The sequence below is a fragment of the Rhinatrema bivittatum genome, chromosome 12, assembly GCF_901001135.1.
Source record: "Rhinatrema bivittatum chromosome 12, aRhiBiv1.1, whole genome shotgun sequence".
Taxonomy (NCBI): Eukaryota; Metazoa; Chordata; class Amphibia; order Gymnophiona; family Rhinatrematidae; genus Rhinatrema; species Rhinatrema bivittatum.
In genome coordinates this window covers 9,975,739-10,036,686 of record NC_042626.1, presented here as the reverse complement: position 1 = coordinate 10,036,686, position 60,948 = coordinate 9,975,739, and the positions used below count along the sequence as shown (strand labels likewise).

The following is a 60,948-nucleotide window of genomic DNA, read 5'->3' as shown; positions in this document are numbered from 1 at the left end:
GATGCCAATTCCACCTTGAGCTGAAAGCCAAAAGGAGTAGGAGAAACCTCTTGGAATAAGAGAGGAAAAACCAGGAAAAACACCGTTATTTTATCAGGTATGAAATGGTTTGTTCCAGTATAAGAGTGGGAGAGGTCACCTGCAAAATGGGAGGGGGGTTTCAGCAGCTGTCTGCTATTTCTATTTCAGCAGCTGTCTGCTATTTCTAGCCTGTTTAAAATCTCAGCTTTCCAATGGTAGCGAGTCTCAGCTTCCCAGCCCGCCCAATCCCTGCTAACTCCACGTTTTCAGGCGCTCTGATGCCTGACTCATGGGAGATGTAAAACCTGGTGTGGATCCTGAAGGAAGGCTGACGTGGGCCTAGGCTGCCAACACATCAAAGCAACAACATACCCGGCTCCGACAGCGGGAGAATAGGACAAGGTCTGCTCTCCGGTTGCAGGCTCCGACGATAAATCAACATTGCTGCTCGCGCGTTCCGTGGTCGTAGGAGGCAGCGTGCTAGTGCCGCACGTATACTTTCCCTGCTCTGCAATGAAATGAAATCCCATGTTTGTGCTAAGGTTTCATAAAATGAATTTAAAAGACATTGGAAGGCACACTTATCTCTATCGTTTTGTTGTGGAGTAAAGGCCCGGAGGCCAGTGATTTCACTCCTAATGAGTTCTGTCTGTGTCTTTTTTTTTTATTCTTCTGGAAAACGTGAATCGGTAAATGCATTCTCTGCCCTGCACAGCCAGCTCACAGGTACAGGCCCCTGTTCTCTGTTCAGCATGTGCAGTGTCAGCCCTCTCTCACAAGCAGGTGAACCCTGAGCGAAAATAAAATATCTGGCACTGGATTCAGCGATATGCGTTCGTTTCAGCCATTTCGGTGGTACACACAAAAAAATGGACCATGTGTGTGCATCTCATTGTTAAAAGCACGCATACTATCCATTTTCCTGTGTGTACTATAAAACCGGCTAGGCATGCGTGTACCGCCGAAATGAATGCATATCCCTGCTGGATGTACAGAAATGTCAGTCATGAAAATAAGGGTAAGGTGTTCTGGCTGTCCGTATCTGGACTGCAGAAGGTCTGCGCACTTCCCTCTGTCAGGCTCATCTGTGAAGCAGGTGTCCTGCGTCCAGCTCGGAGAGGCAGTAGGACAGGTACCCTGACAAGAAGTGTGTGTTCGTACAGCGGCGGTGCGTAATCTGCTGCCATACCATTTAGCAGGAGCTGATACACGCAATTCTCCGTGGACGCTGTCAGCACCACAGCTTTGACGACCCAACTGGATTGCCTGCTGGCTCTGTTTGAAGCTTTACAGTAGAACTCCTGAGTCCCCGGGAGCAGTCCGCAGTGTAGGACAAGGTTGGCGGAATGCCCAAGAGATAGGTCCTCGAGGTCTGTCTTTCTGTACCAGGAATATCGAATATCAAAGCCCTTGTGGGAGAAACAGTTCAGCGTGACTGGCCTTCCTGAGCAGGACTTGGTAGGGTCATCGATGAACTTAATCTCTGGAGCAGATACAGGCTCTGCAACACAACCAGATCTTACTTTCATTAAAAGGTCAGAGGACACCTGGAAACCCCGCTCTGAGCTATTTGGAGTGGCTGTACCTGATTTATTGCTAAACTGCATGAGATAAGTGAGGTACAGTGAAGACCGGCGTCTTCCAACAATCTAGCTCCAAATATTTCAGGTGGATGGCATAGTAGGTCTGAGCGCTGCTTTGCCTCCTTCCCACAATGGCGCACAGGACTGAGATTAGGCTGGAAGTCTAAGGGACCAAAATGAATACACAGGGCAGGTCATTTTCTTCAGAGCATGTAAACTCAGCGTGCCTGCGCATAAGAGACCATGCTCATATGTACGCCTGCATTTTACAGCCTGGGTGGCGGAAGTTGCACAGTTTATAAAATACCACACATCTCTGCCCTGAAAGCAGGCTGCATGCACATTTTATTCATGCAGGGAGCCCCGCATACCTTCCATACCTATTTTATGAAAGTACATGCATATATTTCAGGCACACAATAACTGTAACGTGTGCATAATTGCCGCAGTTTACATGCAGAGGCAGGTACTGCATAAAGCACACGTGAATTCCGCTTATGAGAATACTTGTGAGCTTGCTTTAAATCAGCGGTTCCCTGACCCCTCCCACCTGTTCACCCAGACCCTCCAGCACATCACTCAGATCCCCCACCAGTTAACCCAGACTTCCCACCCAAAAACTGAAAACGACAAGCGTGATTTTGGTCCCAGGACTCAATTAGCAGGCGCAGAAGCGCATGGACATAACACAAAACATGTGCGCACCCACTTCAGAACGCCCCTTTTTATCCTTCTAAAGTTTGCGCATACTTTTATCTTTTGCAGAATACTACTCACGTGCCTGACTTCCTATTTTACTTGCCGAACCCTTTTGAAAGTTGACCCCCATAATGAACAGTGCCAACCTTTTGCTTCAACTGAGTTTTCCATTCTAAAATTTTAGACATTCCCTCCCCCACCCCCCCCCCCCACCCCCCCGCGAACAGCTCAGCAACTGAGTACATGTGGCCCCTGAAAGACTGGGCAAAGCTCATCCAATCACGGTGTGGCTGCTCTACTGCAAAAAAAGCAGGCGAGAAGCCTGATTGGTGAAGCGATCAAGCCAAAGGCAGCTATCGTTTTCAGTGGCTTCCAGATTTTACAAGCCATGATGAGAAATATTTTTAGGTGTGTGCTGTGCACATAACCTACCTTCGATGACAGTAAGCTTGACTTGAAACAAAACATCTGCATAAGGTGCATCTATCCCACACCAGTAAGTTCCTGCATCTTCCAGTGTAAGCTTGGTCATGGTGACAGAATACACCCCAAATCTGATTTGTGTGATTGTCAGTCTGTCCTTATATTGGCTCTCCACACAACCCTTGGTGTCGCCCAAAATAGTACAATGATTTCGTGAGTCTCCGAAGCACCAGTACTTTGTATAGTAGAGATATCTCGTTGGATCATAGAAGCAGTTGATGGTGATTGCTGATCCCGTTGTGGCTGTCCTTTCTTTGTCTGACCAAAGAGGTTGCGAAACTGAAGCTGCAGGAAAGAAAGTGCAGACATGTTTGTAATGCATAAACTTTCCAGTAATTTGGTCCTGGGGAACTTAGCCTCTGTACAAAGGGCAGGTCGCCTCTGAAAGCAGAAACTTTGATTTTGGAAAACCACCTATCCATCTGTGGCCTGATTCAAACACTCCTCCCCAATCTTTTGGGCTTCTATAGAGAAAAAAATAGCAGGAAATATTCAGCATTTACCAGATAGTAACTGCCATAAAAATAGGCAGCCGGGAGATGTTTGAGGGAAAAATATATTCAGAGCATGCAGTGGGAGCCACCATGGATGTGATCCTTCTACCGACAAGCCCACATCCACTGACAGCCATTCACCCTAATACACACATGACTTTTATTAGCCCCAAATACATTTATTCCAGGCTGACCTCAGCTGGGCATGGAGCCATGAGCTCCCATTGCACCCTATGGCAGCAATTTTGCATGTTTGATTATGTTTGTGCAAAAACAGGAAAGTTGGCTTGCACAAACCTTCTTCTGTTAATGTACCAGTTAGCACCCCCCCCCCTCCCCAAAATTAGAGCAACCTACCACTCTATGTAAACACTAGGAAAGATTAGCCATGCAAAAGGCGCTTTTAAAGAGCCAACACCACTTTCCCCACCGAGTGTATAGCTGGTTTCAAGGAAAGGAAACATTTTTATCGATAAATATTTTAGATTTTAGATTTTTATATTCTGCTTTTCACACTTTTTCAGCACTTCAAAGCGGATTCAGGTACTGTAGTATTTTCCTATCCCAGAGGGCTTACAATCTAAGTTCGTACCTGATAAAGAATATTTTTACATAATATTGGTGTTTGGATTAAGTATGGGATCTTAATGCTTATCTACCCAACATGATAGAGACCAATGGGGAGGAAAATAAAAACCTGACCTGGAGAAGGAGCGATATCATAAAGCGGTCAAGAGTCTATAGCTGGCAGCTGAGAGATATCCTTGGCAGTGTGGACAGGAATAACCAGGCAAACTAACGGGCCGATACAGTAGAGTGAGCTCCGGTGGAGCGCACTGTTAACCGGCATTTGGACGCACGTTTTCGACGCACTAGCTTTACCCCTTATTCAGTAAGGGGTCGAAAACGCGCGTCCAACCCCCCCCCCCCCCCCCCCCCCCCCCCCCCCGAGACTAATAGTGCCCGCAACATGCAAATGCATGTTGATGGGCCTATTAGTCATTCCCGCGCGATACAGTAAGTAAAATGTGCAGCCAAGCCACTCATTTTACTTTCGGAAATTAGCGCACTGTACTGTATCGGCCTGTATGTTAGGAAATACGTTACCCACCCCCCTTCCACATGCACAGTGTGACTAAAGTTACTTCCCAAAGGTAACCACTCAGAATGACTTCTTACTGATATCTAAATATCATTGTCAGTGTAAAATAACGAGATGAAGTTGCAGTGCCGTTTCTTGATATATCTCTTTGGGGGGTTTTTTGTTTCTATTGTTGATGTTTTTCTGCAGGAGGTTTAATCCTCCTGCCTTGGCCATGGTTGTAACACTGTTGGGTCCCCAATGAGGTCTCAATCTCAGCCTAAAAAGGGACTTATCCCCGGCTCCAGCCTCAGACCCCGCACTTGGATCCAGGCCAAGGGCAATGCTTCACTTTATTTCATCTGAGGAGAAATCAGAGGAAAGGCAGTTTAGCCCTCCCCTTCTGAAACAAAGCTGAGTGCGGTTGGGTTTTGCTCCCAGACGGAAGTCCTCAAACTAAAAGCAAATAACTCTTATCTGTAGGCAAGAGAAATAAGTGGCAACTTATAACGCTTCCCATGCCACTGTTGATGGTGTCCTTTGCCCGTCCCATGGTGCTTTGGGGTATTCTTTGCCCCTCTTTGGAGCCTCGGGGTTCTCTTGCCACTGCTGGTGCCACTTTGCGTCTCTCACTGTGCCTTGGGGCACTGATATCTCTTTTTGGGCATCTTTGTCCCATCAATGGTGCCTTGGGCTATTCAGGCCACTCTTGTTGCCTATTTGCACCACTCTTGGTGTCTTGAGCTCTTTCTTCTGCTGTTGATGTCTGCCTGCAAGTTTCTCTAAACTTTGATAGAAAACCCCAATTTCTTTTAGCCCTAAATAGGTTGCATTCATTGTATTGCTTCTCCCGCTGACTTTAATGGAAAACAAATGGCCAAATGACATTAATTAACAAATATATTTTTGGCTCCAAAATGAACCACTGTTATTATTTGTGATAGTTGTGGGTGGATCCTTGGGCCAGTGGCAGATGACCACGCCCACGGGGGAAGATCCCAAGAGGGACCACCGGTCAGGCTCAGAGTTGGGAGACAGACACACACAAGTTCTTTTATTAAACAGTTCTTGAGAACCTCCAGAGGTGGCAGTAGTGAGCTGGAAGAGCCCGGCTGGGCTGTTGTCCCTCAGGCACCGGAACAGCGATCCCAGGAAGGCTGAGCTGTAGAGAAACTGAGATAGTAAGTAGGCAGAGTATGTGGAGTTCAGGAACAGAACCTAGATGGTAACTCTCACACTGTAGTCTCTAGAACAGCCCAGGAGTTGGAATGAAGTAGACCCTCGAGGAGCGAGTACCTGGTTCCAGGGAAAGCTCTGAGAGAGAGATGGTAACTCACTGGTGTTGCAGGCAGCGGTGACTTCCTGGCAGAAGTTATATTCAGTAGCAGGTCCAGGAATGTGGGCCCTCGAGGAGCGAGTACCTGGTTCCAGGGAAAGCTCTGAGAGAGAGATGGTAACTCACTGGTGTTGCAGGCAGCGGTGACTTCCTGGCAGAAGTTATATTCAGTAGCAGGTCCGGGAACGTGGGCCCTCGAGGAGCGAGTACTGGTTCCAGACTGCGACCTGAAAAGTAAAAGAGAGAGTGAGGCCCCCGAGGAGCGGGTACCCCTGGTAAAGTCCGAGGAGGCGAGTAGCAAGGTATGCGGAGAGTGAATCCCATCCGCAGCGATACCTGGAGGCAGCTAGGTAGGAAACCCTTTGCTAACTCGATTAGTTAGCGAAATGAAAGACCTTTAAATATCCGAAGATGATGATGTCATCTCAGGGGGACGCCCCTGAGATTCGCGCCACTGCTGGTACTTGAGTCGGGGCCGCACCACGCGCGCCCTTAGGCCTCAGGAGAACATGGCGGAAGGCAGCGTCTAACCGGACTGGGAACGCCGGAGGAGGCCGGCAAGATGACGCCGCGGCAGCCAAACTTCCATCAACCCAGGAGGGAGTCGCCAAAGAGGTAAGGAGGGCGGAGTGGAGACGTCGGGCATCGACGGTCGCAACAACCACTGAGCTCAACAAACTAACATGGTCATTCACCAAAATACGTTAGGGCCCTAATGCTCGTGATAATGCCATAATGCATGTGTTATTTTTCGCATTGCAAGATATGTATGCAAATTTTAAAAATTTAGTCAAAGGGGAGGAGTTTATAAAAATGAGGGGTATTTAATGTTGCGTGCGACAGCGCAATGCAGTTTATAACACTGAAAATAACTACATCCTTCTTCCTGGCTTAATGCAGCTAGGTAGAGAGTGCATTGTACAAATCTCAGCTTTGTGTACCTTCCAAATCACATCAAATCTTCACTGATGTGTACTGTGCTGTTCGTTCATACCTCTGACTGTACATGGAAAACTGGCCCCCAAAACCTAGAGCACCACCAAAACCTCACCTTGAGTTACTAGTTGACCCTCCTAGAGTGGTATAAATAGTTGACTAATATGAGAGCCTTATAAAAAGTCTCTCTCTCTCTCTCATGTATACCAAAATGATGAACTGGTCTATACAGTAGAATATCATAAAGCATTTTCATTCTCCCAAAAATAACATTTAAAAAATGATGAACAGAAAATACAATTTTACAACATAGGAAATAAAATAAACCAATGTGCTATTTCAAGATTCTGCTTACATCCTAACCTAAGGTTTTGGCTCTAGATGCTACATTTTTGTAAATGTTTTATAAAGATGGGTAGAGCCAAGATTGTGCTCTTCAACCCAAACCAGCTGGAAGGTTTCTGTGTAACAGGGAAATGCTTGTGCTTAGTTCTCTTCAATGAGTCCCAGTATTCAGCAATTAGTTATCTTGAGCTTATTGTTTAGTTGGTAAATATTTTTTTATTATTTTCTTGATCCTCCCAAAATGTTTGTGTTCTATTGATGAATAACTCATGGTAGATTATAAGATATTGCTTTTTGGGGTTTTTCCCCTTGTTATTCCAGTATAACATTTATATCATGTGATGTAATTTGATTTAACATTAATAAATACATTAAATATAAAATAAACCTGAAAAGATACTATTTTATTTTTTCCCCTGATTTTTAACTGTATTTTGAAAAACCGGACAATTTGGCAGCTGTAACTTTTCAAACTATAAATGAAAATCAAGAGATCAAACCTTGTTGAACTTTCCAATGTCTTTATAAGGCTCACAACTGAACACTCTAGTTTATATTCACCATGAAACCAGCTCAGCTTTCTGTCTCTGTCCTACAAGCCAAACAACTCTGACATTTATATTTCAATTACAGGAAACTGCAGGAGCCAGAAAAGTAAGCCAATATTACAAGATAAAACTGTAACCTGCAAAGTGATGAAATTCAGATATTTTCACACTTGAAAATAACTGCAAACTTTTCCCACCTGCCTCAAAGGGTGAAGCGCCCCTATTTAACTTTATATGCTTAGTGTAACCCAAGAATCATCGACATAAGTTCATAAGAACATAAGATGTGCCTAGATTCATCGAGCCCAACATCCTGTCTCCTACAGTGGCCAGTCTGGGTCACTATGGAGCACCGGACATTAATTTGACTAACACATAGCATGTATTTATTTAAAAAAATTCTAACCCGCACTGATCCAGGCAAGGTACAACAATATACACACATATGAGTTCAACTAACAAACATACAGCAATACTCAGACTGCATAATTGTAGAGCTTAAAAAATAAATGCTGAAAAAAAAGATAGCTTGATACCTGGAATCATCCATGGCTGCTCAGGTTGACTGTTCCAACAAACTGGTCCAGCTTCCGCCAAAGTCCTGACTTGTGTTTCAGCACCATGTGGTGCATGGAGTATAAATACTGAGCATCAAGCTCACCCAAGGAGACACCTTGCCACTCAGTAGCCTAAGCACAGTTACTGCAATTTTCTATTTAATTCTCCATTCGACCAGTAGCCAATGCAGGTCATATAAGACAGGTGTAGTGTGGTCCTACCGGCCGATACCCAGCAAATTACATACGGTTATGTTCTGAACCACTTGTAAAAATCACAGAACATTAGATGGAACACCAATGTACGCAGCATCACAGCAGTCTAAGCCAGAAAAATGCAAAGCTTGCAACAGCAAATTAAACTCTGAGCTACCTATAACAGTTTTAGGCCACATAATATTCGGAGCTTAAAGAAGGTAGCTCTAGCCAAACTTTGACTTGATTACACATTGTCAGTCCTAGCTCCAGGGTCACTCCAAGACTTTTGGCCTGATATATAATCGGTATCTGACATCCTTTAAAGTTAAATACCAATGGTTTGTCTCTCGATGCTACTTTTTCCAGGATCATCCCTTCTGTCTTTTCCAAAATTAAGAACAGTTTAATGTGAAGGGGCCATTGTTTTATGGCTAATAGACAAATGGACATCAGTTTGAATGCAGTATCCTATGTAGATCTGACTGGGATAAAAAAAAAAAACCCAACAGAATATCTTTCAGCATATCCCAGCTAACAATTTACATAATGGGCCATGTAGATGTTAAATATATATAGCCAATGGGAAGTGGAGATGATGAGCGGTATACACAATTGGTACAAACCACAATAACAAATGGTATAGCGCTAACAGGTTCGCGGAACTGGATTACTCAAAGGATGAAGCGTTAAAAGAAGATAGATTCAGCATTTCCATCTTTATTCATGAGTGGTTGAAGGAAAGCTTCTGTCCCCCGACACAGACCGTGTTTTGCCACATGGGCTGCGTGGGAAGGACAGAAGCCCATGAAATCAACTTATAGTGAATGTCCAAGACATAAGGCGGAAATAAAATCCATGTGTAGTCAGAGAAGCCGTCTTGGTGTTGTGTGAAGCACCCTGCAGAGGGTAATCAAAAATGCAGGCGTGAAAGCAAATTAAAACGGCAATTTTTAGCTTACGTTAAGCCAATTCAGATGCTCAGTGCACGGAAAGGCAAGTGAAGCTTCAGAATAGACCTTGATATAATTGAACTGAAAGCATAAATTCCGTGGGTCTCCGTGGCGCTATACCAAATATATATATATATACATATGCTGATTCTGTTTGATTTATTTTACTGTTTTCTATTGTTTTGTTTACTTTGTTTTTACTATGTATGTGCAATTGTAATCTGCCACAAAGTACTGGAGGTATGCGGATAAGAAATGGAAATCAATTTGCCAATAAGTAAATAAATAAATAAAGCAGCAGATATCGTTGACCCTTGTGGGACCCCAGTTGAAACTGGACACCAAGTAGAAGCAGTTGATCCGATGCATATCTGCTGTTGGCAATCAAAGAGGGGAGATGTTGGTCATTGTAGCACCACACACGAAATCCCACCTTCATTAAGCGGTAAATAAGTATTTGGTGATTTAAGATGTCAAAGGCTGCCGGGATGTCTCATAATACTAGAACCTACCTCTGTCTGCGGTCAAACCCTCATCTAAAAGTGTCAGAACCAGATATTAACAGAGTCATTGCAACGTTGTCGAGAATGTCATGTTCGTCAAGAAACTCATTCAGTTTATCTATTTAATGGCATCTCTTAATTGCTTTCCCAATTAAAAATCGCCCAAAGCGACACGTGAATACTAAAACAAAAGAAAAAACAGTACCACAATAAAGCTTTTCCCGCTGACCCTAGACTCCTTCCTGATGAATGCCCTTTCCACTTTTTTCCTAAATTCAGGGGAACCTCCACCTTGTAAAGCTTTTTGCATGGAGTTGGAGTAATAATTGGAGAGCTGGAGCTGCCCTAGCGCTGCGCATCATGATCCGCGCTGCTCTATTTTCTATCGCTTGGAGTTTGCGAGTCCATTTTCCTGACAGCCCTACGCAGAGGGCATTGCAATCATCTATCCGAGACAGGATTAGGGCATAAACCCCGCTTCTCACAGCTTGATACTCCAAGCATGGCCGTAGTTGCACCAGAGACAATACCCTTATTAAATAAACATACAGATGCTTACTGTGACTCCAACATCGCTCTAAGCTTCAACGGCAAGAGGAAATGTGGAAAAAAGGATTTGCTATCACAAAGAGGGGAGTAGCTGGCTTGTTACGGCGGTTACTACCCCAAACCAAATAAGCCTAATACTTCACTTTCCAAGCATATACAGCATAGTTCTCTGCTTCAACGGCAGGGGAGAAGAAAAGAGGGTTTGCACTCACAAAGCGGGGAGTAGCTGGCTTATTACGGCGGTTACTACCCCAAACCAAATGTGCCTGATACTTCGCTTTCGATGCATATCCAGCATGGCTCTCTGCTTCATGGCATGGGAGAGGCTGATACATCAAGCATTTCCAGCATAGCTCTCTGCTTCAACAGCAGGGGAATAAGAAAAGCTGAGGCTTCACGCATATCCAGAATAGCTTCAACTGCAGGGGAGAAGAAAAAAAAAAAAAAAAGGATTCGCACTCACAAAGCAGGGAGTAGCTGGCTTGTTACGGCGGTTACTACCCTAAACCAAAAGGGCCTGATACTTCACTTTCAATGCATAACCCGCATGGCTCTCCGCTTCAACGGCAGGAGAGAAGAAAAACAACCAATAGGGGCTGTATGACATAGTCTGGGTAAAGGGAATAAACATGGGTGTAGCTTGCTTATTGCAGCAGTTACTACCCCTACTACCCCTAACTAATCAAGCTAGGTATTTCACTTGGATGCAGCTCCATCACTGCTCTCTACATTAATTGTGGGGGTGGAAGGGAAATAGAACCAAGAGTTAAGAGAAAATGATAAGTATGAGAGAAAAAAATGTGTGAAGCTTGCTGGGCAGACTGGATGGGCCGTTTGGTCTTCTTCTGCCGTCATTTCTATGTTTCTATGTTTCTATGTAAGTTTTAATTTTACACAGGGGCTCCGTGTTACCCGGGCAATTTGTTTTTCCGTATTCAGTTCTTTTAAAGCCAGATTTTCAACGAACTTGCGAGGAAAGGCAGAGACGAGATAGGACTGTACAGGATTAAGAGAGAGTTTCATAAGCAACAGCTGCACTGCCTCTTATTTAGACTCGCTGGCAGGTGACCCTCCGATGGATAATTGATTTTTTATTTTTTTTTAGCAGTTTTTCTTACCTGCTGGCAAAAATGTCACAAGAGCCAGGAAGGCCATCAGTAGAATTTGGTTCAGATCCCACTTCATTCAGGGCAGCCTCTTCGGGTACTGGCAGAGTCACAGACTGACTCAAAAGAGCGGTGTGGATGCCCTCCCCACCTCCCTCGGCTCAGCGGCCTGGCCACCCGGGTCCTTCTTGTCCACCCCTTCCCAGGGGCCCTGACTCTGCTACCTGACAGACACAGGAAATGACTTGTCAAGCGTGGGTGGCTTTCTTTTTCTCAGTTATTTTCCACCAGAAATGGATTTTAAAATTAAAAATAAAAGTTTTGCTTAGAGAGGAAAGCAGTACAAATCTGTTTAGACATCTCTGCCCAAAAAAAGACCCGAAGAAGTTATAAAATGCCGACACCTGCTAAGTTACTGTGATTGCAACTTGTGATGTGTGAAAAAACAAAATCCACATTTTAAAGGAGGGAAAAATGTAAACAAAAGAAGCCGGGCCTTTGCTCAACCTCTTGCGGAGAAAAGTGGGGATACTTCCTGCGGAAACAAATGAAGGGGAGTACAATTGCCCCAATATCTCCCTTTTCCCCCTTCTCAAGGGAATGGCACCGCATTCTGACTGCAGCCTGGCAGGTGGAATGAGACTGGAATTCGGCTTCTCGGGCATCCTGGGTTAAAAGCACCGTCGGTTGCTTTCTCACAGGGCGAGGGCCCTTTCCAGGTCCTGTCCATTCTGGTTCACTGGACTGAGAGGAAGGGCACCCTGGGGTGAGTTAAGTTCATGAGATCTCAGGGGGGTTCCCCCTTCTTGAGAGGTCATCAAACAAGGCCTCATCCGGCAGAAAGCTGCAACACCCTGGGGTAATCTTTGTGGTGCTTCAGAGAATCCATAGTTTTAGCCCCATTGTCTCCTAGGACGCAGCCCTTCAAGAGTGGGGGCATGGCCATCGGCAGGGGTAAGCAAGAAGGGGTAACCTCCCAGGCCAGCAGGGGAAGGGGCAGTCTGCAAGCACGGGAGCTGCTCTTGTCTGTGGGACCCGGGCTGTTTGTCAGTCACGTTCAGAGAATAAGAGATGAAAGGCCAGGACAGTTGGGGGCAGCACTTGCTTATCTCGAGGAGGATCTCACACACACACATGCACGCACATACACACACACACACGCACACACACACACACACACACGCACGCACACACACACACACACACACACACACATATAAGAAATTGCCATGCTGGACCCAGCATCCTGTTTCCAACAGAGGCCAAACCAGGCCACAAGAACCTGGCAATTACCCAGACACTAAGAAGATCCCATGCCACTGATGCAATTAATAGCAGTGGCTATTCCCTAAGTAAACTTGATTAATAGCAGTTAATGTAGTTCTCCTTAACAAAGGGGCTCCTGTGAGTACCCCAGGAGCTGCCTCCAGCACATCACTGTCACCCAGCAAAACAGGGGCTGTACTACTCGGAGAGCCTCTCACCCAGCCTGACCTGAAAACAGTGCCAGTAGAGCAGCTCCGTCCATCTCTTTGTGCCAGCTGGGCCGCCCTACACCCCTCCTGCAGAGGGTGGCAGCTGAGGGCACTGTAGGTGCTTTGGACTGTCTGTCTGTCTGTCTGCCAGGTCTGCCTTCTGTGACTAGCTGTGTTGGGGGTGGGGATAAGATACTAGAGGAAAGCCCTATTTGCATTTCTCGCAGATTACAGCTGGGTCTGGGTTGCTCTGCAAGTAGAGCAGAAGTTAGTTAGCCTGCTCTCAGAGATGCCTGCCCGGCTGCAGGTGGCCACTGAAGGTGCAGCCACAGAGAAGTGAACTTGAATCTGGCTGCAGGCAGAGTAAAGAGGAAGGCATTAGGACCCCGGAGCGCTGAGCTCGTCTCAGTCTGACCACGGTGGCTCTTAGCAAGGTTCTCCTTTCAAAGCTTTCCTCGCGTCAGTGAGGCGCGGTGCCAGGGACCCCCTCCACTCCCTCAGCATGGAGCAGGAGCAAATCCTGCGGCGCTACCTGGCCGGGATCCACAGCAAGGAGCACAGCTCCCAACACACTGCCCGGGACTTTCTGGTAAGTCAGCACAGCCCACGTGTAACTGTTTGGCTTTTCGGCTGCCCGGAGGCCTGGGGAAACTGAAATCGGACAGAGGAAGGGTTTCTGGGGAGTAGTGCTCAGGCCATGCAGAGAGCCCCTGGACAGAAATAAATAAATAAAAAAATAAAAAAAGGAGTTTCTCATTATGGTGGAAGAATAGCAGAAATAATCCGTTCACTAGCTGGTATCCTGATGGCGATTTACAGTTTACTTCTGCACAATCTACTAGTGAGAATCTAATCTGGCAATTCACATGCATTGAATTACATCCCAGAGGCCATGATATAAAGAGCAGGGAGGGACCTACCCACTGTATCAGAATTCGGCACGTGAGTAAATCCCAAATCCAACTTCTTTCTGGAGTTCTCCATCATCACTGGCCCTTCACTGACCACAGTGGATGTGGTCAGTGAAGGGCCAGTTTACTGCCTTGTGACAGGAGCTGTAGAAAGAACACATCCTGGGCTTCGGAGTCCGTTTTCACTGCGCAGGAGCTGAGGGTGTCACGAGAGGGCTATCCACAAAGTCCGGCATGAGTGGTCACTTAGCGCTGTGGGCTACCTCTGGTTCACCTGGCACACGCTGGACGCTGGTGCTGGGATAAACAGAGAGGATCCCTGGCAGCAAGGTAACGAGGGACCTGGGCAGCTTTCACCGAGCGATGGCCGCAGCCTGGGGGCATCGGTGATGGGGGCTGCACCGTGCTTCCTGCATGGCAGGGGGAAACCAGCACCGAGCGGCAGCCTCCACTCTAAAGGGGGTCACCATGGCACTGGGGGTTGGGTTGCTTTGGTAAATGCGCATGAAGTCACGGCTGGGTAGACTGGATGGGCCTTTCGGGCTTTCTCTGCCCTCATTTGCTGTCATGTACTTCCCTACCGTTAGGGGAGGCCTTGAAAGGGATATTCGAGGGGGACCTGGGGGGAGAGAAATCTGCACAGCAAACATTTTACGACAGCCGTGAGGCGGCTGTGCCTCTTTCATGGAGCCAGCTTTACCTAAGGCAGTCTTCGCGGCCCAGCAATGGGTGACCGGACAATCCCAGGACACTCCTGGGAGGTGTCATCCATTCCTGAGCTATTAATCCATCTCTGCCAGGCAGAAAATGTTACTTTCCATTTTGTGCACAGATTTGCCTCTGTGTTTATTATGACTGTTTTCTCTGGTCCATCTTGTTTTCATGGAAGAGCAGACTAAATGAAAGCAAATAACTAAACAGAGTATAGCTAAAGCTAGATTCCCATCCCAAAGCATTCTGGGATCTCCTTCGAGTCTTATTATTTCAGTGGAAAATGCATTATCACCACTCCTAGGGATGGGTGATAGGTTCAGATAAGTTCCTGGAGGAGAAGTCCATTACCTGCTATTAATCAAGTTTACTTAGGGAATAGCCACTGCTATTAATTGCATCAGTAGCATGGGATCTTCTTAGTGTTTGGGTAATTGCCAGGTTCTTGTGGCCTGGATTGGCCTATGTTGGAAACAGGACGCTGGGCTTGATGGACCCTTGGTCTGACCCAGTATGGTATATCTCAGGTTCTTAAAAGAGGTCCTGAAGAATATCTTACTCATCACATGTCGGGCCTCTGATCCATGTGGTCTTCATCGGTGTCATGGGCTTGTGACCTTTAATGTCCTTGAAGAGCACGTTCGCCGATAACCTTCCAACCCTTTTTTTTTTTTTTTTAAATGGATGCAGATGACACCGTTGCTGTTTTAAGCACATCTGGGCTTGCACTGCTGAGATTCACCCCCTATTTGCACCGAGTCCTGGAGTTTTGCACAGCCTGAGCCCCCGTCACTCGTGATGTTTTTACTGACATAAATTCTTTTTCTGGACATGGCCTTCTGTTTGTTTTCTATGTTACTGACTGTCAGTAAACTTAATCAAGCTGACTTAGGGAACAGCCAATTTACTGACAGTTGGCAGCTCTGCTTTTGCTGCAGATTTGGATTCTGCAGGAAACCCCCTGTCCAGCTTCAGAAGAGGGAATTGTGATAAAGCACGGGGGCCTCCTACCGTAGCGGCAAGTTGCAGAAATCTGTTTTGAAGGTGGAATGCAGCCCTGGGCTGGGACGGGGGCGACTTGTACCTGTTAACAGCAGATTTCAGGTACAGAGAGGAAAGCAGAGCTGAGAGCGAGATGCACAAGCAGTGATCTGACCCCTGTACCCCATACTCGCTGCACATCCATGGAAGGGGGGGAGGTGTCCTCTCCCTCCCCACTTCTTTTTCTGGAGGAAACATGATTTAATAATAAATGAGATGAAGAGAGGAGAGCAGAGCCACTCACCCTTGCATCACCCGGGGCACAGGAGATGACTGTGTTCCTCCTGAGAGGTGAATCAGAGCACCCAGCCTGGAAAGTATTTAAGATGACAGCAGCAGGTTCGGCAGCGGTGCCGAGAAGCCCTCGAGGTGCAGTCTCTTGGAGACGGGGAGATCCCCGGCGTGTGTTGCTGTCAGGACGAAAACAAAAAACCAGTTAGGAAATGGAGGCGAACTGGGCCAGCCTGGTGGCTTTACTGCCACGCATAGGACCTGGGCCTAGCGCTCCCTGGGCTGCGGAGGTAGCATTCACAACCCCTGGGATGGGAAGAAGTCTGTCATTGTGTGATGGGGACCCCTAGTGGGCAGAGTTTGGGTTCTCGACTGCCCGGCTCCCCCCCCCCCCCCCCCCCCGGTCAAGGGTGGGAGGGGCTATAAACAGTGGAAAAAAATCCCTGGCCCTGGAGGGGGGAGGAACGGACTCGAGTCACTGCTGACCCAGCCCAAGGGGGAGAATCTGAACTGGAAACCGGGGTCCCAGTGCGGCAGCCTGGCCTGATCCAGCTTTTACTGGCAGCTCCAGGACTCACACGTGCGTTTCATAACTGACCGGGCCGACGGGGGCTGCAACTAATTCACCCCGCAGCCCAGACTGACCCCATGCCAGGCCTGGGTCGTTCAGTTTCAGATCGCGCCAGGACCGAGGCAGACTCTCAGCGGTACAGCTCGGCGCACTTAAGGGAATCTCACTGTGAGAATCTGAAATTGTCCACCCCATCCCACCCCCCCCCCAGCTAAAAGGGCACAGACATGGCAGAGCCACACCACGCGCTGGCCTCCACCTGGCCCGGTACCGCTGGTGTCCACAATGACCAATCGGGAGCCCGGAGGCCGATGGCAGAAGCACCGCTCTCTGCCTGACCCAGGGGGCTCAGTGCTCGGAGAACGTTTTCACCCTCCTAGGCTCGGACCAGCTTTCTCGTCCTCTTCCAGAACCGGCTGAATTTTTCTTGAACAGTTTTTGTGGGCAATGTGGTGAAAAAAGAAAATAAAATCCACATCTGTTCTCAGTTTTAGATGCCTCCCACATCCCTTTTCTGACTGCTTGAGGTGCTGGAAGCAGTAATTCCTGTATTCCCCTGTTCATGCCTGCACGGCTGCTTTACAAGAGAAAACCTTTGCTGGCTCATAAGAAATTGCCAAACTGGGTCAGACCAAGGGTCCATCAAGCCCAGCATCCTGTTTCCAACAGAGGCCAAAACCAGGCCACAAAACCTAGCAAGTACCCAAACACTAAGAAGATCCCATGCTACTGATGCAATTAATAGCAGTGGCTGTTCCCTAAGCAAACTTGATTAATAGCCATTAATGGACTTCTCCTCCAAGAACCTATCAGTGCTGTGCCGAGCGCTTCAGCCTGTCCCTGGTGAGGCAGGGACCCAGGAGAGGAGGACAGTGATTCATCCCTGCTGCTGAGTTTCCCTCTCTCTACCTCTGCTCTAATCCCCGGCTCTGTCACTGGCTATTTCATCCCCTTTATCATTTTGGTCGCCCTTCTCTGCACTTTCTCCAGTGCAAGTATAACTTTTTTGAGATGCAGCAACCAGAATTGTACTCAGTATTCAAGGTGCGGTCTCACCATGGAGCGATACAGAGGCATTATGACATTTTCCGTTCTATTAACCATTTCCTTCCTAATAATTCCTAACATTCTATTTGCTTTTTTGACTGCTGCAGTACACTGAGCCGACGATTTTAAAGTATTATCCACTATGATGCCTAGATCTTTTTCCTGGGTGGTAGCTCCTAATATGGAACCTAACATCGTGTAACTACAGCAAGGGTTATTTTTCCCTATATGCAACACCTTGCACTTATCCACATTAAATTTCATCTGCCATTTGGATGCCCAATCTTCCAGTCTTGCAAGGTCCTCCTGTAATGTATCACAGTCTGCCTGTGATTTAACTACTCTGAATAATTTTGTATCATCTGCAAATTTGATTACCTCACTCGTCATATTCCTTTCCAGATCATTGATATATATATATTGAAAAGCACTGGTCCAAGTACAGATCCCTGAGGCATCCACTGTTTACCCTTTTCCACTGAGAAAATTGACCATTTAATCCTACTCTCTGTTTCCTGTCTCTTAACCAGTTTGTAATCCACGAAAGGACATCGCCTCCTATCCCATGACTTTTTAGTTTTCTTAGAAGCCTCTCATGAGGGACTTTGTCAAATGCCTTCTGTTTTGGGGGTTTTTTTTTAGATACTTTCACGTAGCTTCTTGCCTCCAGCAAATTGGGTCTGAGATAGGAGCCTGTGTGGTGGGCTCTGCATCATAAGCGACAGGTTACGCCAGTCTGGGCTTTTCCCCTTTGCATGCTGGGAGCAGAAGTTCCTTCTGACACAACGCTACCTCTGATAGCCTCGACAGCAGATACCAAAACGCCAGGAAACCCAAACACCTAGAGTAGCAGTGGTTTTCCTACAACCAGACAGGGTAATCCCATCCTTTAGAAGATTAGAAGAGAGGCTGCAGGTGTAGTTATTTCATGATTTGGGTTATGTGATCAAACTCTCCCCCCTCCCCCCCTTCATTTACAGTGTCCTACAAGCAACCATGTCTGCCTGCTCCCTCGCTTATCGCTTCCTGCCTGCTTCTCTGTGGTTTGAGCTGGGGGCAGGCAAAGCACAGGAAACGTCATATCAAAACTACACACTTTGTGCAGAGAGAGCCTCGCTGGACGCAAGGCACAACCACTCGCCCGAAGGAAAATAAGAGACGTCTTAAATTATACCCCTCCCGCAGCTTGGCGCCTCCTTGAGCACATGAGAGGTGCCAGGCTGAGTCAGTCCAAGGTCCATCGAGCCCAGCATCCTGCCTCCGACAGTGGCCGGTCCGGGTCACAACTTGACACTTGGCAGATCCATTCCATGCTGGGATAAGGGTTAGCAGGGACTTTCCCATGGCTTCTTGGCTAATAATGTTTTGCAGACTTTTCTTCCAGAAACTTGTCCAAATATCTTTTATCAAAAAAATGTGGTTCTTAAGGGGGTCCATGCAACCAAGCACAACATTATAAATGTGCAATTACCACAGGAAGAAATGAGTATTACAGAGACCCCCCCTACGTTTTATACCCCATCCCCCCACCTCTTTTTTCCGACTCCTTTAACAGTCATAGATATTCAACACCGCACTGCGCGTTCTGGTGATCAAAGAGTCCAGAAACCATCTCCAAGTACAAAGAAATATCCTCCTTTTAGCCAAAACTTGTTGCATCACTGACATCTTCTCCATGGTCATTTGATTGTGCATTTGTATCTTCCACATGGAGACACCCACTGAATCAGGATACGGTGTTTTAAACCCGCTATGCTCATCGCCTTGACCACGTCCTCCAGCCACAGACTCCAGAGCTTGATTGTGCATTGAGTGAAAAAATTACTTTCTCCGATTTGTTTTAAATGTGCTACCTGTTAGTTTTATGAAGTATCCTCCTAGTCTTAGTACAGTTTGACAGGGTAAATTAGGTTGTGTTATTCCCCGTTTCTTCCGCCCCATGCATGATTTTATAAACCTCTATCATATCCCTTTTCATCCCCTCCCCTCTCAATTGCCTCTTATCCTAGCTGAAGAGTCCTAACTTCTTTAGCCTTTCTTCACAGGGGAGCTGTTCCATCCCCTTTATCATTTTGGTTGCCCTTCTCTGCAACCTTTCTAGTTCTGTTATGTCTTTCTTGAGATGGAGGGATCGAAAGCTTACATAAGCAAAAAATGTTTCTTTTATTCACACCTAGCTCATGTTAAAATTTAGTGGCTGGAGAAAATGGTTTGGAAAGTATTGTCTAAGCTTTTTTATACTTATTACATAGGCTTTCTTTGAACTCATAATGTGAAAATCTCAGTGATTAATAAACAATGCACTTCATATATTATTGGACTTTGAAATATTCTAAAGTTCAATCAAAACCGGATATGTATAACTTTTATACTTGTGGCTCAGATTTAATGAATTTAATTAAATTCACTTTATTCACCGTTACACAATTGTATTGTTTTGACTTTTTAGTAGGGATGTGCATTCGTTTCCTCCGAATTGACAGTACTTGTGTATTTTGCTGACTTTCTAGTAAATGCAGGAATCATTATTTTTGGATAGCAAAAAAGTATTTTTTTTGTGACCAGCTCCTGCACACTGAGGACTAGGTCTAAAATAGTTCCCCCTCTCATCAATTTCAGGACCAGCTGCTCCATGAAACATTTAAGGCATCCAGAAACTTTTCCTCTCTACCCTCTAATGTCCTGCTGAGATACCCAATTAATACTAGGGTTATTGAAATCCCCCATTATTATTGTGTTGCCAATTGTATTTGCCTTTCTAATTCCCATTAGCAGTTTGCTGTCTGATTCTTCATCCTGGCCAGGTGAATGGTAGTATATACCCACTGCTATACTCTTCCCCAGCACGCATTTCTTCAAAAGAACTTTGTTTAGAAAAGGCTTTGTGTGAATAGCATGCCCCCAAAATTCTGGCACAGTGTGGCAATTTATGAGCTGCTCTGCATCTTCTTTTTCTAATTCATCAGTGTCTCTCTTATTACAGGAGCATGTTGAGCTCTGGATGCCTCCTTACTCTGATGATCAGAGCAGTGCATGGCTGCCTTTTATTAAAGAAGGGGCATACCACAGCATGAGCTGAAGAGGGGATTTCTGTTAGGCTCTACTCCGGTTCCTCAGGGTCAGGCTGGCTTTTTGTCAATCCATTTATGGATTTGAGGTTATTTGCTCTTCTTAGAGTAACAGGAACTACAAGTCTAGAGATGCAATGGGGTAAAACCAGGGCTGGGTCAGTCTGCTCTGAAAATCTGGAGCCGGTTGGCAGCCCTCTGGCAAAGTCATGCAGGCATTTCTGCCTGAAGTAGCATCTTATTTTGCTGTTTTGTTGCAGAAACTAAAAAGGCAATCAACGAAATACAAGACTGAGCGGACCTACTCCACCGCAGTAGCAGAGAAACCAGAGAACATCAAGAAGAACAGATATAAGGACATTTTACCTTGTAAGTTTAATTTCAGTCTTCCTCTGCCACCTGATTGTGCCCTCTGCTCTTGCGGTTGCTGTCTCCCTCCAGGTCCACTGCACAGGTCCTGGATTTTGCCTCATTGCATGCAGGGAGTTGTACTTCTGCGCTTTACTTGGGGAGCTCAGTAGGGTAAAAAAAAAATCCCAGAATTGTGACTTCATGCAGGCAATGGGGCAGAAAAACAGGAGTCGACCTACCTGATAACCTGGGAGGAGGTGGCCCCCGTGATCCTCCTGTGGCCTCTTTTGGTTGAGAGGAAGGGGATGTGGCTTTCACCCAGAGCTTATCCAGTGCTGGCCAGCAGGTGTTGCCACAGCAGTCGCCCCAAATGTGGATAAAGTACAGGTCTGCCCCCACCTCCCGTGGTAGCAGGCTCCATGTTTCTTTTCCAGGGCAGGCTGTTCCAGTCCTGCTTAGCAACGCTGCTTGTGACCTCGGGCAGGTTCTTCACCCTCCATTACCCCCCTCAAAGGCAGGGACCTGATCTGTAACTGGGCTTGGAAAGCTGAGTAATTAAATCCAGTTCCACGTTGATAAAAGTCTTACACTGAAATACTTTCATAGTAGAAGCCGTGTCTGGAGTCAATGGGCACTCTCTGACTCTGTGTATGCCACTTGTATATCTCAGGCGTCAAAATCTCTTTAACCCAGAGCATCAGATCAAATTCCCATTGCTTTCTAGTTCCCAGGAACAAAGGATAAATAACTCCACAGCTCCTCTATACTGAATATAAAGTTCCGAAGACGCGGCTGAAATTCACAATAATTGTCTACGTTTTGCAAGCTTCTTTTGTATTAAGTTGTGGTTGACCCCATCTTGTGTTTTTCTTCCCCCGCAGTCGATCACAGCAGGGTGGAGCTGTCTTTGATAACCTCAGACAATGATTCAGATTATATCAACGCAAACTTTATCAAGGTAGGATAGCTAATGAGCGGTCATAAGTCCACTTGCTTATGAAATCTGGCTGAAACATCGGCCCAGGACTGGGCATTGGACGCATTATTGCAAAGGTGCGCTCCTGGACCACTGCTTCAGCAGACTCTACTGGTGCAGAGCTTTCCCTCGAAACAAGGATCTATGTTGGGTTTCTGCCAAGTTTCCATATTTTATTTTGCATACAAAAAATATATAGGAAAAAAAATTGCCTGTAATCAGTTTAGATAAGCAAGTGGACTGATGCTGAAAACTCTTAACTAACCTGTACACCTACACATTGCAATTCAGCTCATGACATGATGATCCAGTTTCTTAATATCTTCTAGCCTTAGGATTCTGGATTAAGTTTTATGATTTGACTTCTCTTTTGCTGTAATTTATTTGGTTCTTTCTGTGGGCTGCATTTAGTTTGGAGAGTTAAAACACTTATCAGATCTGTGTACTTGTCAGAGCACAATAAACAGGGAAGTGTTCTGATTAACTTCAGTTAGACTAACAAAACAGAAAAAAAAAAAGATTTGCTAAATAGAAGAACTTGAGATGAAAAGCTCTGGCAATGTGTTTAGAAGTTGCGCATTTTCCTTTATTTTCCCTGTACGATATCTTTAAAAGAGATCAGTTGGTTCTGGGAGTGAGCCCGGTCCACTGGTGCCCCTCCCAAGCCCCATCGGTCTGGAAACAGAAGACCTTCCGGTTGTGATGGAGTTTGCATTGTGTTTCAGGGGGTGTATGGGCCGAGGGGCTATATCGCCACCCAGGGACCGCTGGCGCACACCGTGCTCGATTTCTGGAGACTGATCTGGGAGTACAACGTTCTGGTAAGGCGAATGTTGGGCTTCTTGTCTTTCGCTGAGCTTTAACACACACTTATTTATTTATTTATTTATTATACCGTCGTCCTGTTACCAATGACGACGGTTTACAGCAAGGATAAAACATGTTAAAATATTAAAATCAAATTGTGAACTATCATAACAGGTTGCATTAAAGTTATTGGAAACATATAAACCTAAAAAAATAAAACTTTGTGACTTTTCAAACATGTGTTAGTTTCAAAATAATGCACTATAAAGTAGCTCTTTAGATGGTTAAAACCTTTTTATTTAATGATGCATACAATTACAGTACTATCACCTAAATGATTACCCTGATTTATCCATATCCGTTTGATACCTGTTAATCAAGAATTACTTTATTATGTTTATTTTATTATGTATGTGAACTATGTTTTATGCTTTACATTTAAATTTGTTTTATTGTGTATGTAAACTTGTAAACCGCCTAGACGGACACGTAAGTGACCCCATGTGCGGTATATAAAAAACTTTTAAATAAATAAAATAAATATTAGTTTTCTCGCCTTGCACTGTCATATCTCTGATAGCTCTCTCAGTTTGCATTAATGTTCTTCTCATAGGCCTATTTGAACAGCCAAGTTTTCAGGTTTTTCTCTCTTTGCAGTCTTAACGCACAAGGTAAGGGGCTCTGTAATGTAGGCCCTGCAGTCACTGTGGCTCTTTCTCTTACCTCATTCAATGTGCAGTTCGCCCAGGTGGAATATTTAGGCGACCTTTATTCGCAGATCTTAAGTTTTGTTGTGGAATATAAAGATGCAACGAAGCAATCAACCACTCTGAGTTATCATTATTGATCGCTTTATTTACTAGGCATAGTACTTTGTATTGTATTCTAAATTTTACAGGAAACCAAATGAAGAGCCATGAGTACTGGAGTAATGTGGGCCCGATAACTGTAATGATCTTACTGTGTTTGGGGGCAAACCAAATAAGAAAGCATTACAATAATCTATATTGGAAAAGAATTAATGTTTGAAGTACAGTCCGAAAATCTTCATAATTAAGTAGGGGTTTCAGACGCTTTAAAATATGCAGTTTATTGTCACTGATGTGCTTCTTCATATTAAGATCACCGTCAATTATTATACCCAGATCACGTGCATGGTCAGTCGGTTTTATTTGCATTGATTCTGTTTTAAAGTAGATAGGTGCTTTTGATAGAAATTTCCTCTTTAACAGTATAATTTCCATTTTTTTTGATTATTTAAAACCCAATTTCATATGAACCAGTAATGGCTGTATTCCTCTAGGGAATTTCTGATGGGAACTAGGAATTGCACATCCTCTGCATATAAGTAATAACAAATGCCTAATCCCGATAGTGGCTTGCACGATGGTAGCCATGTATATGTTAAAAAGGGTCGTGGATAAAGATGATCCTTGCCCGTACCCCTGCATCCAAATCAATGTTATTTGATAGGGAGTGTTTGGTGTTTGGGTGGATCCTTGGACACTGTGGCAGCTGACCACGCCCACGGGGGGCAGTCCCGTGAGGGACCACAGTGTCAGGCTAGACTCTGGCCACACAAACACAGATTGAATCTTTATTTAAACAGTTTTGGAAACCACCAGAGGTGGCAGTAGTGAGTAGTAGATGTTGAGCCCGGCTGGGCGAGTATCCCACAGGACGCTGGAACAGCGAATCCTCTGCTTGGCTGTGCTGTAGTGGAAAGAGACTGAGAGTTATGAGTACACAGTGAGAAATATACAGAGTCCCAGGTAGAATTGGTGAAGCTCTGAGACAGGGAGACTCCGTAGTATAGTACTCACACGGCGGTTCCACTAGACGAGAGGTCTGGCACTGGAACAGAGGGCAGGCCCTCGAGGAGCGAGTACCTGATCCCTTAGAGTAGAGAGACGCAGTGGTATTGTACTCACACAGTGATTCCACTAGATGAGAGGTCTGGCACTGGAACAGAGGGCAGGCCCTCGAGGAGCGAGTACCTGATCCCTTAGAGCAGGGAGACTCAGTGGTATTGTACTCACACAGCGATTCCACTAGACGAGAGGTTTGACACCGGAACAGAGGGCAGGCCCTCGAGGAGCGAGTACCTGATCCCTTAGAGCAGGGAGACTCCGTGGTATTGTACTCACACAGCAATTCCACTAGACGAGAGGTCTGACACTGGAACAGAGGGCAGGCCCTCGAGGAGCGAGTACCTGATCCCTTAGAGTAGAGAGACTCAGTGGTATTGTACTCACACAGCGGTTCCACTAGACGAGAGGTCTGACACTGGAACAGAGGGCAGGCCCTTGAGGAGCGAGTACCTGATCCCTTAGAGCAGGGAGACTCCTTGGTATTGTACTCACACAGTGATTCCACTAGACGAGAGGTCTGGCACTGGAACAGAGGGCAGGCCCTCGAGGAGCGAGTACCTGATCCCTTAGAGCAGAGAGACTCCGTGGTATTGTACTCACACAGCGATTCCACTAGACGAGAGGTCTGGCACCGGAGCAGAGGGCAGGCCCTTGAGGAGCGAGTACCTGATCCCTTAGAGCAGGGAGACTCAGTGGTATTGTACTCACACAGCGATTCCACTAGACGAGAGGTCTGGCACCGGAGCAGAGGGCAGGCCCTCGAGGAGCGAGTACCTGATCCCTTAGAGCAGAGAGACTCAGTGGTATTGTACTCACACAGCGATTCCACTAGACCAGAGGTCTGGCACTGGAACAGAGGGCAGGCCCTCGAGGAGCGAGTACCTGATCCCTTAGAGTAGAGAGACTCAGTGGTATTGTACTCACACAGCGATTCCACTAGACGAGAGGTCTGACACTGGAACAGAGGGCAGGCCCTTGAGGAGCGAGTACCTGATCCCTTAGAGCAGGGAGACTCAGTGGTATTGTACTCACACAGCGATTCCACTAGACGAGAGGTCTGGCACTGGAACAGAGGGCAGGCCCTCGAGGAGCGAGTACCTGATCCCTTAGAGCAGGGAGACTCAGTGGTATTGTACTCACACAGCGATTCCACTAGACGAGAGGTCTGACACTGGAACAGAGGGCAGGCCCTCGAGGAGCGAGTACCTGATCCCTTAGAGCAGGGAGACTCAGTGGTATTGTACTCACACAGCGATTCCACTAGACGAGAGGTCTGGCACTGGAACAGAGGGCAGGCCCTCGAGGAGCGAGTACCTGATCCCTTAGAGCAGGGAGACTCAGTGGTATTGTACTCACACGGCGGTTCCACTAGACAAGAGGTCTGGCACTGGAACAGAGGGCAGGCCCTCGAGGAGCGAGTACCTGATCCCTTAGAGCAGGGAGACTCAGTGGTATTGTACTCACACAGCGGTTCCACTAGACGAGAGGTCTCACACTGGAACAGAGGGCAGGCCCTCGAGGAGCGAGTACCTGATCCCTTAGAGCAGGGAGACTCAGTGGTATTGCACTCACACAGCGATTCCACTAGACGAGAGGTCTGGCACTGGAACAGAGGGCAGGCCCTCGAGGAGCGAGTACCTGATCCCTTAGAGCAGGGAGACTCAGTGGTATTGCACTCACACAGCGATTCCACTAGACGAGAGGTCTGGCACTGGAACAGAGGGCAGGCCCTCGAGGAGCGAGTACCTGATCCCTTAGAGCAGGGAGACTCAGTGGTATTGCACTCACACAGCGATTCCACTAGACGAGAGGTCTGGCACTGGAACAGAGGGCAGGCCCTCGAGGAGCGAGTACCTGATCCCTTAGAGTAGAGAGACTCAGTGGTATTGTACTCACACAGCGGTTCCACTAGACGAGAGGTCTGACACTGGAACAGAGGGCAGGCCCTTGAGGAGCGAGTACCTGATCCCTTAGAGCAGGGAGACTCAGTGGTATTGTACTCACACAGTGATTCCACTAGACGAGAGGTCTGGCACTGGAACAGAGGGCAGGCCCTCGAGGAGCGAGTACCTGATCCCTTAGAGTAGAGAGACTCAGTGGTATTGTACTCACACAGCGATTCCACTAGACGAGAGGTCTGACACTGGAACAGAGGGCAGGCCCTTGAGGAGCGAGTACCTGATCCCTTAGAGTAGAGAGACTCAGTGGTATTGTACTCACACAGCGATTCCACTAGACGAGAGGTCTGGCACTGGAACAGAGGGCAGGCCCTCGAGGAGCGAGTACCTGATCCCTTAGAGTAGAGAGACTCAGTGGTATTGTACTCACACAGCGATTCCACTAGACGAGAGGTCTGACACTGGAACAGAGGGCAGGCCCTCGAGGAGCGAGTACCTGATCCCTTAGAGTAGAGAGACTCAGTGGTATTGTACTCACACAGCGATTCCACTAGACGAGAGGTCTGACACTGGAACAGAGGGCAGGCCCTCGAGGAGCGAGTACCTGATCCCTTAGAGTAGAGAGACTCAGTGGTATTGTACTCACACAGCGATTCCACTAGACGAGAGGTCTGGCACTGGAACAGAGGGCAGGCCCTCGAGGAGCGAGTACCTGGTTCCAGGGAAGCAGTACTGTGGAACAGGTGGTAGTTGTACTCACAGATGGAAACTGTTAGTGAAGTCTTCCAAGTAGAAAGGGTGGTAGATGCAGGCAGCGACTCAGGGAACATGGGCCCTCGAGGAGCGAGTACCAGTTCCTGATAGCACCTGAAAGAAATAGAAGAGGCCCCCGAGGAGCGGGTACCCCATTAGCAGTAAGAGTTCCAGGGAATGCTGGAGTGGCAGAGTAGCTTCAGTACGGAGAGCGAATCCCATCCGCAGTATTCGAGTCGTTGCTAATTCAATTAGCTAGCAAAAAAGGTAGGCTTAAATATCCAGGCAGCGTGATGTCATCTCAGGGGGGACGCCCCTGAGGTTCGCGCCAATGAGGAAATAAAGATGAGGGCGACATGCACGCGCGCGCTCCCTATGGTACCTTGGAGGAGCATGGCGGGAAGCAGCACAAAAGCTGGTCTGGGGACGCCGGAGAGGTCGGCAGACAGACGCCCCGGCAGCCAGTAGTCCGAGGTGAGCGGGAGGAGCCACAAGAAGAGTAAGGTAGGCGGGGCGAAGCCATCGCAGACCGACGGTCGCAACAGGGCGTTACCGATTCTTACCTGGAAGTACGATCTTTTAAATATGATGTAAATCATTGGAGGGTTTTATCACTAAGTCCAATTTCAGACAACCCATGGATCATAATAGTATGATCCACGATGTCAAACGCAGCAGACAGGTCAAGTGAAATAAGTAAGTATGATTGGCCTGCGTTGCATCCTCTTAAGACAGTTATCTGTCAACGCTAATAATAAAGATTTCGGGTTAAAATTCTTTCTGAAACCGAATTGGGTCAGAAAAGTGGTTCATTTCAAGATGTTCAACCCGTTGTGTTTGTACTATTTTTTCAATTATTTTTGCTATTAACGGTAATTTTGAAATTGGACTAAAATTATTTAAGATGCAGAGTCAGCGGTTTTTTACTTTTTAAGATTGGTCTTATTAAAGCACATTTTAATGATGGTGGCTTTTCGCCTTCTCTAAGTGACAATTCATGTAGAAATCGTTTTTCTGATTTTCTTCCATGATTTTATGGGAATTGCATCTAATGAATGGTTTGCTGGGTTCATGTTTTTTTTATAATTAATTCAGTTTCTATTGTGGATATATTCTTAAAGGATGTGCAAGGAGTCGTAGCACAGGACTGTAATATTATATTCTGATTTTGAATTGCTGTTGAACTATTTGTTAATTTTTGAATTTTTTCCTTGAAAAACATTGCAGAATCATTGCATTTACTTGTGGATATATTAGAATTCTCTATTTGAACATTTAGATTGGATTTTGTCAAATTGTGGACCCTTTGGGTTTTTGGCATAGAACTCTTTCCTTGGATTATTTCTGAAGGTTCAAAGGGCCCTGTACATATTCCCAAAGTCTGTTGGGAGGGAGTTCTTTGCCTTAATCTTTCTTTCTTTCTGAGCCATCTTTTTAAAATTCTCTTATCTCCTGGGTATTCCATGCTGCATTTGTCCTTTTTCCATTCACGTTCTTAATGCTAATGGGACTAAGTTCATCAGCAGTCATCGGTATTAACATAGGAGATATTACTGAGGGTTCCCGGTAGCCTCTCTTCTACTGTAAGGGGCTTACCCTAGGTAAAGGAGACTGTTTTACTCTTTACAGGGAGCTGATTAATAGTGCGTATTAACGTGACCCGAATTAATTTACGATCAGACCAGGGGATCAGCCTTGAGTCAGTTTTATTTACCTTGATTATATCTTTCTTTATGAAGGCTAAGTCGAGCTCTAGGAGCTGGCTCGCTTATACTCTGATCCCGAGCTAATGCTCTGAGAGTGACAAGAAAGGCCTCACATGCGGCCGAACGTCGTATTGCGACAACGCGCAAGTTAAAATCACCTGGTATAACAGCTGGAACATCATTTCTTATGTTGTTTGCCAATAATTCAATCAGTGGTGAGCTGTTATGCTCCATCAAACCAGGGGGCAATGAGCTAAACATAGCTGAAGGTTGTTAGCTTTGAATAAACCCAATTCAAAAGGGGGTGCAGTAGATATTTGTATTTGTTTCAGGTTTAGGTCTTTTTTTGCAATGACCATCAGGTCTCCACCTCTCTTTTCTGTTCTTGGGATTGAAAAGACTTCGTATGAGTGATGTGTGATTTGATTCATTAAAACTAAATCCAACCCTTTTAACCATGTTTCTGTAATACAACAGATCGAGGGTGAATAGTCCTCTAATAAATCATTAATTAACGGGACTTTTTTTGTTAGAAGTATAGATAACATACATGAGCCAACAGCAATGCTCTGATTAGGTGGAATTTGAACAATATTTCTAATTCTTTTTTGTCTTCGCACATTTGAACCGTTCCCCTATCTTCCTTGATTCATTTATAACATTTTTGCGATTTTGTGCTCACTCTGTTGCACAGACATGCCACTTACTCATTACTGCTAAACAATAACCATCCCAAGACGAAATATTGCACCTTCTACGTGGCCATTAGCAGATCTCAGGTTTCTGTGCGGTACATGTACACACAGTGCTCTCGTCCTTACCTGCGTGAGGCGCGCTGGTTTAACAGAGGGGACAGTTAGTAGGACCTTATTAGCAGATCTCAGGTTTCTGCCATTAAGTCTTCATTCTCTTCTCTTTTCCTTGCCTAATTTAATGCATCTGCACTGGGATGCAGTCTGCTAGTTGCATCCACGCTTCCGCTGCAGAAGAGGCCACACCCTACCCTCCTCCTGCGTTATAGCAAAGCGCTTGAGATGAGTTTGCATTCAGGGCTCTCTGTGCCGGCCATTTTGTTTTCCTCCAGCTCTTCTTTAATTTTAACATGGAATAGACTTAGTTTTTGGGTACTTGCCAGGTTCTTATGGCCTGGATTGGCCACTGTTGGAAACAGGATGCTGGGCTTGATGGACCCTTGGTCTGACCCAGCATGGCATCTTCTTATGTTCTAACAAACACCATACAGGGGTCATTGTACTGAGATTGTCAAAAATGAGAAATGAAAAGAGAAGCAGAAACATCCCAGGAAATGTTATTCACGGCATTTCCCAGCAATAAACCCTCAGTACTCATATTGCAGAGTGCTCCAGTCCACACCTAACCATCCTGGCAGCCTGGATATGGAAAGAAATGTCTCCAGTAGGTAATCTAGCCCAGTCCGTATGGTCCTAAATAACATTTTCTGCCCAGCAGCGAGCCAAACAATATTCTTTGCTCAGATTTGCAAAAATAAAATGAATTATCAAACAAGTGTGTTGGGCTGTAGTGCTACGCTCTAGTGCTGAGTTTGAAATCTGCTGTCCCAGAAATCTGTCAACGGCAGTAAACTGTGGGATGTTTCCAGAAAGGGGAATGTGGGTGGGGGGGGGGGGTTTCCCCGGTGCCAGCCAGGGAGTCCCCACTGTAATCGATTGCTCAGCGCTGCCTTAAAATGTGAGAGACCCCCGGAAACTAGCTCGGGCAACTTTACAGCCGATGCTGCGCTGAGTCTGGCGCACAGGCTAATGAGCTCTTGGACGCACGTTTTGGATCCGCTAGGCTAACACCCGATGTAAATAAGGGGATTAGCGAGTCCAAAACGTGCGTCCAAACCAGCGCGTTGCTAATAGCGCTTATCACGTGTAAATGCCTGTAGGTGAGGCTATTAGTTATTACCTCACCCTCGCCCGACGCGCTCGTTTTAACACGGAAAACTTAACGCCAGCCCCGGGGCTGCCATTAAGTCTTTATGCACTTTGAGCCATCTAAACTCCCCCCCCCCCCCCCCACAAAGCCACAAAAAAGCCCAAAATGCTGCTTTTCTGCGGTTCTTCCTACTTAGTATCAACTCGATACTAAGTAAGAGGAACCACAGGAAGCAGCATGAAAAAAAAATAAATTTCCGGCGGTCAGGTTAGGGAAGCGGATGCCCATTAATTGAGCGTCTGCTTTCCTAACCCGTGCGCAGCCACTTCCCCTGGGTACCCGATGCCATGGACGCGCTAGGGATGCACAGTTTATCCCTAGAGCGACCTTTTTTTTTTAGCGTTAACCCCCTCGTTTGAATAATGCATTGACACTTAAACTTTATCTCTCTATCCCGGACAATCCTTCAGTTATGTATCTTTTAAACAGTTCTGTCGATGACAATAATCTAGATTTTGTAAAATTCACAAATCTTACATTTTTTATATCTCGTGGCACTGTCTTGTTTCTCAGTCCCACTGCGCAGGGTTAGGCAAGCCCTCACATGTGCAGTTAGAACAGTCTGTAAATCCTTTGTGGCTTGGCTAGTCATTGCCATCTGTCCCTCAGCCGCAGCACTTCTGTGTCCGAAAGCTTGCTGGAGGCACCCGCAGAAGATGCACACAACTGAGACGGGTTGGAGTAAAGCAGATTCCATCCTAGAAACTGCTTTCCAAATGTCTCTTACGAGTCACGTTCACTGGTTCTTCCATATCTCCTGGTAATAAATAGGACTTATCCAAAGGCTGATTAACAGCGAAGGTCCTCAGTCCATAGCTCCCAAATGCTCTTGTGAAGTAGAGGGATAAGATCGTTCATGCTCCTGTACAATAGGAGCACCACTAGCCAGAGACAAGGGAACACTGACCTGAGGTCCTTGCTGGAAATTCAGATCCACTTGGCCAGTTTTGGGAGAAGTTCCTGGAGATAATACATCCCCTACAGATCCCAGTCGAGGTACAGGAGGAGGAGACCGACCACCCACACTCAAGGAAATCTCACCTGTTTCCCCCCATGACTTCCTTCCCTTGATCTTCCAATGGGGTAGGAAACGCACGTGAAATCATGATCCATCGGTCCTACAGTGGGTTTTGAGGCTTGGGGGATAGAACTCAACTTCCCCTTTCTTTTTTACCCCATTCTAAACACTGGAGAAAACATCAGAAGGGGAACACCCCTTTGGCGCTTGGCTTTGGCGCGCCGTGGTCGGCCACTTGAGGCCCGGCGCACCTCAGGACCCCGGGTGTCCATCTCCGTGCCTGTTGGGCTGGTTGGTTAGCAATTTGTCGGGCAAGGCAATTCCCCCAAATTTATTATTAATATCCTGAAAACCAGGCTGGTTAGGCGTGCCTCCAGGAGAGAGGTGGGAAACATTGCGATACCTGAATGCGTATCATCATTGGACAGGCATCATACAGGCTACAGAACTGCAGTATTATTAGTAGTAGTAGTTGGGCATCAAACGGTTATGATGAGACCAGCCTGACCCACAGAGTCAGGTGCTGCCGGTCTTCATTGTTGGACTGAGTTTAGCTTCTAAACCCATTTCTGAACTGGTGGTGCCGTCTGGTGGTTTTCTTCCGAAAGCTTCATCAGCAGCCCCAATGCAAAGGGTGACATCTGTATCACTCCCCTCCCCCAACCAAACCCCCATCGAGGCAGAATGAGGGCTCGTCCCCATTCACTTTTCTGTTTTGTTTTTTCCAGATTGTGGTGATGGCTTGTATGGAGTTTGAGATGGGGAAGGTAAGCAGCTTGCGACACCGTGCACATAGACACCGTGCGTCTGTTTATGGCGAAGTCAGTGGGGCAGACTGAGACAGACGTGTGGCCCTATGTTTTAGGCAAGCCCGTACATACTGTGGGGCAGCGATGCTCAGAGGGTACCAGGCCCTCTGCCAATGGGAAGAGTTTCCCGAGCTTCCCCTACCACGGTTATGTGCAGGAAAATGCGCCTGCATTGAATGGGCAAACAGGAACAAGCAGAAAAAGAGGCTGAATTAGCCCGAGTCTGAAACTTGCGAACAGGAGCCCCAAGTGCCGGGGTCGAAGCCTTGATAAGTGCTGCTGCTGCTCTCGGCTTTCAGACTCAGGCGCAACTCCTTCTTCAGAAGGCCAAGCAAAGCTCTTCAGGGAGAAGTTGCAGAAAGACAAAAATGTAACCTGATTCTGTTTCCGTTTCCTGGAGAGTGACTGTCGGGCTGCGTCTGTTTCCGTTGTTATGCAGTTCTGAGGGGCATCGGCCAGGGTAGTGGGCATTGAGTTATTCCCAGGCTCCTGACGAGGTTCCACTTCACCCAGGGCTTCGGCACCGTGCAAGGATACATTGCAACCTCATGGCCTAGAATCAAGGAAAATCCCCACAGACCTGGGCTCTTAAAATGTAAAACTTACTGCCTTATTATTCGACAGCAGCGATGTAGAAAGTCTTTATCCGTGCCTCGGGGGAGGGCATTAATCCGCTGTCGTATGAGGAGAAGGAGAGCGTGCACGACACTGTGCACTTCAGAAAGCCAGAAGGTTCCAGTTAGGCAGAAATGACACAAAAAGCAAATTAACTCCTAATCTTTGCAATAGAAAAAATGTGAACGCTACTGGCCAGATGTGGGACAGAAAGCTTTTGAGTGCGGACCCTTCTCCATCACTTGCGTGAGTATCTCTGGTGTCCCTGGGGTGGGGGGGGGGGGGGTCAGCGGCGCGGGGGCACTCACCCATACTCTGATTTCTTTCCTCTGCAGGAAGCTGAAACCAACAAAGCGGAATATGTTATCCGAACCCTGAAAGTTAAGTTGTACAACGTAAGTATGCAAGGCACAGCAGGCCGGGCGTGTGCAATTCAATCCTCCGTGAAGAGAAACCTAAAAACCCCGCTTCACTGAGGTCAGGAGCAGTCCGCTGATCTTCAAATCCTATTGAATGGGGCATGAAGGCCTAAACAGTGCCACAAACAATGTCTGCGATCCCTGCGCAGTCTCTGTGAGCCTTGGAAGCAGAGCCTGCAGCCATCTCTGGGATGGATATCCATGTACCCACGAGATGTCGACTGAGTAACTTGAGGATCAAGGAAACAAAGCAGGGCTGGCCAAGACTGCCCTGGTTTTCCGGACGTCCATAGTGAATGTGCATGAGATACATTTGCAGGCACCAAAAATCCGGCCTATGCTGATTAATCTCATGCACATACATTGTGGGTAGCCTGGCTGGCTCCGGGGGGGTTCCAGGACTGGTTTGGGAAGCTGTGAGATGAAGCAACCCAGCCACATTCAGCGGCAGAGTTGGAGAGAACCTGAGCTTCCTGCCTCTGAGTCCTCTCTGCAGTGACTTTTACTGTGCTGACTTGCTGCAGGGAAAATAACTGTTTTGGTCTGATTGGGTCTGCAGAATACTCGCCCGGTTTACCATTTTCACTACAAGCACTGGCCTGATCATGATGTGCCCTCCTCAACGGAAGCCATCCTTGGCATGATAGCGACTGTCCGACAGTACCAGGAGGATGACAGCAGTCCGGTGTGTGTGCACTGCAGGTGAGAGAGCCACCTGGCCTCACCCGCTCTTTTCGGTGGTAAATCTGTGCACTTGTTCGGGGTCAGTGCCAAGGGGGGACCTTTCCATTTTATTGTCACATGGCAGATGTAAGGGGAACGCGGCAGCAGTGGCGGGGGCGCACCTAGGTGACCCCGGGGAAGGCCAGAAGTTAAAGATGAGAGTAAGAAACAAGAGGAAAGCAAGGTGACGCTCCTGGAGCGAGGCGGGGAACATTTCTCCAGGCCAGAGCACTGCACCGAGGACCCTGAGAGGGAACTTCACAGCATTAGAAATCCAAAGGAAGGTGATGGCATTCTTTGAAATGAATGCAAAGGGATTGAATAAGGGCCATTTGCTTTCCTGACTCCCTTGCCAGGCACAGGCCTCCCTCCTGCCCTTGGGAAATCTTTGCTCAGCTGTATTCCCTTCGTCTGCAAACACATTGCCACCCCTGCCCTCCTTTACAACCCTTTGCAGCTTTGAAAACCAACATTTCCCCCCCCGCCCCCCCCCAGGACCCTTGTAATGCAGCCCAACCTGTAACTGGACCCCCACCATCCCTGCCGCGTTCTGCACTCTCACCCCCATGAAGGGAGCGCAGCTCTGAAGGCGCTCTCGCCTAGAATTTAGGCGGCACGACTTTATTCACGCTGGTGTCATTCTGCTCTTTCTCTCCCGGCAGTGCCGGCTGTGGAAGGACGGGGGTTCTGTGTGCCATCGACTACACGGGGAAGATGCTGAAAGATGGGGTGAGCGAGCTTTACACATTCAGCCAGCACTTCGGCTGTCAGTAATAGTGCAGCTATTTACTTCTTTGCCAGATGCTTTCAAAGGTCGAGGTAACGTCGTTTTTGCTACGAGCAGAAGATTTATAAAATGGTATATTGTGATGTTACAGCCCAGCCCAAAGAAAGGAGGAGCTGGCTGAGAGGTATTGATCATACAATTTTCGTTTAAATGCTAAACTTTTTTTTTTTTTTTGCTTAGATAATTCCAGAGAACTTCAGTATTTACAGCCTGATCCAGGAAATGAGAACTCAGAGGGCGCTGCTGGTACAAACCAAGGTATGTTCGGCAAAGCCAAGGGCACGTGAAGGTCATGCCAGTCTGAGCCTTCTAAGTGCTGCAAACGTAGCAAGGTCAGAGGAAGCAACTCCCCACTGCCACCGCCCCTCCCGAGCTGCCAGAGGCCAGAAGCCTCCAAATAGAAGCAGTAGCGAGAAGTCCTTATAATTAATGAAGCATGGAAAAGAGAAGTAAAGAGGCTTAGTTGTTAAAATTTATCTAAAAGTCAGACTCCTTAGAGAGTACAGTTTCCATGAACTGAAGCCAGACAACAGAAGCAGTTTGCTATTTTTCCAAGCTCTAGAGTGGAAAATTCCAGAGTGAGCTTGTACCCAGAGAGAAAAGCGACTGGCAGGGGGAAACGTGATGGTGAGACCCCCGTAAGAGGAACAGGAAACGGCCGGAGGCTACAGAGCTTCACTTTACGAAGTTACAGCGGCTTCCTGGCCATAAGGGCACGGAGAACTCAGTCAAAGCTCTGGAAACCCAACCCGCATTGACCCAAGTTTTGTTCTTGTGCCAGCCTAGGTGTACACATGCCCAGTGCAATCTTAGCAGCCCAGAAATGCCAGAGGTGAAAGGCAAATCAGACTGGCTTGGCCTCTTCCTGATGATTGGAGCCATCTTTACATTTTTTTCCACCTGCCTTGTATCTTCCACTCTCAAAACTTTCACCTCAGACTCCTCATTATTTGTCTTTGTGGCCCCAGTAAGGGTCCAGGGTTTGTCAGGTTGTCCGCAATGAATATCTGTGAGATGTGGGTGCATGTATGAGTCTAAGAACGAGCTTTCCCTGGCCACCAGACCTGTTTGGTCCTTTGGCTAGTTCTGAATGTGATCTCATGTTAGTTCAAGTTTCTGCACCTCTGACTTTTCTTCCAGGAGCAGTATGAGCTCGTCTGCAATGCAATAAGTCAGCTCTTTAAACGACAGCTGGATAAGATAGCGGCAGGATGTGAGGTAAGACTTTACTTCCCTTTCTCATCACACAGGGCGCAACTTTCAGCTGGGATGGGAACAGCCAAAGGCAAACAGGAGTGAACAAAATCCTTGGTTTATTAGAGATCACTTTTATCAAGAATTTATGGCCATTTAATATAAACTTAAAAAGAAATTGGTACCAATATATAAATACACGTTTTTCATGATAGCTGTACAGGTTTGCCATCATCATCCTCATTTAATTATTTATTTCCACACTTTTCCAGCAGGGCAATGTTTACATTCACAATCTTACAAATAAAACTAAAAGACTCAGGGCAGCCTCTGCATTCAACATTTCATAAATGACCTCTGGCAAGACTTTTTTATTTTTTTTAATTATTTCTTTCACGATTCTGCTTTCTGTGGCTCCTTCGACTTAATATCACCATGATATTACGTCAGTGGAACCACAGGGAAGGAGTCTTTTCTGCTTTTCTGTTAAGTTTTGGGGCTTCTCAAGGCTTAATGCCAGCTCCAGGGCTGGCATTAATTTTTAAGGATAAGAATGTGCACGTCAGGTGCACATTTATTTTTAACATAAGGAGGAAATTGCTAATAGTTTCATCAATATGGCATGCATATGTGACAAGCACTATTAGTTAATGCGCTGGTTTGGACCTGCGTTTTGGATGCGCTAATCCCCTTAACACATAAGGGGTCATGAATGCACATCCAAAATGCATTTCCAACCGCGGCTTAGCCAGTGCACTAGCCTGAGCACATGGTATTGCACCGGCCTGATGAGGTCTATTACATGCATTATCGTCACTTTGAACATATGTTATTTAGCTAATACGAATATCAACACTAAATCTGTGCAAAATAAGCAATGAGCTGCATAATTATTTGAGTCAGCTTATTATCAATAAATAGTAAAATAACATGTAAAAACATGTGAACGCTAATGCAGAGCCATTAACATGAGAAAGGTGAAGTTGATTTTTTTTTTATGTGTTAACGTCAGTGTTAACGCACTAAATTTAATGTGAGACATTTACCTCTAAGCCGATCTGAATGCTGTTGATGTCAGATAATTAATGCACCTTAACAGCTCATGTTATTGCGCTTTGGCACAGCAGTGCTGGGCTCTTGACATCTGCAGTGCTAAAGGGAATCAACTAAATTCCCAAGCATAAGCCACGGCAACAGGTGGGTGAGGGGAAAGGACTAGTAAGCCTGCGTAGTTTGGGGCCGATGCAATACAGTGCGCTCAGCCGAGCGCACTGTATAACCCGCAGTTGGACGCGGGTTGGGTAGGCGCTAATTAATCCCCTTAGGCAGTAAGGAGATTAGTGCCTCTAAAACGCGCATCCAATGCGGAGTGAATCTAATAGTGCTCATCCCATGCAAATGCATGTGAATGAGGCTATTAGGCATTCAGTCCCGATGCAAAAAAATAAAGTGCGTCTAGGACGCATATTTAGCGATCAGAAATTAACGCCTGCCTGGAGCAGGTGTTAATAGCTGAGCGCTCCTTAAACCAGTACAGAAAAGCAGAAAAAACTGCTTTTCTGTATTACCTCCTACTTAATATCGTTGCGATATTAAGTAGGAGGAAAATCAAAATTAAATAAAGTAAAAAAAAAAACAAAACAAAACACCAGCAGTCGGGTGCAGGAAACGGACGCTCAATTTGACAAGCACCCGTTTCCTGAACCCCTGGCTGTGCGGTGTTTAGGAAAACCGATGTACTCGGGCTCTCTTTGCTAATGCGACCCCCTAATTTAAATATTGCATGGCTCCCCCAAGGGGGGTGCCTGGGGGCGAGTTAAGAAAGCGGGCGCTGACTGCTCAGTGCCTGCTTTCTGTGCATATTTATTGCATCGGCCCCTTTGATCGGTTCTTTCTGAGAACCTTTTTTTCCTGTCACTGATGCTGTGGTTGGGGTCTGAGCGCTTTGCTGTTTCTCGTGCACTCCGGACACTCGCGTGGCAGGACTGAAGCAGGAAGTGCAGAAAAAAACCCCAAAAAACAAACAAAAGTCCGGATGTGGTTTCAGAGGAGGTAGCCAAAGCTTATCTGAGCTACAGAGAGCTGCTTCGCTGCGATGGTTTATGGAAAAAAAAAAACCAAAACATGCATTTTAGTTGTATATTTAAAGGCTGCAGAGAAAAAAATAGTTTTTGCATAATCAGTCAAACGGATCAAACAAGAACCGAGTGGAAACCTCTTGATTGCAGATTTTCCAGTTCAATGTTCCTCTATTTGTTCACCCAGGGCAGATTGTGGCTTCTGCTTTTTTTCCCTTTAATTTGTGCATGGGTACAGGTGGTAATCAGCTTTCTTCTGAATCCTTTTCTATACCTAATATTTCCATCTGTAATATTTCAAACCTGGGGTGAAACCTCTCTCCCCCTACACATGAGCTCTGAAACTTCCTGCTTGATGCTTTTATCATATTTTGAATCACAAAACGGACTAATAATTGCCAAGAGTAATTTTCAGCCTGGCATGGAAATAAGCAAATAAACTCTATCTATCGCTATCTCTATCTTTATCTATAATTATATACAGGACCGGCGCATCCTATTAGGCGAAGAAGGCGGTTGCCTATGGTGCTTACCATTAGGGGGTGCCAAAGGGCAGCCATGTGGGGCTGTGAGTGGAGCCTATCTTGCTCGCGACAAAGAGGAGTAGAGATTCGGTGGGCGGCGAATGAGGAACAAGTCAGGGCCAAGACTGGGGGTTGGCACGAGTGGGGGGAGGGCACGGCATGACTGGGGGGGTGGCGCAACCAGGGCTGCGGGCGGGCACAAGGCAGAAGGTTCACCTAGGATGCCTAACACTCTTGCACCAGCCCTGTATATCTTAGGGATGAGCAATCGTTTTTCCCGAATTAGGCAATTTCAACAAAATTTCCTAATTCGGAATGGTTCGGGAGAACCGAAAAGCGATTTAATTTTTTCCAAAATTTTGGAAAAAATTCATTTTCGGGTTAGCGCGCACTAACCCGAAAATCAGGGCCCCCGAAAAAAAAAAGCAACCCCGAACCGGGGGAAAAATAAAATTCCTGTGGGGGGGGGCCCCAAAGCAAAGCCCAACATGAAATTTAAACCCAAAGCACATTTAAACCCAGAGCTCATGTGTAGGCAAATGATGCGGACTGGTGCATGTCTCTTACCGCATGTCTCTTACTGCATAATTCTTCTAGGGCTGTCTCTGTAGCTCAAAATGATGTGAATGGGCTTTAAGAAAACAAGGCCTGAAAGTTGACCTTGGTCAGGTAGCAACAATTAAAACACATATTTCTGAATTACGTTTGAATTTTTGTAATAATTATGTATGTTATTAGGTATATTACTTAGGGCCTTAGGCATAAGTGATTAAGAAATTCTAATAAATACAAATAGTTGCCTTCTAAAAGACTGCTTTGCCCTTAAATAGAATCCCCCAAACCATCCAAGAACGGACCCATTTCCGATACCTGTGACCAGTCCTGGCAGGATGGTGCCTCTAAACAGGTAGGAATAAGTCATTAAGACAAATACTGATATCTGACAGAGTGCGAGCTATTTATTCATCTTTAATCACTGTCCAGTACTGCTCTGGTTGGACTGATATGTGTTAGATAGTAGAGAACTTGCTTGGCAAACCAATTAGTCAGGATGCAATTGCATCTACATCAGCTTCTCCCAACTCAACACATACCATCCAAAGGTGTAGATCATGCTGAAGATGCAATAAAAAGTCCAAATACACACTTCAAATGTTTTTATACTTTACCCAAAATCAGTTAACTAGTTTGCATGATCCAAGTTGTGTATCTGACAAAGAAGTGAACATAGATCATGTTGGTGCATGCAGACCTTTCTTCATCCATTAGAAATGTAGGCATGGGCACTTCAAAATGAATGTAAAAGCTCCTGTGTAGTTTGTTCATGACTTTGTGGGATCCATTTTTTTTTTTTTTTTTACAGTTTCCTAGAAGAGAAAAAGAAAAACCACCAAGATGGACATGTAGGTCAAGGAAAGATGTCATCATGTGTGTTTTCTTCTTTGACCCTTGATAACTCATTGGAGAAACCCAAGCCTGAAAAGGCTTTCTGTCCATTTGGGCAATCCCCGCCCTGCAGGACTTTAGAGTTGAAAAGTTACAACAGTGGAGATTCAGCTGCAGCTAAGCATTGGGAGGACGTGTCCTTGTTTGCTGGCAGACCACTCCAGAAACATCACAGCATAGATTTTGATAGCATATATTCTAAGAACCTGCATCCTAGCCCACCATTCATGAGTGCAGATGGAAGAAGCTATCAGAAAAAGCCACCACTGACACGAGCCAAGTCAAGTCCCTTTGAATCAACCCAGTGCAAAGAAGTGAACAATCTTGGTCAAAAGAGTACAGCATTGCCTTTCAGTTTCCAGTTAAGCAACTTGCATGAGTCAGGGAAATTAAACATTCAGGAGCATATGAGTTCTTTTTCCATGGAATGGAACAATGTAGGCCGAGAAGCTTGTACCATTCCTTGTCAAGTGAATTGTGGTCCAAGCTCTGACCTTTACATTCGTTTAACAGAAGATCCTTATTTTTCCACAACTTCCTCGTCAGATCTTGGATCTCCCGAGATTACTGATATCTGTGAGGTATCCACCTCATCAGAAAGTAGAAAGGACCCTGTCCTTGGGGGAGTGCTTGGACTGGTCACTCCTGTCTCTTCCCCTGTAGCATCTCCTAAATCCTACTCCTTGGACCTAAATCTGTCAGAACCCTCCATAACTGCTGCTCAAGCTGGGAACACAGAGGCATCAATAAAGAGTAAGTTTCCAGGAGTAGTTGCTCAGACTCATGATTGCTTGGGTGTGTCACACCAACAGAAGAATACATTTGCTTGATGCATTTTTTTTTAGCATTTTTCAATGAAGGCTTGACAGTGCTAGTGGGCTGATTCAATCTGTCAGTCCACCTGGAGTCACAATAAGGCCAATTAGGGTGAAATGGGGGGGGGGGGGGGGGGAGGGAAGATGGAAGCTAGGCCATGGTTCTAAGGTCTACCCTTAGAACCATGGCCTAGCTTCCATCGATAAGCGTGAAATGATTTTCAATGGCGTCAAATATGAAAAACTCTCCAAATCCAGGCATCTGCATGGTTGTCCTTTCTTGTTCAAAAAGATCAGGTTTCTTTTCACAGACAACAAAGAATGGCAGCCAAGAAATGTATTTCTTATAAACAGGTGTTTGACTGGTCCAACCCCTACTGTGCAATATTTACATAAAGGGGCAACATTTTATATCGAAGCTTTACTACCAAGAGGTTTTTTTCATTAAGACAAGCAGTGAGTGTAATTTTTCAAAAGGACAGTTCCCATTGCCCAGATTCCTTTCTCTCCCTATCCCCCTCATCCTTTGCATTGTTAGAAGGGAAGGGTTCCTTGCTTTTTAAAGTTTTTTTTTTAATTACGGTTTTCAGTTTTGGAGAAAGGGAGGACTTCCACTGAAAGCTGACAGTGGCTTCCTCCTGGTCGGCTCCCCCCCCCCCCCCCAAAAAAAGCTTCTGCTATTCTGACAGTCGCTGGGGACCCCGAGCCTGCTGGGGGCTCTGTGCTAGGTCAGTGAACGTTGCTGACTCTCTCTGCCCTGTCGGAGCCCCGAGGTGCTCAAGGACAGAATCTGAGCTCCCAGAATTGTTGGGTTTTTTTTTTCACAGAAGAAATGAAGTTCTTTGTTGGTGGAACTTCCTTCCTACCCAAACATTACTGCAGAAGAGCCTGCCAGGACCTTACCAGGGGGGTAAAGGAGGGAATTTCAGGGGAATACCCTTTGTTGGAGGGGAAGGGCTATTACCTCTTTAATGACAGCACGACGCTCAGAGGCCCCCATGCTTATGTTTGCAACAGTGCATGTAACTAATCAGGGCTTGGTGCTGGTTGGGTTTTCAGCATATCCAAAATGAATATGCACAACATACATTTGCATATTCCGATATTGCAAATTTATCTCATTCATATTCCCTGCGGATATCCTGACTGTGCATAAGAAGACTGTGTCATTGCAGGCAAGGTACGTGTTGCTTGATGTTTATCGTGTTCGATTTGCTATCTCTGTGCTAACAAATAAGAAAAACCCAAGTGAAGAAGTTGTGGCTTCATCCCTATCAGACACCTGTTTATATTCCGCTAGGCGGTGGCCAGCGAACCAAAAACAGTTAAATTAAGCACTCAATATGTCCCAGCACCCTTCAAACTATGCATCCAGTGGAAGGAGAAAACAGGTGGCATGAATCAGTTCTGACCCAGTAACTGGAACCTCGTTTGGTGATCTGTTTAATTAACAGCTTCTCCAGACCCCGATGAAGAACGTCCTCCCCCACTGCCTGAGCGGACGGCAGAATCGTATATTGTGGCCAGCGAAGCCGGTGAGTACGGGAACGTAATCCCACCGCCATTCAGCTGAATGATGCGTGCAGAAGGGATGTAGATCGGGATGGGTGGGCAGAACGTCGCCGTCATGCTCTGACCCTGACCGGCCAGTCCTAGAGCGGGCTGGTGAGGAGGAAGCTCGGGCAAGGCAGCCGAATTAGAGGGATGCTTGGATGCTGGGCTGAGGACCGAGCGCGCTGGGTGAGTAGCGGTGTCCGTGTGACCTCCCTGATGGCGTCATAGCTCGCGTTTCTCTTCTGTCTTCTGCTACTCTGATCTCACTGTCCTTGGAAATGAGAGTTGTCGGGCTGCCTCATAGCCCCACCCATCCCACTGGCAATTTTTCTTACATAAACTTAGGGAGATTAATTTTCGAAAGCATTTCCTCAGTGCTTCTTCTGCAGAAATGGCTCGTTATACAGTTGATGCCAGTAGACTTGCGTCCTGTTCGCATGTCCTGAGGGCAGAGCTGGACAGGGTTTGGACTTGGGCACACACTTTGGCAATGTCCTGAAAAAGTTCTGCATGCGTTCTGGCAGGGGGTAATTCTGGATGGGTAGGTTTGCTGGGATGACTTTCCAAGTGAACATAAGTTTGCTCTGAGCACTGGTGGAACTTAGGCACGTTTTTTTGCTGATTTTTCTTATGTGGGACTGCTACAGAATCACCCCCTTAAAGGACAGATGATTGATGGCTCCATTTTACTGAAATCTATTTGTCTTGTCTGTGTGTCTTAGCTGGACCATGAACTTCACAGAGAAGGGGGCTGTCTCTTTTATCTGTCCGTACGGCACCACGTACGTCTGCCAGTGATTAATAATAATAATAAATAGTAGCAGTACCCTGAAATTTCGAGAGCTGTCCTTCCCTGGTTCTTTTTAGATTACGAGAGGTATTAAGCAGCAGAACGATGGGCTGATGGAACTGAGAATGGGTTGTGTAAAAGTGACAGCCTTAAGCACACAGGCTGTAGCTGGGGGTTCTGTTTTGCGTGGTGGGCCAGACACGGTGCTAGCCTTACACGCTGTTACCCGGCTGTAATCCCCTCCCTCTGCCGCTTTCCTCTGCAGAGTCCCGGCCGCCAACCTCGCAAGCCCAGCCACCGCGCATGAACGTAAAAATCATGAGATCGTTAGAGTGGAATGGTACATCTCATGACTGGTCGTTGGCCGACTCAGTAAAATCCATGGCCAGGAGTAAGGTAATGAAGCTCCAGGGGTTTTTTTTGGGGGTGGGGTGGGGGGGAGGGGTTTAAATAAATTTCCACCTCTCCCAGTACTCGCTATGTTGCTCCCTACTTGTAGGAACCCTCTTGTTAAAAGCTCAGTCGCCACACGTCTTGCCAAATACATAGAGAGAAAAAAATTGTGTTTATTCTGGCTAATAATAAACTCATGCGGCGACAGTGTCATCGGAAGAGACCTACGTGGTCTTTGGCTAATTCTTATGTTGCCCAAAACGAGGTGTCACAACCCAGCTGACTGCAGGACCCAGCAGACTCGGAGTAAGAACTGGGAAGAGGAGCAGGGAACCTCCTCAGCTTACGATTCTGCTCCTGGTGCTGCCAGCAGCTTCCTGTACACATCCAGTCTGCCCGGTTAGGGCCCTGCCTGCTGGGCTGCAATAGACCTTGCTCTGTCTGCCCCACTGCCCCCAACATACAAAAATATTCCCTCCCCCCGGGGAAGAGATCAGCGCGTTCGTAGCTGAATGCCCTGCAATAATAATAACCTGACGCCCTGCAGGGCGGCTGGGATATTTGGCTACTTGCTCAATAACTAATGGGGTCTGAATCTCTTGGAATGAAATGCTACATCTAAATGAAAACCCAAACCACCCAAGGTATGGGAGAGAGAGCTGAGTTTGACCTGTTTGAAGTGTAATTGAATGGAGGGGCTTATTTGAACGACTGCAACATGAAGGCTGTTGGCTCTTTCTCTGTTCCATCATTCCGATGGCTCTTCAAAGTATTTTAAAATCTCTCCCCTTTTGCTTGCAGAGTGTGAAAGTAAGGAGTTCAAGGCTGGGTAAGAATATTTCTTTCTTTCTCTTCTGTGTTTCCAGTCAATGAATCAAAATAAAAGATCCTGGGCTCTCTCCACAGGGGCTGGTCTCAGCGACCACGTAGGAGTGTTACAGAGAGGTTGGGGGGGCTCATGGAGCCGGACACATCCATACGAGGGTCCAGCGCCAAAGACCTGTGAGCTAACAAGGTCTCTCGAGATCTTTGATCAAAGGGTCCCATATTTCGTGGCCCCGAAAGCCATTCTCCGTATAACTTCATGTCCTGGTGAAATCCCTGCTTTCTTCCAGGGGAGTCAGAATTACAAGTCCCTTTATTTTTCATGTGGACCTGCATGGCCACCCTTGCTCTGTTGCATCTGATTGGTGCACACCTCAGCCCAATCATGAGGACCAGGAAACCGCATGGCAGCGGAGAGTGGCATCATCTGAATCTGCTTTAACCATGGTTTGTTAATACATTCCCATAGACTCGCTAGAGCAAACAGGACATGTTACTGTTTTTGGCATGAACTGAGGCGATATTACAGCTCCCCTCTTCTTTTGAAACCAGTTATACTGATCAATGGAGTCACCTGGGACGCAAGGGCAAGAGGCACTAGAGAATAATATAGAAAAAAGGTGTCCATTTGTTGAAAAACAGCCTAACACAATGCATTATGGTGGCTTTGGGGATGATTTCCAATCACTGAAGAAAAAGCCACCACAATCAGTTATGGTTATGCATAGATCTCATTGGCTAATACGTCACCCGCTGGTATCATTTTAATTCTCATTATCAGAAATGTCCTTTTGCAGACGATCCTATTGGAGATCTCAAGGTTCATAGCATGAAAAAAGATGGGTATGAATTAGGTACTGACGGTGTTGTGACCTCCACCCGATGGTAACACTGATTTTCAGGCACAAAGAATCTTAATCTTCTACACAAAAGGCTTTTGGAGGAATAGCTGCACAAGAATGAACATGAGTTTGTTAGACAGGATTGCCATGGCAGGGATATGGAGATCCTCTATAGACCAAGGCCAATGAGCATCAACCAAAGGTGTTCTAACATCTGGAGTAAGCCCTGGCCCCGAACTGTCATGCAGTGGCTGGGCCAGCTGGGGCAGGAGAGGTTATAAAGCAGAGAAAAGAATCCCTGGGCTCATGGCACTGGATCTCAGTGCTGGAAGACGAAGGAGCAGGCTTGTTTCTCTCAGATTGAAAACTTATTGCATAAGTGATCATGGGACAGATGTGGAGTTGATTTTAAGGACAGATTGTACCAATTGCGAGGTGGTAGGTAATGCAAGATTTAGTCACCTGCCACTCATGTTTTAGGGACCAGATGTTGTCATATTCATAATTGTTATGCTTCTTCATTATGCAAGAGAGCTTTCCTGTTTGCAGCATGATTTTTTGTCAAAGCATTTGGGTGAGAATGCGAATTAAATGATGCCAGAGATGAGTGAGACACTGGCCAAATGAGTTTTATGCATGCTACGATTATTGCAGCTTGTTAAAATGATTGATTAGTGGGGGCAGGCTAGCTGGACTTACCATCCCTACCTGCCGTTGTATTGTATATTTCTGTGGCTAGCAGCCATAGAGCTTCATGCAGTGTTTGTAACCAGTGGACCAAATCCCACAAATGGTTGGATGAATATTTATGACTGATCACCAGTCTAACCTGCAGAAGAGGAATTAAAATTGCACTGCAGTATCAATGTAATTTTTTTTTTTTAACATTCCCCTCCCTTAGTCCAGCCATCATGGAGGTAGCCCTTTGGCTGAGGGACACAGGCTGCAGTTCCCTATGGAGCTTGGTACAAGCGTGCTCTTAGCCAGCCAGTAGGTGGCGCCATTGCACAGTGACTGCAACTCCCTCGCTCCCTGTGGGATGAGGAGTTAGGGGGGTTGCGAGTGCTGCTTCACAGCAGAAACTGAGCCTGGGACCCAAAACATGATTTTCCTGGCTGCTCTGGGCTATTGGACCAGTACTTTTAAAAACTGGCTAGTGGATCTGTCCCAGTTAAAGGAAAGTTGGTAGCCCCAGTGACGCATAACTTAAAAATGTGAAGGGTTTTAGTTTAACTGCATTGCTGAAAAAAATGTTTTTTTTCAAAATCTTGAATTTAGAGGGATTTCACTCAGCCTTAGAGACCCATCTGGATCCAGAAGAAAAAAACTGTCTGGGGGGGCGGCAGGTGCTGGAGCGAATGCTTAAATTCTTTCTGATGTGAAGGCGATTTTTGTTCTTCTCTTGTCTCCCCCCTGCCCTCTCCGGTGCCAGAGCACAGCCGGGACCGCTCTCCCTCCCCTCCACCACTTCCTGAGAGGACGCGGGAATCGCTCATGATTGCCGGGGAGGAGGACGGTAAGTAGAGTGCTCTGGGGAAAGCCCCGACCCCGCGGCAGGGTCACAGGGTCTTGCTGTTGGCTTTTGGCAGGTTAATTGTTCCCCCTCCTCTCGGCACATTACAAGCCTGGGGGGGGGGAGGCTGTTCATGCGTGAGGACCACACAGGATTTATTTGTTTATTTGTTGAGTTTTATATTCCGCCATTCGGTAAAGCCATCACAACGGTTTACAAATTTAAATTGTAAATTACTTAACCATTGTGTAAGAAAGTATCACAATGTGCATATTAAACAGAGATTAAACATTTAAAGTCCAGAAGGTATCGTTATGAGGGAGGAGGAGGGATTGTTTGTTCTGGCTGGAGAGAAGTTATTTTGAGGTTTTTGGATGAAAGTTCGATTGGGAGTTAGGATGTTCAGAAGTATGAAGGTCGGTGTAGAATTTACAAAACAGCAATGTTTTTTTTATTTAAACGTTTTGAGGTTGGGTGAGGGACAGGGGCTGATACACACTTCCCCCCCCCCCTCCCAAAAAGTCAGCTCTGGCTGCCCCGCTGCACCGCAACAGTTTGACGCCGGAAAAACGAAGCCAAGCAGTGGGGACTCTTTGGGTTTTGCTGGATGGCGATTGTCCTGCCACCAGATACGTGGCTCAGAAATATTAAAATCGGTGCCCCTAGGCTGCAAGGTTTAGAAAGCTCTGCAGAACGGCCGAGCCTGAAGCTGCACAATGCAATCACTGGACAGGGGCTAGAGCAGCAGCAGGGCACGGGCCAGCCTCAGTATCACTGCTCTTCAAAATATTTTTTTGCATCTTTATTTTTTATACTTTTTTGTTTTGTTTCATATAAATCTATTTTTCTCTGGAGCATGTTTACTTCATTTCTCCTAATCTTTTCTTTTCTCTTTTTTAAATACCTAAAGGTAGATTTTAAAAGGGCTGCGCGCGCACCCATAAACACGCACTATTTTATAACCCACATGCGTAGGTTATAAAATGCTCTCCCTTCCCAGGACTATTGTTATTGTGGCTGGGTCCGTGTCCTCCCTTCCCAGGATTATTGTTATTGTGGCTGGGTCCGTGTCCTCCCTTCCCAGGACTATTGTTATTGTGGCTGGGTCCGTGTCCTCCCTTCCCAGGACTTTTGTTATTGTGGCTGGAGTTCCAATTCTCCCTTGTCTCTCCTGCAGATGTTTGATGTCTGTTGTGCAGGTATAAATGTTTTATGTTAACAGGCAGTGTGGCAAAAAATCCTGTGGCCAATGGTGACCACAGAAACTGATCTAGCCACCAGATTTTATCTGTAGATGGCCAAATAACCGTCAAATTTGGGATGGATGTTCATTGCTCCTTTCATTAGGCAGGGACACAGATACAGATATCTTACACCATTATTGGGTCAACAGGTACAGATATTTTATGTGGGGCATACAGAGCCAGATGTTTGTTATTACTGGCTATACAGATGTTTTATGTTACCATTAGTTATGCAGATGCAGCCAGAAGAAAGAAGTGCGGCAGCTGCGAGCTTCCCTGGGCAAGGCCTTCCTGAAGAGAGCACTCCAAGATCCCCACTGGATCCAGTAAAATGGCTAAACAGGAGTAAGGTAAGGCAGCCACATCCTCAGACACCATGGGCTTACAGCGCGCTGCAAGGAACTTAACGCAAGACTGACAATTTCACTGTGTTTTCTACTCCTGACGCTTTGCTCAGCAAAGAAGAAAGTAAAGAATGAATGATTAGAGCTAGGAGTAATTGCACTGAGGATGCCAACACAGCAATAAGTTAATGTACATCAAAATGTGTTCTCAGTGAAGTCCCGAGGTAGATTTTGTGCTGAAATTTGCTGGTCTTCCACTTTTTTGCACATTGAATTGTGGGGACTTGACTCCTTTTTCTCTGGGAATAGCAGTATATAAAGGCTACACACGGGGACGTGCTTGCAAGTTGTTTTGTAATCATGACAGTGGTGTCAAACAATCGGGACTTTTTTCTGTGTCTATATACTGCATTTTCCTCTGACTGCTGACCACGGCCAGCAATGCCATGAGCTCAGGGATCCGAGATGTACTGACATTATCCTAGGGCTTCCCAAACCTGTCCTGCTGACTCAGCAGCCTGCCGGGTTTTCAGGATATCCGCAATGAATATACGTTTGCATCTACCTGGGCTCCAGTGGATGCAAATGTATTTCATGCATATTAATTGTAAATATCCTGAAAATCCGTCTGGTGAGATTACCTGGGCTAGAGATAGGAAGGCCTGGGGAAAAAAAAAAACGTTTTTGTTTTCATTTTTCCCCCAAGGCTGGACTTGGAAATATTGCTAATTTCCAATTTTTCCACTTCTAGCCTTGGATACAAAAAACCAAAGAACCTCTTAATTTTTATAGATTTTGTTCCCTCCCAACTCTACCCCACCCTTCTGTTAATGTAATGGACGGGGTTGAGGCTGGACTAGGATACAACTGAGCTGGAAGCCTGCCCAGAAATAGAAGAAAGATTCCTGCTTGTATAAATGCATCTTTTTTTTTTTTTATTCTTTTGCAGAGCTTGAAAATTTTACGAAATGTGAAAAAAAGTAAGTTGCTGGGATTTGGGTTGAGGACATGCATTTGTAGGTGTCCTTATAGCATCACTTCAAATGCAGAAAACGAGTCTGCTATATTTAACCAGCACCTCTGGAGCACACTGACACCTGTATGAACAACTCCACTTCTCTGAGTTTGCTTACATGTCAGGTAATTTAAAAACTCCAAGGGGCAACCTGACTTTACGATAGAAATGGACCTTAGCCGAGCAGCTAACTGACGCCTTCCATCTCTGCGTTACCTGTCTATATTGCAGCCCCCTCCTCGTTTCTTGAGGTGACGCCCTTCTTCAGAGCAATCGCCCTCTTCCCCCCTCCCCCCCCCCCCACCCCCCCATCTTCTGTTCTGCCAGAAAACGGGACTCTCGGCAGAAAACATTGTGGCAGGAAATGACCTAGGAAAAAAATGACCTACTCCAATTTTATCAGGACTGAGGGAAAAAAATCTGCAGCGCCAGGTCAACTGCAGGCCTAAAATGTGGCCTTGAGGCCCTTGCCTCTGGACCCAGGCCCAGATGGAGAAGCCGCCACTGAGACTGAGCCTAGGCCCAGAAGGAGGAGGTGCTGTCGCGGTCGAGGGGCGGAGCCATTTGCCGGGGTCAGGTCCAGGTGGAAGAGCCACTGCAGAAGTCAGAGCATGGGAGACAAATGCAAAAATTGTTTAAAAAAAAAAAAAAAAAAAAAAAGTATTAAACACTAAAAAAAAAAAAAAAAAAAGGCAAAATAAACAAAAATCAAGAAAATAGACAAAACAATCCTGAGCAAAACAAGCAAAAAGCAAAATAATGGATAAATAGTTTCCCTGGCTCCTAAAAGATTTTGCCTGATGCCCAAATTTTCGGACTAATTTTCCAGCCCTGTATATTGAGAGGACAACTCTGAAATGGATCGACGCGACTCCTCATTGTGGGGGAAGGTGCGCCTGCTTTGCCGTTGCACGCGTGTGCTTCTGCGGGGTGAGGGCAGGAATGGGAAAGCAGGTGCAAAGCGCACGCCACAAAAGTAACCTGCGGCCCCTGGCTGGGCCCTGAACTGGACGGAGAGCTCCACTTTGAGCAGGTGCACTTGCAGACCTACAAAAATTCCTCCTTGTGTTTCAGGGTTCCTGGCAGGGGCTTGCTTTGGGTTTGGGTTGTGTTTTTTTAATATAATTTAATCATTGAAGTCACATAACTTTGGGCCTGATTTTCAAAAGCATTTACCCACTTAAAACTGGATTTACACGTGTAAATGCACCATGTGAGTGCGCTTCTGAAAATTGCTACAATATATGCCATTGAATTGTCCATAGGATTTAACTGCACTTGAAATTGCTGGGATGGTGTCTTACATTTACATGTGTAACTCCTTTGAAAAGTACCTCTCCCATGAATGATTTTGTAAAAAGCTTCTTGAATTAAATAAAGATTTTACTGGGGTATAAATGATTAGAAGAGGTGGGTAATCACTCAGGGTTATTTTGTAACATTGTGCGTAAGTTGCAAACGTTTTCAAAGCAGACCTAAGCGCATAAGTGTGCTTTGAAAGTTATCCTGGCAAATCTCCGAGTCCTGTCCCCGGTGCCACCCCCGGGAACGCCGCTACTCCATGTGGGTAAAATTACCTGCATGCAGGTCATACATGCATAACGTTACCCGTAGATCAGGCCATTTCTTTCAGCGAAAGACTCCGTGTGAGCTGGTCATGTCCTGTTGTAGGATTACCCTCGCTAATAGTCTATAATTTTGTGCATCTTTGAGCAGATGCTGGGTTTCGTTCCTAAGTCATTTCTTGCCATTCTGTTTTGGGTACTGCTTTTTATTGTGTGCTTTGATTGTACCTTTTATTGGGCTAAAATAAGACATACAGGTCCCTACCTCCAGGGCGTGACATCTGGAAGAGGAACCTGTGCTATGAAAGGTCGTGTAGAGTGGGGTTTTTTGGGTTTTTTTTGTGCTTTCCTAAAATGAATGTTATCTGACTAAAATAGGCTACGTGCAGGGCTAGAGTCAAGATGGCCCGAGTGCTCGGCTCGGAGTTGCAGCAGCGATGCGCGACTCGTACCGTGCGAGCCGGCGCTAAAAGAATCTGGCGTGGCCGGCAGGAGTTCCCATCTGCTTCTTGGCCTCATGCAGGGTTAGAACCTGCAGCCTGCTCTTAGGCTGCGTACGGTCTAATCCAGCCCTTGTCCCCTTTCGGCCTTGTGGGAATCTCCCAGGTTCAGGCACCAGGCTGCTCACCGGCTTCTCCGTTGTCTCTTTGTGCTTTCAGCTCTCTGCCCCGGGCCTGCACTGACGAAGGCGGCCGAGGCTCCCCAATCGGGCCACTCCGGCTCCCTCCTGAAGTTCGGTAAGTCGCTCATCAGAGAGAATTTCTGGCGCCAGTTTTACTTATCTTTTCCTTTTATTAATATTCACATACTGCCCTCTGCCACAGCTCAGGGCGGTTTACATCATAAAACACTCACAATATAAAACACTGACTTTTATGCACCAGACGGCACCGTAGATGTCCCCGCCATGCATAACTGGAAGGGCTGTAGCGTTCGCATCCCGCAAACCTGTAAACTCCGCTCTCCACCTTGCTGCTGACGTGTGAGAGAGCGCCCCCTATGGTCGCAGTTATGTGGAAAGGGGTTGCACATGACGTAGCACATGCCTGGCCACTCCTGCAGCAATGAAATTTTTTTTTTTTTTTTTTAGCTAAAACTAAATAAAATTGTCTTTTAAACATGTCCCGGGGGCCCCTTCCCACAAAGCTTTGCAATGCCTCTGGCCAATACCTGGTGAGGCGCTCCGGTGCTCTCCCACTGAAGGCAGTGACACCAATTACAGAGGCCCAGCTGCAGCTTCCTCCTGCTCCTGTGTGCTTCCACCTCCGTCAGAGCCAGGGCCGGGATTTGGCACCCCGAGCCTTCGGTCCCAGCTACCGGGGACTCCCCCTCCTCCCCTCCATTTTAATGCCCCACTTCCCCCATCCCCCAACGTGCCAGATCTGGTCATTGCAGTGATGGTCCTGGGCTGGGGGCCATGCATCACAGGCCCTGAGTCGCCCTTCAGCAATGACCAGGACTGCCTCTCCGCCCAGGGGCTGTGAAGGCTGCTCCCGTGGCATCCCCAGCTGCAAGCCACCCGTGGAGCCCAGGAGACCCAGACCTTCTCTTTATTTAGTTATTTATTTACCTATTAATTATTTATTTAGATTTTTTTATATTCCGCTTTGCGGCACTTCAAAGCGTCCATCAAAGAGGCATTACATTCAGGTACTGTAGGTATTTCGCTATCCCCACAGGGCTTACGATCTAATTTTGTACCTAATTTTAAGCTGTTAGTGAGCATGGCTTGGCCAAGTTAGCTGCATACAGTAAGAAGAAGTCGGCAGAAGTCTCCTGGTGCACATTAAAAAGCGTGGCAGTGGTGTAAAGATCTAACCCAGACCTGTTTATAGCTGGGAGAGCGCACTCAGCCTGTTCTCTAGGAACGAGGCAGGGATGCTTTTCTCTCCAGGCCGCGTCCTCCTAAAACAGAATATGACGGTAACGGGACACAGATAGCCTGTTCGGGAAATCAAATCGATTGATGTTTTGCTGTGCTTCGTCCACGAAACAAGTCGTTTTCGGCCACCAAAGCCGATCAAAACTGCAAATGAAAAGTGCTTTTCCCTGCTGGTATTGCAGCGCCGTCGGGCTAAGCTAGCACGACCTGAGCGGCGCCGGAAACCATTTGTTTGATGCTGCTGGTTAGCTTTCCTCGTTTTTTCCAGCGGTCGATTTGATTATTTCTGTGTTTTATTTCCAGGCTTTGGAAATCGTTTCTGCAGGCCTAGAGGCCCGCGAAGTCCCCCCCCAGCGTGGGACGTCTAAGAAACTCCCCCCCTCCCCCACCCCAAATAGTAATGATGGCCCATCCAGTCTGCTCAGCCGCTGGTAGTAACTGCCGTGCCGTGCAAGTTACCCCCGTGTGTTGGGTTAAATTTAGTAATTAAACCGGCGGTCAGCAGTCTGAATGTTATTGCTGTGTTCACACACTTGGCCATCGCTGCTCTGGAGAGAGCTCTTAGAATGACTCCGTGTTACCTGGGAGAGGCCGGACCAGTCCTGGTTTTACCTTGCTGCCAGGAAGGGATTCACGCATTGCACAATTACCCTAAAAAAGGGAAGGACCGCGTGCAAGATTGGGCCGGCCTTCCCTAGGTGTGACCCCAGCCCTAAATATAATTGGCTACCAATTAGGAAGAAATGTCTCATGGAAGCAGAGAAGATAAAGAAGACGTCTGCGGTCCACTTTTGCTTCTCCAGCCTCATGCCACCAGGGGCAACCAGAGTTGGGCCTGGTTTGCACCCCCTGCGAGCATGGCAATGTCCCTTCTTCTGTTAATGAATTCAGAACCACGCGTCCATGGAAGCAGTGGGGAAAACCAGGGCCGGGTCAGCACTGGGCATGGAGCTGCACCGGGCCCAAACCCGTTCGCATGGCCCCCACAGCCATCGCCAGTCGGGGTTTCAGAGTCCCGAAGATAATGTGGCCCGGCACAGACAGGCCTCATTTTTACAGAAAAGGAATTTCTCTTCTATCTCCAGCTTCTAATAGAACCAGGTGTGCTTGTCCCTTCCCGAGAGACCTTTGTTCCACCTGTTAGACAGATTTTCTCTCCGATAAGACTGTTACGGAACGGCCTATTCACAAGCAGTAGACCCACAGATAAAATAATCGACTGCCAGCAGACTGTGCAGGTGCTTCTTAATGGTACTGATGATATTTGGGGTAGATCTTTGTGCATATTCTATTTATAAAGAATGCTATTTATGAAGAGATGCTATATTTTATAAGATCCTACTTAAAGATTGTTCGTTATTTAATAATGTACAAGTATTTTGCTGTAACTGCAGCTTGGGAGAACCCACCGATAACAAGAATTCACTGTATCTATGAATGATGTCAAATAAAGTAACAGTGAGTGCATGCCTATAATAAGTGGTTATTTGGGAAAATAAGAGCTTGTTACACCTGACTCGGTTTCCAGGTAGCCCTTGCTGATTGCTCGGTGTTGCCAGCCTGCAAATGATTTCACAGGTGAGAAAGTACCCTGCCCTGAGGCTCACCCCCATAGCTTGTTGGCAGTGCTAGAGCCAGAATTATTATTTATTATTATTTTTTATTAATTCTGATGAATCGCATCCCCAAGATCATTAAACAATAATTAAGATAAAATATGAATAAATAATTCAGAATTATAAAGCAGTCATTAAATAAAGAGTTAGATACATTTACAAAAGTAAAACTTAGATACATTTAAAATCAAGAAACCCCAATCTGGGAAGGCCTGTGTGAAAAGAAACATTGTAAGAGACTTCCTAGGGTCTGGGTCTGTCACAGCAGTGGTAAGAGACTGTAAGCAGGTTTAGGGGTGCAGGGACCTGTCTGCTAAAGGACCCTCCCAGTTCACCTCCCACTTCACTTCATGATCCTAAGCTCAGGAAAAAGACAACATGCTCTCCTCAGAAATAGACTTTTATTTATCAGATTTGGCAGGATATAGCATTTAGAAAATAACAACAATTCCTGTCTCTAACATCTTGGCCACTAAGCGCCAGTTTTCCCTAGCGATAATTCTGTACCATGGATGATTATTAACATGCCATAAACCTTAGCCTGCTTAATATATTAATACTTATGGCTAACTTACTTACTTCTGGTCCCAACTTCAAGTGATAGCCTTCTGTTCACCTCTGAAGCAGACTCCAGCTGGAGAATGTGTGCAGGGAATGAGACTTGCTTCCTGGGTTTGGTACTGGCAGAGCTGGCGGCGGTCCGGGAAGGAGACTTGCTTCTGGCTCTGGTACTTGCCAAGCTGTCTGGGGCTTGTTCTCTCCCCTCACCGTCTCAGACTCCATGTCACTCTCCGCAATTGAGGAGGGCATCTCCTCTCTCTGGTCTCCTCTCCCTGGTCTCTTGGCCACACCTAATCTTCTCCCTCCTCGATAGCAGGGGGTGCTGGGCTGCTTAAGGCTCCCCTTTTGCTCTTCTGGTTCCTTTTCTTTCAGAGGTCCCTTCTTTGGTTTCAGGATCATTCTCAGGGTTTGCTCTTTCAGGGTCTCGCTCCCAGGGTAGCTTCCTCTTCCTTATTTTCCCCCATCATACTTTCCAGTTGATAAATATGCATAAGCTCATGCATAATGATGTGGTGGGTGGAGGGTCTTTGCCGCATTGCAGGTCTTTCTCCCTCTCCCCATTTCTTCGGTGGGAGGGGGAGAACTGGCATATCAGTATGCCAAGTTGCTACAGACTGCCCCCCCCCCCCCGTTCTTCTTCCAAGGGTGAGGGTCTTTCTGACCTCTGTTGGCCAATCTGACTCCTCCTTAGGGGCTTAGCTGATGTATTGTCCTTCTGCCTTGGTCCTATTGACACAGGCATTTGCAATCATTTGGATCTAGATAAAGTATCCTTCAGTGTAAAGTTCTCATAAGGGCAAGGTCTCTTGTTTTTTTTCCACTGAGACAGTGTTTTTGGGGCCTGTCAGTATTTGACTGCATACTTCTTTGGCTATTATGATTCATATTTGGTGCTTTCAATGGTAAAACATGGGATATCTCCCTACAAGACAGTGGGGTTCTGCAGGAAAGGGCGAGCGATGCATCGCACAGTGTGGAGATCTCCTAGCACCAAAGAGGAAACGGGAGGGGTGGGGGAAGGAGGATGTCGCCCTTCTCAGAAAAGCAGCTGACTGTATGGTGGGGCTGGTAGCTTAAATAGGACACATTTTCTAGTGGTGCGGCAGAACAGTTTGGAGCAACAGATGAATTGTACTAAAACTACGATGGTAAATGCTGAATAATTTGAACAGGGAGAAAGGAAAGGTCTAGGCCACGGATCCCTGGATGTGCATTGTGAAGATGCCACATGATTCTCTCCTACTGTGAGAGAGAAAACTTGCAGCCCTGCAGGCACTGGTGCAATCTAACGAGCCGGCTGAACTTAGGGAGGGAAATGTCCAAAGGGATTTCTGTGAGCACAGCAGGGCGGAGTCCGACTGTGGCAAAACTGCCCGCCTGATCTGTGGGTACCCTTAGCGGCTACTTCATGGCCCGTTCACACAGCCGTTTCCTGGACCGAGACGAGGTGTTCCCGAGCCAGCGTTTGGGAGCCCTTTAGACTTAAAATGAGTGCGGAAGAATTGGCAGGGGTCATTTTGGCGGCATCATTTTCAAAGTGGACCAGTTTGAAAATTGGTATTAACGTATTTGGCAACATTTTTGTGTTTTTTTTGCTTTATGTGTGATATTACAAAATTACCCCCCCGAGAGCGTTCTTTCTGCTGCTCTGCAACTTCCGTCTCTCATCTGCTCAGTGTGCTAGGCCCGATCACTTTTTTCACACTTAGCGGCCCAAATGAGACCCACGGTACTTTAATGACAAAGCACCGGCCGCTTAGGACTACCGTTTCTTTCCTTTCACCGAGTCCATCTCTCTGCGCGTCAGTGGCAAAGAAAATAGCTCTTACTTTAAATCCTGGATGTGGGTCTATTTACTCACCTTTCCAAGCCCCTGCTCCAGGAGAATTGCAGACTGAGGTACAGTAGGCAGGTCCCTGTCAGGTCACCGACCTGGAACCTTTGTGACCTTACTTCCTCTTCCCCTTTGCAACCGGAGAGGAAGGTGGAAGCTGCTGCTAGCATTGAGCTGGTACTTTTATTTCATTTTTCAATTACCACTCATCTCTTCTACAGCAGGCTTACAAAATCAGTACCTGAGGCAACTAAAGGTGAAGTGATTTGTCCAAGGTCACATAGGTCATTAGTGGGAAACAGTAGCCCAGCTTCCCGCTCTAACCACTAGGCTAATGCTCTTTTAATATCGTGCCTTTTGGCATGCATTCAACACTTGAATTATTCAAAGATGCAATGGATTGCATATACAGGATGTTGCACTGTAAGTCAGTTAGGTAAATTTGATGGTTTCCTGCCAAATGATTTTTTTTTTAAACAAATTCTATATGAAGTATGTATAATAATGATTGGATTTTCAAGAAAATGTAATTCTAATAAGATCTTTACTCATTGTGCATATTAATATAGCATAGAATACTGTAATTTGTATTGTATTTTAACTATTTAAAATGTTATGGAGTCCTGTAATTTGATAGAACTGTCCTAATAAATGTTTTATTGCATAAGCCTTTTTCACAATGTGATGTTCTGGTGGGCTAACTTTAAAAGTGGAACTCATCCTTGTAGCATGAGATTTTTAAAACAGCAAAGGACAAAATATTAAAATTTCAAGCTGACATGCTTAAACAAATGCCACTTAAAGACAGTTCTTTGAGATCCCCCCAGTGATTAAAGTTAACGATTGGGCATAAAGCAGGCAGATGTGCGCACAAGGGCTGATGTGCGAACATCTTGTATCAAAGAAAAAAAGGACGTGGCTTGGGTGTAGTGTGGGTGGGGCATGTGTTCTGGGGCAGGGCTAAGAGATTTGTGCACAACTATCTACACGCCTGGGCATTTGCCCAGATCCAGAGGCACATAATTTTACTTCTGCTGTGGAGGAGGTGTAAGTGAATAAAAACATTTTACAGCCAACTGTGAGAGGTTTGAGGGGTCTGGAGTAACTGGGGCGAATGCAGGCTAAAGAACCATGGGGCCTGGGCGGACCCAGCTGAACACTGGCCAAACTGATAGCTGAACTGCTGAAACTGGTCCTCGGCTGGACGTGCATCTGTTTTAAAATTTATTTATTTATTTATTTATAATTTTTATATACCGACATTCTTACATTAAAATGCAAATCATACCGGTTTACATAAAACAGAAAAAGCAGGAAAAAATATTTCCATAGTCAAATACAGGCAGTTTTGCATTTGTAATGCAATTTACACTACTGGGCGCATGCACGCTTAAATCTGGGAACACAGATCGCACGCCTAGGCTATTTTATGTGCGTACTTGTTATAAAATTGCCGTGTCTCTGGGTGCGCGGCGATGTACGTGCACATGTTTGAAGATTACCATCCTTATATGTACATCTTTGGAACAAACTGGCACCACAATTTTGAAGTTGTAATAACAGAACAACAACGTCACTGGGGCTTTCTGATCATCAGTTATTGTCTCTGACCGGTCAGCATGTCTCACAAAATAAGCTTTATTTTTAACTCTCTTATTAGGGAAAGATACTCATTAAGTCAGCACTAATATTTGCAAAACAAACCAAAAAAAAGAATCACCAATACAAGAGCAGGGCTGTGCGTGATAAACTTGCAGGGTGATGTAATAAGCTAAGGGTGAAAAAACTGTGCGCTGGTTTCAAGCACTGATTTTTAACGCTCAGGTTAAATTTTGTTTTTAACTACCGAAGCAGTATGCTAATATTATGCAAATGCAGCGAGAGTTAAAAAATGAGCAAGAACTGTAAAATAGGCGAGATGAATTGTAACCCAGCGCAGACAGCATCCTTAGCTGACGTCAGCCAAACGGCGATGTGCAGCAGGGCACGCACTTCGCTCGAACTACAGCCCCCGGCGTCCTTCAGCCCCGGCTGGGCGCAAGCGCGCTCCTCGCCATTCTCGCGAACTGCAACTCCCGGCGGCCGTGGCGAGGAGGACGTGCGCACGCTCCGCTCCCAGCCCTGCCCGGACGCGATGGTGTCGGCGTCGGCGGCGCATGCGCGCAGCGGCAGACGAGCCATTTAAAAAAAATAATTCGGCCGTGCGGGGAAATGGCTGCGCAGGTCGTTGCGGCCCGAGTGCGGGCGGAAGGCGGGGAGAGCGGCGGCGGCGGGGAGGAGAGGGCGAGGGGGAAGGGGCGGAAGAAGAAGAGGCGGGAGGGGAGCCTGCCTTCCCCGGAGCCGACGGCGGGTGGCGGCCGCGGGGAGGTGGGGCGGCCCAGGTTGGGCCTGAGCCGGGAGCCGCCGCCGCCGCCTCCTCCTCCTCAGGGCTGCCGTCACCAGCACCAGCACCACCGGTACCGCCGTCACCACGGCGAGGGAGAAGCGCTGCCCTGTCCCCGGGGAGTGCCTCCTGTTCTTCCTCCTCCTCCGCACCACATCCCCGGCCCGGCCCCCGTCCCCGCCCTCTTCACCTTCTCCCCGCTCCAGCTGCCGCAGGCCAAGCTGCACAAGGAGAAGCACCGGGACAAGGACAAGAAGCACCGGGCTAAGAAAGAGAACGGCGATGGTGGCGGCGGCCCACCGGCCAAGAGCATCAAGAAAGGTGAGTGCCGGTGGGACCCCCCCCCCCCCCCCCTCCCTGCCGGCTGTCCCGAGGCTTCTCGCCTGCCGGCTCCGCGGGGCGAGGGGAGCAGCTCTCTTCCCGAGGAAACTTCAGAGGGTGCTCTGGAGGTCTCATCGCCTGGCAGCTGTGACAGCCTCCTGTAAGGTGCGAGACGCTGTCACCCTGCACCTCGCATTCCCTGTTGGATTCTAATGTGTTTGGAGTCATCGGGCAAAGTCTTTTGGTTTCCTTTTTCCCCCCCCTATTATGCTGTAGTCCTGTGCAGCTTGTGAAGGACAGAAAAGTAAGTCTGGGGCTCAGCTCGAGGTACGAGTGCTTTCAAAGCTTACTGCTGTGCCTTTCATTCTGCAAGATAATCGCTCTGTCAGACCAATGTCTCAGTTGTTTGAGACTGTTTTCTCACTTTCCAGTAGCTGTAACTTCATACAAAAGTGTCTCCTTTATTATTTTGTGTCTGTCAAAAACGCTAATTCGTGTTCAGATACTTGAACAGTTGAATCCTTCCAGTACCTAGTGAAGGCTGGATCAATGCTTTTTCAGGCATTGCTAGTTTCCTGCATAATTATGAGCAGTTTTCGTTTCGTTGTGTGGTAACATCACTTCAGAACTATATGCCATGCTACACTTAAAGAATAGCCACTGCCATTAGCAATGGTAACATGGGATAGACTTAGTTTTTGGGTACTTGCCAGGTTCTTATGGCCTGGATTGGCCACTGTTGGAAACAGGATGCTGGGCTTGATGGACCCTTGCTCTGACCCAGTATGGCATCTTCTTATGTTCTTATGTTTTTACAATATGCTTTATGCACAAATAATTGGCCAGATACACTGTGGTGGCATTATTTTTACTGTAACTGCTTTCAAGCACATTCATCTTCTAATCCGCCTTTTCCCCCACATGGATCACATTTTGTCTTTTTTTTTTTTAACTTAATCTTGGTGGTTCTTGTTTTTGAATCCTTATGACAGCTCTTCCTGCCCCCACCACACAATAGATCTGGTTTTCTAAGCTGGTGTAAAATTTTGTCTTAGGATTTCAAGACGTTT

The 60,948-nt window shown here is 46.6% G+C and overlaps 3 protein-coding genes across 4 annotated transcripts in view; 2 read left to right on the top strand and 1 right to left on the bottom strand.

Annotated features, from left to right (window-relative positions):
• Positions 1-286: 286 nt before the first annotated feature.
• LOC115073904 (polymeric immunoglobulin receptor-like) lies at positions 287-13,022 on the bottom strand. Its single transcript, XM_029572843.1, has 4 exons — positions 12,884-13,022; positions 2,736-3,071; positions 1,211-1,522; positions 287-529 (listed from the first exon to the last, which is right to left on the bottom strand). Exons 1-4 carry the CDS (start codon positions 12,915-12,917, stop codon positions 309-311), a joined length of 903 nt encoding a protein of 300 aa, XP_029428703.1. The 5' UTR covers positions 12,918-13,022; the 3' UTR covers positions 287-308.
• A 54-nt stretch (positions 13,023-13,076) lies between these two features.
• Positions 13,077-57,810, top strand: PTPN22 (protein tyrosine phosphatase non-receptor type 22). Its single transcript, XM_029572842.1, has 21 exons — positions 13,077-13,453; positions 20,705-20,813; positions 21,677-21,753; positions 22,497-22,592; positions 32,515-32,553; positions 33,385-33,456; positions 33,546-33,605; positions 34,189-34,331; positions 35,015-35,081; positions 35,320-35,397; positions 36,280-36,357; positions 39,766-39,842; positions 40,299-41,134; positions 42,651-42,731; positions 43,806-43,936; positions 44,735-44,762; positions 47,033-47,116; positions 48,586-48,707; positions 49,651-49,681; positions 51,941-52,018; positions 53,467-57,810. The coding sequence occupies exons 1-21, from the start codon at positions 13,367-13,369 to the stop codon at positions 53,529-53,531; spliced, it is 2,439 nt and encodes an 812-aa protein (XP_029428702.1). The 5' UTR covers positions 13,077-13,366; the 3' UTR covers positions 53,532-57,810.
• Positions 57,811-59,366: 1,556 nt separating this feature from the next.
• RSBN1 (round spermatid basic protein 1) overlaps positions 59,367-60,948 on the top strand; it is a 35,655-nt gene continuing 34,073 nt past the window's right edge. For both annotated transcript variants that reach the window (XM_029573265.1, XM_029573264.1), the window contains exon 1: positions 59,367-59,878. In XM_029573265.1, coding sequence (XP_029429125.1) covers positions 59,386-59,878 — 493 coding nt within the window. In that variant the 5' untranslated portion in view covers positions 59,367-59,385. The remainder of the gene's footprint in view (positions 59,879-60,948) is intronic.

Excerpts from the sequence above, each read along its gene's own strand:
- LOC115073904 (XM_029572843.1), bottom strand. The coding sequence starts at position 12,917 with ATGGACGGAGCTGCTCTACTGGCACTGTTTTCAG. Across the intron at positions 3,072-12,883 it reads TCTACTGGCACTGTTTTCAG|CTTCAGTTTCGCAACCTCTT; the intron begins GTCAGGCTGGGT and ends TCTTTCCTGCAG. Across the intron at positions 1,523-2,735 it reads CAAGCTTACTGTCATCGAAG|AGCCTGTATCTGCTCCAGAG; the intron begins GTAGGTTATGTG and ends GTTGTGTTGCAG.
- PTPN22 (XM_029572842.1), top strand. The coding sequence starts at position 13,367 with ATGGAGCAGGAGCAAATCCTGCGGCGCTACCTGGCCGGGATCCACAGC. Across the intron at positions 42,732-43,805 it reads TATTGTGGCCAGCGAAGCCG|AGTCCCGGCCGCCAACCTCG; the intron begins GTGAGTACGGGA and ends TTTCCTCTGCAG. Across the intron at positions 52,019-53,466 it reads CGGCTCCCTCCTGAAGTTCG|GCTTTGGAAATCGTTTCTGC; the intron begins GTAAGTCGCTCA and ends TTTTATTTCCAG.